Raw genomic sequence first — 57500 nt, 5'->3', positions numbered from 1 at the left:
AGATGCCGGTGTAATCTCCGTTAGAGACATGGGACTCCCACTCCTGTTTATCTATTATCAAGTGTGCTGTTAGCCTAGCTCCCTGGCGGTGGTGCTAATGTTGCTAATCCAGTAAACGTCACCCAGACGGACGTATCTCCCTCCCCCCAACGTCACATACATGCCCTTTTTAGGTCAGAGGAAATGAGGAGGAGTCAAAGTCTGACAATATGGCGACTCCAAGAGGTGAATGTGATTGGATCAAGTTGAGAGAACGGGCCTCAGCGGAGACGCTACGTCTATTTTATAAAGTCTGTGTTTGTGCAACATTTATGCCGTTTTAGAAGAATAAAAAAAATGGGATGAAATGTCAGAATAACTCAAACATTTAGATTAATTATATGAATATGTAGGTATGAATCACACGGCAGAGATTGGTATAAAACGCTTTATATCTGTGTCTTTAAAGCGTTCATGCTACTTTATAGTTTTTCTATAAAATGTCTCTTTATTGTTTCTAATATCTCTGATAAAACCAGCTCAGTGTGAACAGATGTTTGTTATCGGAGCCGACGTCAACAGAAAGAAAAGTGTAAAAATGTGATTAAAGTGAAATGTGTCAGAAATGTGTCATCGTTTAAGTGAAAGTGTGATCTAATGATGATCAGGAACGACCACATATCTAAAGATGATTTAGTTTCGAACAAATGTTTTATTTTTATTTTCATGGAAGTTCAACTTCACTGGTTTTCTTCATCATCTTAACGCTGAAATAGCTCAGGGAGAGCGTTAGACTGAAGCTCTAAAGGTCCCTGGTTCGATCCCTGGTTTCGGCAGTTATCACATGTCATATATTCATATTTAGCGCGGCAGTAGCTCAGTCCATAGGTGAGTCCCTGTGTGGACCATGAATGGAGCGTGGACTGGTGGCTGGAGAGGTGGCAGTTCATCTCCTGGGCACTTTTGAGGTGCTGTTGAGCAAGGCACTGAACCTCCAACTGCTCAGGGTGCTGGTCACTGGCAGCCCCCTCGCTCTAACATCTCTCCTTAACTGCATGTATATAGGTCCTGTCTGTGCATGTGTGTGTGTTACATGGTTAATAATAAGAGTGAAAATTGAATTTCCCCATTCGCGGGATTAATAAAGGAATTCTTCTTATTGTCAGTTAAAGACGTTAATATTCAGTTTATCCGTCATTTTACTCTTAATAAATATATTTAAGTCACTGTTTATTTCCAGAAGTTAAGTATAAAGGTGATTTAAGTCACTGTTTATTTCCAGAAGTTAAGTATAAAGGTGTTTCTGGTTTTGTCCTGAAGAGGTTATTTGGTTTTGCTCTCACTTATTCTGTTATCAAATATTTCAAAGTTTCTATTTTTCCACTGAAATAATAAGAAAAATGTATATTTTTATATGTTTTAATTCATCTTGTTGATATTTATTCTATAATAAAGTTGTTGTGGAGCCAGTTTGTTTCTGTGCCACTTCTTAATAACCGTTTTAAACTGGGTGTGTTTTCAGTATTTTGTACACGGCTTCACAAACGAGGTGGTCACTTGATGCTGACGGGTCGTGATGTCACACAGTTAAGCGATAAATGGACACGGTTGTGTTGTTTCAACTCAAGGCAGAGAATGAATGCAATGTGATTTTTGTATTTAAGGGGGAGGATTTTATAAAAGCCCTGGGCTTCTTTTCCTCTCCTGCACAAATATTTGCCTGGTATTATAAATAAGGATTTTTGGGCGACTGTGGCTCAGTGTCGTCCTCCATTCGAGAGATCCGCTGTTCGATCTCCTTCTCCCCCCCGGTCCACATGTCGAAGTGTCCTTGAGCAAGACACTGAACCCCGAACTGCTCCCTGTGCTGCACATGGGTGTGTGAATGTGGTGTGAACGATTAGATTAGATCATGGGTGTCAAAGTCAAGGCCCGCAGGCCAGATCTGGCCCGCAAATGAATGATCTCGGCCCCTGGGATGAAATTTGATTAGTATTAGAACCGGCCCGCACGCCACAGCCGCCTGCTGGTGTTTTTCATGCACCAAAACTACATTACCCACAATGCAACGGCAGCCCGTGTCTCACTGCAGTGCCTCAAGTGGGCAGATGTCAACTTTCAGCACCCCCCCCCCCCCCCCCCAATAACGGCTAAAGGGAAGGTGGACGATGACAACAGGGTGTTTCAAGCACATGTTCACAAAGCTGTGCGTCTTTATCTTGATATTAAGGAACACATTTTATTTTATTTTTTGCTGTTTGCCTGTTGAAATGTTTTCCTTGAAATAACTAAAGTCATAAGAAAATCTTGCTTTATTCATTTAATGTACAGGACAAGTGTTTTCTCTTTGGAGGAAGTTTGTTTTTGGCTGTGAGTCTGTTTCAATAAGTTAAATGCATCATTTTAATATGTTTTAATAAACATTGAACCCCTCGGCTTGTAGCAAATTAGTTTTTTTGGCCCTCTGATGTTTTTGACTTTGACCTCCCTGGATTAGATGGTATGTAGACGTCCACTGCCATCAGTGTGAATGTCTGTGTGAATGGTTGAATGTGACAAACACTGTGAAAGCACCTTGAGTAGTCAGATGACTAGAAAGGCGCTTTATAAGTACAAGTCCATTTACCATTTGTTTTTTATCTTTGTGCATACATATATATATATATAAAATAAATAAAATATATAAAATAAATAAAAAAAGAAGCTCTTCTGGTTCGTTTTGGTTAAACATCAGCAGACTGGACTCGAGCAGGTGGAGTTAGTGCTTTTATTTATCACTGAAAAGCCTTTTTTATTTTTAAAACACTGAAACAATTATCACTGAAACATATTTACAGTTCATCGATCCCCTCGTGTTTTCCTGCGTCAGTAAAGTGCCGCTCCACTTCAACACAAGTTCTTCAACTGCTTAATGCAAGAAAACATCCTCCCAAAAATAAAAACAATCATCAGTAACTTGATTTATAAACGTCTGCTCCATGTTCACCCCCCCCCCCCCCACCCCCGGCTGACTGCAACACCCCGAACATGTATAATGTCATAACTCTGGATAAAAGGCAGATTAACGCATTTAAACAATGTGGAAAATGGAAAAAGGTCCCAAAGGAAACATTTTTTGCAAAAGCAGATAAATATCGTGACGTCAGGAGAAACGCACCGACTCAGCAGATTATTTGGCAGAAAGTTTGTGTTAAAATGTGACGTTTCTTTAAAGTTTTAAGAATTAATACAGTTATCAAAGACGACCAAAGTGGAGCCCAAACGTTTCTTTCACTATTCAAAACGTAAAACAAATAAAAGTGAGAAGATCTCTTGGTCAGATTTGTGCTTTTGCTGAAGGATAAATCTCGAGGGACGGAGAAAGCGAAGCATCGTTGAACAGTTTGAGCGCGACTTTCATGCAACAGTTCATCTGAGAAGAGGCAGAAGTTCAAATAATCAAATTTGGGATAAAAATCTTCATATGAAAAAGTGTTTAAAGGGAAGTTTGGGTCTTTTTTAAAGGTTGTGTTGTGTGAAGTAAGTAGCTGCTGTGATCTGTGAAGTCAAATGTTTTCATGAATGAATCTAAACTTAAACACGACTGTCTGACAGTAAAGTACAGCAGTGAGAATATTCTGAATGTAACGTCCACTTAGGGCGCACTCACACTGTCCTTCCGCACCGCGCCCCGGGCTTTAGGGTATTTGTCCCCCCTCCCTCTCCCCCCGCGCCCCAGCCCTGTTTGTACTCACACTGCCTGGGCCTCGGCCAATGCTTCTTGCTGTCCATACGCCATCACGGCGTAACACGTCACACGCATTGATCGCGTGTGTGTGGCTTTGTTTACAAATCTTTCCATAGACCTCAGAGTTTTTGTGCGTCTTGTCGACTGTTTTTGAATCATTTCATCGACCAAATCTGCAGTAAACACTCCACCTCCGCATCACACCAACGTGAGCCTCGTGCTCGTGCTCGTACACGTGCGCACGCTCGTGCTCATACATGTGCAAACGGGCTCTACAAAAGCCCACCTCTCTCAGCTGTCCGCAGTTATGCACGGAGCGGGTGCACTCACACTGCTCAAACGCACTAGGCTTTAGCAGAAAAACCGGTTTTGGCCCGGGACGGAAGGACAGTGTGAGTGCGCCCTTAAAGCTGCAGTCTGGCAGATCTAGTTGACTCAATCAAATTTCGGATGATTACAACTCTCACGCCCCTCCCATGGAGTGCTCATCAGTGCGCGTGCACCGCATTCCTGTAAACCAACCTGTGTCTTCTCTTACCGATAAACAGCATAAAGTACACGCTACACTGCTAACGTGATTTAGCATATGCCTAGTTTGAGGCGTGTTCATTCATTCATCTTCAACTGCTTGTCCCTGTCCGGGTCGCGGGGGGGCTGGAGCCGATCCCAGCTGACAACGGCGTGAGGCGGGGTCCACCCTGGACAGGACGCCAGTCTATCACAGGACACATAGAGACGAACAGAGACAGACAACCATTCACACCTACGGGTGATTTAGAGTCATCAATGAACCGAACACCTGCACGTCTTTGGACTGTGGGAGGAAACCGGAGAACCCGGAGAAAACCCACGCAGACACGGGGAGAACATGCAAACTCCACACAGAAGGGCCCCAGTCGGGATTCGAACTTGTAACCTTCTTGCTGTGATGCGACAGTGCTAACCACTACACCAGTTTAAGGCGTGTGCATGTGATATTTTGACATGCGGGAGGTGGGAGGTGGGATCTGTGGCGTAGTGGCGGCTGCTGCTTTTCCAAGGAGGGGAAGCTCATGTTTCCGGCCTACATCATAAATGTGTCTATTTATATGTAAATTCTGGCCTTCGTTCCTTTTCAAGAAAATGATCCGTGACCTTGTCGTACCAACTAGGCGTCTTTTCCAGGGACTTGACCAGTGTCCTCTCAATGGCAGCAGAGCTAGGCTGCTTAAACGGCCTTGGCCCAGCTGGAGCTGCAAAAGTTCCCACTTTTTATTCCGCAAGCGTCTTTGGGGGGAAATCTGCGTGCATACGGTGACGCAAAACTGTGTGTAATTCAATGTAGTATGCAGGTCAGGTGGCTAGGTGGTGCTGTGAAGCACTGCCACACAACAGCACCCAGAGCTGGTGCATGCGTAGAAACGTCCTTCTACTTCTCCCCCTAACTGCGGAGAAGCAGGACGCCGTAGAGAGTGACAAGGATCTGCAGCACGGTCTGCAGCCTCCCACCGCCTCGGCTCCACCCAGGACACTTGAATGTCCCACTGATGGAAACAGTCCCACATGTTTGTTGTTGTTTACCTTAAGTCTGCACACGGATGTTACGTAACATGTATGCAACGTGAGCCAGCCTGAGCAGATCAGAGCTCACTTATTACACGTTATTAAGATTTCCACTCTGGAGGGTGGTGTCACTTTTATGCGTTTTTAAACCCCAGAAACGCTGTTGCCTTCTAAACGAAAGACACACGTGATTAAATATATTGTTGTTTTCACTGGGGAGCGTTGTTGTGTAAAAAGGGCCTTAAACTGATATGTTTAACTGTCCCGTCCGAAGCAGGACACTGGTGCGTGCCGACCGCCATCTTGTGTAAGTAACGCACTGACTGGATAAAAGTATTGCACACAACCAGAAAAAATCCCAACTATCCCTTTAATATGAGATTCTCTTTCTGTAGCTTCACACCTTCTGGTTCTCCATGCTACTGCACGCTGCATGCAAACGGCGTGATATGCTGGACAAAGCAGGACTCATGATATTTTTCCACAATCACCTCAACTAATACAGAAAAAGGTGAATTCTGAACATAAAGATTTTGTCACTGGAGGTTGTTGATGATGAGGTGACGTTTTGAATGTCTCAAGAGAAAAACGATACTTCAAACATCCGTAAATACGTGTTCATGGTAGCATTATCTAGTGTGAGGGGAGCGGTTAGCTGTAAAACTCCATACGGTTAATATAACTGTTGCTAATCTGAGTTATCATTAAAACCCTGTTTGATTACTGCACTTTGAAAAACTCAGTAAATGAGTAAAAGTGTAAAATGTGGTCGTATTTTGTTTTTTAAATGTAGATGATCATCTCGACTGCAGAACATATTATTTTAATTTGTGGTTTTCAATTTAAAACGCGGTTTCTCTGTACTTTTTGAACATTTTCAGCACATTTTAATCTCTTAGGGGTTGAACTGTAAACCCAAAATACATAAATGAAGCTTCATTTGAAAGGTAAAAGCTTCTATTTTCTGAAAATGTGCTTTTTCTTTTTAGCAGATGGTGAAAACACAACCTGAACTACCCCTGATATAGGTGGTTACAACAGGTTAACAATATCATTATATTACTGATAACCGGGATCATTTTGTTACTATAATGATTCATCTCATCTTCAGCCTCTTATCCGGGGTCGGGTCGCAGGGGCAGCAGCTTTAGCAGGGGACCCCAAACTTCCCTTTCCCGGGCCACATTAACCAGCTCTAACTGGGGGATCCTGAGGCGTTCCCAGGCCAGTGTGGAGATCTAATCTCTCCACCTGGTCCTGGGTCTTCCCCGAGGCCTCCTCCCAGCTGGAAGTGCCTGGAACACCTCCCTAGGGAGGCGCCCAGGGTTCATCCGTACCAGATGATCCTGAACCACCTCAACTGGCTCCTTTCAACACAAAGGAGCAGCGGCTCTACTCCGAGTTCCTCACGGATGCTGAACTTCTCCCCCTCTCTCTAAGGGAGACTCCAGCCCCCCTCCTGAGAAAACACATTTCGGCCGCTTGTACCCGCGACCTTGTTCTCTCGGTCATATTGTTTCCTCTCATTTGCTACGTCTTTTACATGTTCTTCAGTATGAGTCGTCTGGATGTGTGTGCTTTTCTTAACTTTCTTTGCATGATAAAGTAGAGCTGACCTTTGACCCCAGAGGAGCAGAATTTGACCGACTGTACTTTGATAAAAGGGGAAAAAAGTGCCGCTATGATGCTGTGAATTTCAGAGGTCAACATTTTAAAATAGCAGATCACTTTGTTTTACGTTATGCAAACAATTGCAGCGATTCCTGCCACAGTATGTGTGTGTGTGTGTGTGTGTCCAAGGCACAACATAAACAACAATTTCATGATTTCAAGGTCAATAATTTGAATGTTTGGTACAAACTGGACTGGAAACTACAGTTAAAGTGTCACCACCTGTGAAATATTCTCTTGTCTGATGCTTTAAAGTGTAATTCCGGTGTAAAATCATCCCATGGTCTTTTTCAGCACTTACATTAATCAAATCTAGGCTAACCCTGATTAGCTTGGAGCAGTACAGTGAAGGCATTCAAACGTCTTTTTTAACCACTAATGCTGCTGAAAATAACAGCAAACCTCTGCAGCAGCATGAGAAGAGTCCCTACACAGAAACAAAGCACCAATGGGCTCCTTCCTTTGGGATTGCCCCGAGCTAATCACTGTTAGCCACGTCCGCTGTTAGCAACTCTCCCAGATTTCTCCGTTAATAGTTGTTACATACATCAAATCAGCCATCGAGACTCTTTTTTCGTGTAAGTGCCGAAAAAGACCAACATGGGAAGCGGGAAGAGGTCGCAGTGGACGGATGGGTCAAACAAAACAAGGTTGATATGTTGATATGAGGCGACAACAGCCGAGACATTTTGACTTTTAGTTTGAAAAACATAAAGTTGTCAAATGTCAAAAAGCTTCAGTGCTTTTCAGACATCGTTTCAAAATGATATGAACGTTTGAAAGCATGGAAAGTATTTAAGGCCTGAGGCTGCGCTGATGAAACAACGGGTAAATATCTACTGTGTTGGTTCGTGTGCAGGTTGTTAATTTTAAAAATGGTCCTAATGTTGTGCGTCGTGGATTTTTTGCCCCTCTTGTTGCCGTGGTAATAAAGGAGTGTGGCAGTGGGGTGTGGTTAAGGTGTCGACTGCTGGAGGAGAGGGAGGAGTGGCTCGGCCGGTGATCAGACAGCTGGACAGAATCAGGTAATCAGGCAGCTATATAAGCATGTTTGTAACCTGGTTCTGCCTCTTGCAGTAGGCTGGGTCCTGTGAGAGGACCAGAGCGGCGACGACCCAGAGAGAGGCAGCAGACGCCTGACCACAGCCGTCAGAGGGACGGCTGCTCGTTCGTGTAGTTTTGTTTTTTTACGTTGAGTCACGTTTGGGGGGAGCCTGGAATAAACGGTTAACCGCCGACAACGCTGTCTCTCCCTCATTTCCCGTCTGTCCTGTGAGCAGTGAGGCTCACAAGGAGGTATCGAGTATTATGTGTTTTTATGCTAGTATTTGTACAAAGGTTAAAATTTTTGTATCGTTGGCAACAAAATATCAACAAAAAACGTTTCTATTCGACCAAATTCAGCCCGATTTAAACCAAAGAAAAGCTTTTGATCTGCAAATCACTGGATGATGATGTTGTTGACTTCTGAATATGTTTCTCTTCTAGGAAGGAAAAAAAATCCCACTGCTTTAGAAAAAGAATAACAGTAAGAACTCTAAAAAATTAAGACTTCACGCTCCCCCTGCTTTGTCTTCTCCTTTTGTTTCTCTCACATTTCACCAACAAACAAACCTTCACCTCGCGCCAAAGAGTCGACACCGACACTGTCCAAAAGTTGCTTTAACTCCTCCGTCATTGCTGTTAGCTCTCTCTATAAAATAAACGTTTAAAAAACAGAAACTTGCAGGTTAAATCTATATTTGCGCCCTTTTCTGGAGAGAGGAGCCGGTATAAAAAGCAGCGTTTTTTAAACACAGAATAAAACACACAAGTCTGTGACGAGGCCGCTCAAACTCTCCTCCTCCTCTTTTATCCAGAGGGTGCGTTTTAGTTTTGTCCTCAGTTGTCAGAGTCGACGGGCTCCACCACAAACTTCAAACAGTCCAGCAAAGAGAGGGAGCACATGTTTTTCAGGCCCAGGCAGCCCGGGCGGGCTGGCGGGTGGTGTTCCCCTCCTCTGATTCCTGAGCTGCTGCTTTGACGGTACCAGCTGGGACTCGCCTGGGTGGTAAAACATGCGTCCTTCGTTAGCTTCGTTAGGCTTCAGACTCACCCTTCTTCTTCCCCTCCTCCCCGGCATCGCTGTCCTCTGATTGGCTGTTGCTAAGAACTAGGAATTGTCCGTCAGCGGCAGGTGGGTCAGCGGCAGAAGGGTCAGCGGCAGGCGGGTTAACGGGGCGACTGGAGGCGGCGATCAACCGGCTCTGCTCCTCCAGATCCTGGTGGTGTGTGTAGAAGACAAGTGTTAGCTATTAGGTAGTTTCACAACCACAACTTCAAAACATTGTTTCCTCACAAAAACGTAATTAAATCCTTGTTCGTATTCGTTCGTAATGATCAGAGAACATGTGCTCCTCTGGCACAGAGGCGGCCGGTATCAGCAGCTGCTGCTTTGACACAACGCTCAGTTGTTTTTGTCCCGGTGTCTGTTGGACTTCCACCGCTCCAGTGGGTTTTTCTGAGGACGAATGCATGACTCACTGAAACAAGCTTCTAGCTCGTTGATGTCCATATTTTCTAACTATCCCTCCTGAAGAGGGCGTCCAGTGCCTCGACACTTTCGACTCTCCTTGGCTTTCCCCCTAAATGTCGTCTGGGCCTTGCACAATAACCCCGTCATGTAGGTCACACACCTTCTCTCGGATGGTAAGGGGCGAAGAGCTTGTTCCAAAAATCAAAGGTGTTTGTGTCTCGGGTCAAGCGCAGAAGCAAGCGGTGCTGCACACCCACATGCATGCACACACACACACGCACACAGAAAAAGACCCTGAAGTGCCGTTGTATACAAATCGGGTTGATTTGAAATAAGATTTCTCGAGGAATCGATCACTCAAGCCCATTCCTAGATATTACACTTGGATATTCTGACATGTGGGATACGCTGATGGTAAATAATATTTCACAGCGCATTCTCCCTGCAGATATATGAGGGTCAGAGGTCTGCGTGCATACTGAACACAACAGTACGTATTTTATGAGATCAGCTGCAGTACGTGCTAGAACTAAAATGAAAACGTATGCGATTAAGAAAGCAGCGCAGCTTCCTTTGGTGTTTAAAGTGTAGGGTCAAAGGTTAAAGGTCACCTTCTCTATCTGTCTCTGTTTGCTGAGTTCTTCCTGCTGTTTCTCTTTGGCCTTGTCGTGCTCCTTCCTCTTCTCCACGGCCTTACGGTCCTAGAAAAAAGAGAAGACAACAGAAATAATTCACCTCCTTAACAACACCTGGAGACTTATGAGTTATGCTGCATTCAGGTGCAACATGGACGCTACAAAGAGTGTTGTATTTTATTGCTCAGAGCACGTTGATATTGGTTTCCAGTGTGAATCAGAGACTTGTTCGTGCACCACTAAAATATTTGTTTTCCTGAGTTGTTGTGAGGTTAATGATGATAAATAACTTTTCTAACTCTTCTGAGTCACTCTTCTTGACAACAGCTAACGGTTACAACCTCAACCATGTTATTTATTAAATTATTTATTATAAATGTGAGAAAAAAAATTGATGCACACTACATGAATTAATAAAAAAAATTCCCTTTTATCCGCCATGTTTCTGCATAATTTGACGCCAACTTGGCAATTAGAAAGAAGTTTCTGTATTGTTGTTGTTCCAAGTTGCGGAGGCTTTCACGTGAATTTTCCTAGTTGGAAACTCATTTTTCTGATTATCACAACACCACATGAATGCAGCATTAGCTTCAGTGTGATGAAGTCATAATGAGTCTCACCATCTCAGAGTGGAAGGCGATCTGCTTGGCCAGACCGACGCTGTCACAGATCTGAAACACATGAAGAAGACACACGGGTCAGACAGACGGACCAATCAGAGCGCTGGGCGGTGAGCTAACCGATGAACAGACGGACAACCTTCTCTCCGTCGTTGTTGGACTCAAAGATGTAGCAGACGGCTCGGCTGTCACCCCGCCCGCCCGCCGGCTGCAGGACGAATCCAAACAGCCTCTTGTTGTCCTGATGGGACGAACACTGAAACACGCTGGAGAGAGGGAACTGCAGGAGGAGAGAGAGAGAGATGATGAATCATCAGAGACGAGTCTGAGACGAAAACTATCTGAGCAGAGGAGCAGAGATCAACTCACCCTGAGTCGAGTGACTTGTGTCTGAGGATCAATGAGCCTGAAACGAAAAGAAAAACGTTTTACTGCACAGAAAAGTGTTTCCAAAGTGAACTTTAAAGTGTTTTTCTGTTTTAATTCACGACTAAAAGTGTTTTTTTTTAATGCCAAGTTGAAAACATCTCGCGTTTTAATTGAATTATTTTATTTTCAACAGTAAACAAAAAGGCTGTTGTGGTTCAAATCAGAGCCACTGATGCATGGATAGAAATAATACATGTAATACTGTATTTCTTGGGTCTTTCTTGTTCCCTCTGTTTGAGAATTTGTCATATCTGAGTCTAAAGTCTCCGTTTGATCTGCTCCTGTTTAGTGCTAACTGCTGTTAAAGTTACTTCCTGTGTCTGTTTTAAACTAAAAACATATCAGAATAACAGGGTGTTGACAATATCATGATTACATTGTTGAGTTGGAAATATACATTATGCTTGCATACTAGGAATGCACATGATGATATTATATTCCCCGGTCTTCACTTGAGGAAACAGGGTTTATATAATGGAAAGGATTTGTACGGTATTATCCAGACCCTCTTTTTTTAGAATCATTTTTGGAAAAAGACATTTTGAAAGAACAAATATAACAAAAAACCCAATGTCTGGTTTCAAACCCACCGTTCCAATGACCAAAACAAAATTAGTCTTTCTTCTCTAACAGAAACAGTCCTCTTCAGGAACCCATTAATACCTCCTGTGTCTAATAGACCAGCAACGTAAAGACAAGGACAAGGAGCCTCCATGTTTCTTGGCTGCTTGCTCAACTATGGAGAGATGTTAGAGCGAGGGGGCTGCCAGAGCAGTTGGGAATTCCGTGCCTTGCTCAACATCACCTCGGCAGTGCCCAGGAGATGAACTGGCACCTCTCCAGTCACCAGTCCACACTCCATTCATGGTCCAAACAGGGACTTGAACCAGTGACCCTACAGTTCCCAGCCAAGTCACCTATGGACTGAGCTACTGCCGCCCCACAAATAGAAACAGTCCTCTTCAGGAACCCATTAAACAAACAAAATGACTTTTGACAACAAAACAAAGCCAAGTGATGCCTCCTGCGTCTAATAGACCAGCAACATAAATCTCCAACAACAGGCCTCCATGTTTCTTGGCTGTTTGACTCCGCTGCGTTAATCACCATTATACTAAAACGACATCATAGCGCTTCCTCTGACTTTTGAGCCCCTTCTTTAGGGCCGATCATTGTGTTTCTCCATGTTTCAGGCCCCTGACCCGTCAGATAGTTGTCCCTGTGGACGGTGTCGCTGTAAACTGTGTTGTGATTGACGGCTCGTCATGAAAGGAACTCTTTTAGAAGTTTTTGCCGTTGTCTTCTGTTGTGATTGTATATTGCCATGTAACTCTCACACTCCGACACTCATTTTACCCCAATGGAAACACACCATTGGGGTAAAATGTGGCCACTCAGAAAGTTTCAGGGCACGTCCTCGCAAATGGGCGTTCACTCGCCGTGTTTCCGTTACAAAACAAAAGACCCCAGAGGGATTTACGAGACTCTGGAGGTGACGTATCACTCGATCGACGGTGATCAGCTGATCAGTGATACAGCGCTGCTCCGCTCTTTCTCAAGGTGAGAAATACAGAACAGTTGTGGTTTGATTTAAGGTGGCCCGTATGATTTACGCCAACTTATGTCCAAGACACAAGAAAATGGCTGCAGGTCAGAATCCAACCCTGCCGTCACTCATTTAACAACCCTGTGCAAAGATGAGCGTGCATGTGTGTGTTCTTTTACACCAATGGATAAAAGTGTCTGCTCTACTTCGCCGTGTTATTGTGGCGTCTGTACTACTACACATCACATCCCGCTGAGAGCTACTTCCAATCAGAAACTGGGTTTCTCTCCGGGGAGAAAAATGGGCCTGCTCTGCGACAGGGCCAACAAACGCCGCAAGATAGACCCGCCTCTATAGAAGCACTTACTTGGCCTTTAAAATCTAGACCCTGAAAATAAGCCCCCCGCCTTTTCAGGTGGATTTCCACGGAAAAGAAACACGTCTTATATTCGTGAGAGTACAGTATTTTGTCAGTGTCTGTAGTTCATACTTGAGGCAGTCGCAAGTGACTAGAAGGTGTGACTCGGTCATCCTGAAGATGTTGTGGATGGCTCTGGCTGCCAGGATCTGCCTCATGGTCTCAGAGATGACGTCCGCCGACTCCACGGTCCTCACCTCCATGGAGCCCAGGAAGCGAACGATGAAGAGCTGGTGGAGGATCGAGTCTGGACGACAGACACGGGGCGTAAACACGAAACATTTATTAACGACCTGCACAGTGCTGCTTAAAGAAAAGGGAACAGTTTACTTTTCTCTAAAGGTGAATGAAAGTACAGTTTAACAAACAGTGCATTAGCAATAGCATTAGCATTAGCATTGCTAACAGGAGGAGAGGAGATGGTACCTTCACTGTCTTCAGATGTGGTGTCTCCTGACTCTCCAAATGGATTACTCCGTCTGTGCACACAATTAGTTTGATGGATCAGGTGGTGAGGAGGATCAGCCAATATCATATATATATATAAACGGTATTTATATTATTATATACTATAAAACTGGCCTCAGTGTGTTCAACATAAACGGCTCAATCTGAGAGACAGATAGATAAAATCTGCTGGATAGAAACCAACTGGACACACACACACACACACACACACACACACACGCATACGCTCACGCACACGCACACACGCACACAAGCGCACACACTGACCTGCCGGACTGTGCTGCCGTCTTGCTCTGTCCTGAGTTCTCCTCGCTGACGGGGGAAATAATGTCAAACTGGATGGGTGTTTCCGGGGCGACCAGGGCATCCAATGAGAGCACAGAGAGGGCGGGCGACGGCTCAGAGCCCACTGAGCTGATGCTGCTCGCCCGGCCCACGCGCCCTTTACTGGAATGGAGAGAGAGAGAGACGGGTGGTTTTACTGGTGGAGGTCCAGTGTTCCCACAGAAATCTGACTGGCCTCCAGGAGTCAATCTTCATAACATCTGGCAGCTCGCTCATCATGTGTAATAAAAACACAGGTGTTTTTTTAACATCACACACTCACACATACACATTTTCTGTTTTGTCCTGCAGATGCAAATTCACTGTTTTCTACCTCCAGTTTGAATTAAATCTCTAGACTGATATCTTTGTTTTAACAATAAAGGGAGAGAGGAGTGTGATTCATGTGTTTCTACTAAAACTAAAACAGTTCCTGGTTATTTCAAGGTACCTTAACGAAAATAAACAGCTTTCACAGAAGCTTGAGAACCAGAACTTGAAGGGCATCCTCATAAAAAGCCCTCAAAGTACTTTTTCCCATTACTACAAGCATTGTACGATTCTTAAGACAACCTTATGAGCGAACAGTGTTGAGGGTTATAAATGTATCTTGGTTAAATGCACACACACACACACACACCTGCTTGGCCTCATGCTCTCGTGTCTCTGCTGGAAGGACGGCGACGGCGTTACAGCTTCAAGAGCTGATTGGTTCACTCTGGCTGCCAGCTCCTGCCAATAGGATGACAGTTCTGTCAGCAGCCAATAGGGAAAGTGTGCAAGAAATCACTGATATCAGATTAGGATACACTACTAGGTCAAAAGTATGTGGACACAAACTCTGCAGTCGTACTTCTTTAGCATAAACTAAAGAAATGGATTTCTCTTTGGGTGGTCGACTGTTTGTGTTTTTTAATCACTGGCCACATCTTTAAACCTAAAGCCTCCAAAATCTCCACCACGATCTGTCGCCAGGTTCGGGCTGCAACTAACAATGATTTTCATTTTTTTTTAAAACAACTGTTGGTTTGGTAGGTAGTGAAAAATGTCCATCAGTATTTCCCAAAGTCCTCAAATGCCTTGTTCTGAGCACAACTAAAAAAGATTTTCACTTCTGTCAAAGAAGCCAGAGAAATTTGACTTTTACTTCTTTAAAAAAAAAATGCTCGCTAATCAAAATTAAAGAAGCCCTGAAAGGAAAGGTGAAAACATAAATGGAAGAGGGAACTGTTGGCCAAAACCTAAAACCCAAGTTTATCTCCTACGTAGGAAGTTTTTATTTTGAGGGCAAAAAGCCGTGCTGAATGAAGGGAAGGGAAAGTTCAGCAAAATGCAACAAAAACAACATGTTTTACCTTATTAGTAAACTACAAATATCTGTAAAACATAATGGGACTGTGTAAAGGTGACGACTTGGGTTAAACAGTGTAGCTAAAAGGTCTGATTGAATCATATTGTGAAGAGACTGCATGTTTCACATTGTTACTTAAAATTCACGTCGATGGGTGACCGTGATCATGATGTCTGCAGGTGAGATAAACACGAGATCTACAGCACCAGTCAAAAGTTTGGGAACGCTTTTCTTATTCACCTTTGACTGGTAGCCCACTGTATGTCCGCGTGCGTAAAATTACACACAGAGCTTGGATCTGGATGCGGGGGCCGACTTCATTACTAATATCTCACCTTGCCTTTCAGGGCTTCCGTATAAAATAGCTGCCGATTAAGTTAATAGTTGACAACTAATTTATTTTAATGTGTTACCGTATTTTCCGCACTATAAGTTGCACCTAAAAACCTTCAAATGTCTCAAAAGCCGACAGTGCGCCTTATAATCCGGTGCTCCTTATATATGGACCAATATTGAGCCACAACTACGGTGAGCAGCCGCTGACTCTATTTTCCCCCGTAGAAGAAGTAACGCGCGGTGCATGTTGAGATATACGACTGCACGCAGCGTGCCGTTTCATTTCCATGTGTGTGTTTGTGTAAAGAGCCCAAAATGGCTCCTGTTAAGAGACACGCTTACGACGCAGAGTTTAAACTCAAGGCCATTAGTCACGCAGCAGAACACGGGAATAGAGCAGCAGCGAGAGAGTTTAACATGAACCAATCAATGGTGCCGAAGTGGAGGAAGCAACAAGGCGACCTGCGCCAAGTAAAGAAGACTAAACAGAGTTTAGAGGGAACAGAGCGAGACGGCTGCAGCTGGAGGACAAACTCCAACAGTGGGTTGTTGAACAGAGAGCAGCAAGTAGAAGCGTCCGTACAATCACTGTTCCACTGAAGGCAACAGCGCTAGCACGCCAACTTAACATCAATGAATTTAGAAGCGGTCCTTAACGTAACCCCAGCCTCGACTGTAGCGTCTATTCTATACGCCTTATAATGTGGTGACCCTTATATATGAAAAAAGTTTCAAAATAAGACATTCATTGAACCTGTGCCTTATAATGCGGTGCGCCTTATAATGCGGAAAATACGGTAATCCGAATTCGAAATACTTTAATAATCTCAGGGGGAAATTATCTAAATGATAGTTGCAGCTTAAGGTAAATACAGTTGACAGACCTCTGCGTTCTCACTCAGGTAGATCCTTTTGGAGATGTTGTTGATGGTGGAGATCCACTGAAGGACAAAGCAGCAGAGAAAACAGCGTAAGGAAACAAATGATGTGTTGAAAGTCAATACAGATGAGGTCACATGACAGAAAAACATTTTACCTCCTCGCAGTCCTTCCTGCTCTCGGACTGCAGCGTCACCACTCTGACAGAACACAGAACGAGAGGAAACGGTTTATACTCCGTAAACTTAGAGAACACCTAAAGACAAATGTTAAAAAGCCGGGGTCCTCTCACTTCTTGCCATCGAAGGAAGTGACCTGGAAGCAGAAGCGACGGTCGTCACAGTCGACCGCCATGACGGAGCAGTTGTCCAGGTCTGTGACCAACCCGCCCGCAACCTCGCCCCGGCCCTGCTGCATCAGATTACCGCCCTGCGTGAAGAAATACTGACGCTCCCAGGACGTCGACACCAACCCCGTCTTACTGATAGACACACAGAGTCAAACAACAACAACGGGAGCTTTAATTTGGACGTTTAATAAAAGTATTTTAAATGTGTGTGTGTGTGTGTGTGTGTGTGTGTGTGTGTGTGTGTGTGTGTGTGTGTGTGTGTGTGTGTGTATGTGTGTGTGTGTGTGTCATACTTGCGGATGTACAGGTAGCCCTGTTTCCTGGTCAGATTGCGACAGACGGGCGAGTAGGTAGGGTCGGGGTCACATGGTGCGTACAGCGGGTCACATGATCTCTCCATTTCCTGGATGGTCTGCTGCATCTGCCCGACCTCCTCCTCCATCTCCCGACGCACGCTACAAACACACACACACACACACTGTATTCACGTGTGCCTCCTCACAGGTGTCAAGTTTCCATCCATCCCGATCACCTGATCATCATCTGGTCAGGCCGGTGTATAGACGGGACTTTGATACTGACCGGGACTCTAGTTGCAAAATTAAAACATTGCGGCGCTCATATCTGGAATATTTGTGCTTCACTTTTGTAGAGTGGGAGGAAGTGGAGCTGCGTCGTCCATCTTTAAATACAGTCTGTGGTAGAAACAAACAAAAGACACACTGGGGGGTGCGGGGCTCTTACTTCTGGACACTGGTTCCTATCGTTCCCAGGAAGTCCTCCCACTGCTGGGTGAGATTTTCTGAACCCAGTTTAAAGAAACTGATCTGCGGAGAACAAACACAGACGAAGATAAACAGCAGTCTCAACCAGAAAAGTGACACTTATTTATCGTTATATACTGTAAATTATGATGAACAGCTGAAATGAATTGGGTAACTAGGTAACTCAAGGACAGACATCATCATGATCCTGATGAATGATGCCGTCTCTCACCACACAGTTGACTGACATTGTAATAACACTGTGGTCAAAAATCTGCATCAGAGTGTGAGATATCAGTTTCTGATTGTGTAACAAATGTCCGGTGAGTAGAAGCGCTACAATGTTAACAGAAAATAAAGAGAAAACAAAACATGAAATCAGCTGACATCATCCGCCTCGCTCTTGTGAAAATGCAGGAATAAAAACAGTTTTGGGTGTAGTGTTTCAAAGTGGCTCAATGACAGAGTGGGTCGTCCTCCATTCAAGATCGGCAGTTCAATCCCCACCTCCCCCAGTCCACATGTCAAAGTGTCCTTGGGAAAGACACTGAACCCTAAATTGGTCCTTGTGCTGTGCATGGGTGTGTGAATGTGTTGTGAATGTGGTGTGAATGGTTAGATTAGACGTATGTAGATGTCCACTGCCATCAGTGTGAACGTCTGTGTGAACGGCTGAATGTGACAAACACTGTGAAAGAGCCTTGAGTAGTCAGAAGACTAGAAAGGCGCTAAATAAGAACAAGTCCATTTACCAGTCCATGTCGTGTTGTGTTGTGATTAGTTTGCCTTTGCGCATAATAACAGCTGACGCACTGTGACACTCTCTTTAGGCTCCACCTATGATGTTGGTGGATACTGTTAACTACGATATAACTTCCATGTCCAGAGACTTGAGCCATTTCTTGGTCTGCCTTCATGTCTTTACTTGTGCTCCTGTGAAACGTCATCAGTCACAGCCCAAGTACTGTTTCAATTCAATAGACCGTATCTTGCCAAGTACGCTCCAAATGCCTACCCTTAGGGGTTAGACCAAGTTCAATCGTAGAAGGCTGCTGTCATTTTCTTCTGTACAAGAGGCGGGGATAGTTCAAATGGCTGCATGCAATCTATCAACTAATCAGATCAACGATCCTGTTGACATACTCCAACTGGTAGATTAAACTTTTACCAAAACCAGTCGGCAGTGAAGCAAATACATCCTTTGTATTGAACCGCTCCAGGGAAAGTTTCTGTTCAGCTTTCAAAGTGAACTTGCCACTGAAATCATTTAAAACTGAACATCATCAAACATCAACGTAGCGGTTGCTGCACTTCGGTGCCCGTCATCCATCATCAATCCATTATCTTATCCATCCATCTCATCTCAGGTGATTTAGAGTCATCAATGAACCTAACACCTGCACGTCTTTGGACTGTGGGAGGAAGAACCCGGAGGAAACCCACGCAGACACGGGGAGAACATGCAAACTCCACACAGAAGGGCCCCCAATATGGATTCGAACCAATAACCCTCTTGCTGTGAGACAGTGCTAACCATCACACCACCATGCCGCCTTTGCTGGCAGTCATGTTGAATGTAAATTGTAAAGCCAAAGCTGCTTGCAACGATTCTCTGTTGTCATCGGGTTTAACCAACCGATAGCATGCCAAAAAAGCAATTGGATCCACAAAAATGGGACAGGAAATGGGAAGAATAGACCTGTCTTTGGACTGTGGGAGGAAACCGGAGAACCCGGAGCAAACCCACGCAGACACGGGGAGAACATGCAACTCCACAAAGAAGGGCCCCCAATCCGGATTCGAACCAGGAACCCTCTTGCTTTGAGGCGACAGTGATAACCACCACATCACTATGCCGCCCTTGGTGGCAGTCATGTCTTGCCGATTGGATTAAAAAAAATGGGATAGGAATCGGGAAGAACAGACCCAGGTGCAGGATGAATTCAAATCGCTGGCAGATGGGGCTGGGGATACCTGGTCTACCAAATGCCCGGATGTGACTTGCTTCGCCCATTTTATCGAGGGTGCATCAGAGGTGACTTGTGTGGACTTCAGACAGCAAGGTATCCCAGAATGCATTTCACATTAACGGCTGTACTGCATCCTCCCGTCATCCAGAGTGTGGAGTCGAACTTGCCAAGTCTGAACTACTAAGCTCACAAGTCCGAACTTGGAATATTTGGTATTGAGAAACTGCTTTGTACTGGTATGTGTACAGTTGTAGTGGTCACTTTTTTTGGGCTGTATGCGGAAGGGATGACAGAATTATGCAGACCGAAACAAACTCTCATGGAAAATATAATTTGAGCTTTATGGCCACCACCGACACTGACTGAGAGATGTAGCATGTGATGTTTTCTTTGCTGAGTGTGTGTGTGTGTGTGTGTGTGTGTGTGTGTGTGTGTGTGTGTGTGTGTGTGTGTGCGTGTGTGTACCTGGGCCTGCATGTAGCCCAGCAGCGGCTCCAGCAGAGCCGTCTTCTTCTTGTACTGAAGTGTGTTCAGCGTGCAGAAGTAGTGCATCATGGTCTGGTGCTGTTTCTTGCGGGAGGTGTAGACGTCCTCCACGGCCTCCGCGCGCAACTGCAACACACAAGACTTTCCTGTTATTTCAGTATCAAGGTAATTGTAATCTGAATTATCTTTATTATACTCAGGTTCAATTAAATTAAGCATGGTTTCTCTTGATGTAGGTCAAAATATAATAAGTAAATAGCAAAACCAGACGACAGCAGCAGAAGCAGAATATAAACATAATCATAATAAGGTAAGAGAAAGCTTTATTAGTTAGTCCCACAGTGGGGACAGTCTCAGAGATGAGTGTTTATATAACAAAAGCATCAGTAAAAGATGCATGAAATAATAAATATGTAAACAGTAAAAAGCTAACAGTGAAATATAAGATACCTTTTGGTTAAGATACTATTATTGTAAAAGTTTAATTTTCCTCTCAGGCCGCAGCTGCTTTGAAATAATTTATACGAAAATCAACCTGCAGAAACTTCAACTTACTGCAGATATAAAGGAGAGTTAGATACATTATAAAAGAATAAAAATCAACTGCTGCCTGGAAGAAAATCAAGCAATAAAACAGAAGTGTGCAATAAAGAGGTCAACAATAAAGAACAGAATATAACATTAGAAGGTAATGGGTTAAACATTCATACCAGCCCGCATGACCCAGAAGTTTATTTCACATATTTTTCTACTTTTTCTGCAGAAGTTGAGTAAAGTTTTAGTACATTAATAGCTAGTGTAACCTAAAGAGCCTTTTGTCAGTGCAGAAGTTGTCTCAGTACATTAATAGCTAGTGGAGCACTGCTTCGGGTTGACTGCCTCCGTTATTCTTTTCCATACAGCGTTTTGATGGGCCCCTTTTATTCCACTCTTAAGACAAAAAGCACATCTTTATTTTGCTCCATCTCGGATGTCAGGATGCTGATCTCTGTGTCGGAAAAGTTTCTTTTCTAATCTGCGTTCTTCCTCTCCGTGTTTGACCTCAGTGGGCGAGGCCTCCGAACCAGGAATATTTAAGGGCGCAACATGACGATTAATGACGATCGAATTCAGCCAGCGCATTTATCAAGGTCCGCTCATTCTTACGCTGAGATCGGTCCGATATGAATGTTTCATAGATTCACACGTGGGTCCTTTCCTACGACCAATTCTGCGCTCAGATCTGCGCCTGTTTTCACGCAAGACTGATAAATGAGGGCCACTGTGTCTAAAGGCAACTGAATGGTTTATTTTGTTTAAATTTGGTTGAATCTTGAATCATTCTTTCTGGCTAACGACGCAGACTCAAATCAAAGTTTCAGACATTTATCTGGGTTTTCCCTCTTTTGTTCTTTTGAGGAAACGTCCCAGGATGACTCGTAAAACAAAGAATCATCGAGAAGCTTAGCGTTACATTTTAGTCTTGAAGTGTTGAATGGTTAATGTGAGTGTTTCTTACCTTGTCGTTGTCCCTCTTCTTGGACAGGCGGCTGTATCGGTTAATGGCTACGTCGTGATCTACAGGAAGAAACAGGTGAACTTTTTAGTGACAAAACATTTTCTTTAGCTTTTCTTTAACTCAAATTAAGACAGAACTACTAATAACTATTAAAACCAAGGTGAAAACTTCCTTTAAGTTGTGATGGGAATTACAATGAACACGTGTCTGCGTGGGTTTCCTCCGGGTTCTCCGGTTTCCTCCCACAGTCCAAAGACGTGCAGGTGTTCGGTTCATTGATGACTCTAAATCACCCGTAGGTGTGAATGGTTGTCTGTCTCTGTTTGTCTCTATGTGTCCTGTGATAGACTGGCGTCCTGTCCAGGGTGGACCCCGCCTCACGCCCGATGTCAGCTGGGATCGGCTCCAGCCCCCTGCGACCCCGACCCCGGGATAAGCGGTTGAAGATGAATGAATGAATGTTTTGGGTTTTAAAACACAGGACAAAACAACATTCTCTATCTCCTCATGATGCAGACGTTTCCTTTGTCTCTGCATGAAATATGCAGCCCTGTGTATCGTGTGAGGAGACTTCCCTTTATCCTGTGAAACAAGTGGGGCTGGAATTTATAATTATGACTCTGTGACAGTCAAAGCACAGGACACGTCGGCCTCGTTCTCTGTAAACATCGTGCCAGCTGAGCTGTTTTACACTGTATCTGTATTTAAACTCTACAGACCCCGACCTTCGTCCTCGAGACAGGAGCCGTCCGTGCAGACGTTTAGAAAAAGGGCTTTTCTTGCAAGGAAATGATTTGGAATAAACTCACATGGAGAAAGCTGATCTTATTGGTTCTTCTTCTGTCTTGATTGACCCTTATTGACTCATTTTCCCACAACAAAGTGTAGTTGAATCATGCAGTCTGTAGCCAGAAGAGACACGCTGACACAAAGATCAGCACATTTTGTTCTTTTAGATTTAGTTTCTTTACATCGTGATGCGTCAAGATGACAGTGATGAGGTAAAATTAGGATTAAGTTAACTCTTTTCAGTTGATTATTAAATTAAAATGGCAAATATTTATGTGTTTCCTATGTCCATTAGGGTAAAATGTGGCCGCTCTGAGAGTTTCAGGGCAAGCCTGTTCACACGCAGTGTTTCCATTACAAAAATGGCCGGTGGAACAGTGGTTAGAGCAGTCGCCCCATGTAAAGAGGCTAAAGGTCCTCGAGGCAGCGGCCCCGGGTTTGACTCCGACCTGCCGCCCTTTGCTGCATGTCTCCCCCTCTCTCTCTCACCCCATTTCCTGTCTTCTGACCTGCAGCAGATGGCTGAATCGGCCACTGCAGCACTCGTGCAAAGATGTGCACGAGTGCTGTGATCTACTACACTACTGGATAAAAGTGTCTGCTCTACTTGTGCCTGTGCTGTTGTGGCGTCTGCACTGCCACACGTCACATCCCGCTGAGAGCTACATCCAATCACCTACCAAGCTTCTCTCAGTCTCTCAATTCTCTCAATCAAACGGCCGGGCCTCATAACGGGTATTCAACCCTGATGGAAACGCACCTAATTGAAAGATGACTCCTTGGTGCTCAGGAAACTTGTGATGAACATTTATACTTCCAATAAAAAGCAAAAAAACATTTATACCGAGTTAATAACAGCCCAAAGAAGCAGCAATAACTTACCATCACTGGATATTTGGAAGACTTCTTTCAGGGTGAGGATCTCTGGAGAGAGACACAAAGAACTGCATGAATATTTTGCTGCTAATTGCGTCTTGGCTCTGAGAGTAAATGGGGCGTGTTGATGATGTTTCTCTGCGGCCAACGGAAGAAAGCAAACCTCCAGCAGTGAAGAAGAAGAATGGTGATTTACACAAAGACAGCTACAGAAATGTCTAAGGTCGCACTCACACTGCCCTTCCGCACCGCGCCAAAACAGGTTTTACGGGTAAAGCATAGCTCGTTCGACCAGTGTGAGTGCACCCGCTCCGCGCCTAGCTGCGGCCAGCTGGCCGTCCACAGCCCATTTGAGAGGGTGGGCTTTTTGTAAAGCGTGTTTGCACATGTACGAGCACGAGGCCTACGGCGGTTCTGACGTCATCTTATGTGCGCCTGTTTGGCCAAAGAAGAAAGAAGGAGGGACCATGCGCGGACATTTAACAACAATGGCGGTGAAAGGTTCACGTTGGTGTGATGCGGAGGTGGAGTGTTTACTGCAGATTTGGTCGATGAAAAGATTCAAAAACAGTCGACAAGACGCACAAAAACTCTGAGGTCTACGGAAAGATTTGTAAACAAAGCGACGCATCGCGATGACGGCATTAATGTGTGTGACGTGTTACGGCGTGATGACAGCAAGAAGCATTTGCGCGAGGCCCAGGTAGTGTGAGTACAAACCAACTGGCCAGCGGGGGGAGAGGGAGGGGGGACAAGTACCCTAAAGCCCGGGGCGTGGTGCGGAAGGACAGTGTGAGTGCGCCCTAACTGTAGAGACAACAAGATTCAGGAGTTTTTGGCGGTAAAGACAGACGATAAAATCATCAGATACATTTAAAGGACACAAGACTCGGTTGTAATCAGCGCCATATCCCCCCTCGCCCTACAGTAAGGTCGCACTTACACTGTCCATCCGTACCGTGCCCCAGGACATTTCACGGCTAAAGTCTAGTTCGTTTGACCAGTGTGAGTCCACGGCCTGTCTTGGCGAGGTGGGCTTTTGTAAAGCACGTTTGCACATGTACGAGCACGAGGCCTACGGCGGCTCTGACATCATTTTGTGTGCGTCTGTTCAGACATAGAAAAAAAAAAAAGACAGACCATGCGCGGACATTTAAAACAATGGCGGTGAAAGGTTCACGTTGGTGTGATGCGGAGGTGGAGTGTTTACTGCAGATTTGGTCGATGAAAATATTCAAAAACAGTCGACAAGACGCACAAAAACTCTGAGGGCTATGGAAAGATTTGGAAACAAAGAGACGCATCGTGATGATGTCATCAATGCGTGTGACGTGTTACGGCGTGATGACGTATAGGTAGCAAGAAGCATTCGCTGAGGCCCAGGTAGTGTGAGTACAAACGGGCCTGGAGGGGGGGACAAGTACCCTAAAGCACGGGGCACAGTACGGATGGACAGTATGAGTGCGCCCTAAGTGAGAACGCATTCGACCCGGAGAATCTCTCCTTGTGTGCCGCATGTGTAAAAGAGAAACCCCGGAGCTCACTCTCCTGACATTGTCTGAGGTTCTTATGTTAAAACGGCTTTAAATTTTATACAACCAATTGTGTGTGAACAGTCAGTGTGAGGAAGACTTTCTCTCTTTCATCATGACAACACTCCTGTGGACAAATCCACGTCCATAAAGAAATGCTTCTCACGGCTCTGACCTCAACGCCATCCAACTCCTTTGGGATGAACTGGAGCACCGACTGACAGCCAGATCTTATCTCCCAACACTAGTGATCTACTTATGGCCATGTATGTGCTTTGTCAACAACACAACCCTTGTCTTGTTTGAGTCAGAGGTGTGGCAGGGTCGGATTACTTGTGTACTGCTGCGTGTGTGTGTTTCCTACCCTTCAGGTCTCGCTCTTTAAACTGAGTGATGGGAAACATCATGGCATCTGCAAGCTGAGTGGACAAGACAGCGTGACAGGAACTCAACTACAAAGAGAGGGAAAGAGAAAACAGGAAGTTGTCATGTTGTTGTCAGGTAAAATCCTTCTTGTGTGGCACCATCCAGAAGGATCAACTGCAGCACATCAGAGCTCTGTTGGTGTGTTTGTATTCTCGCTCACCTCATCGATGACTTTCGCAAACTGCTGCAGGGTGGAGCTCATCACCTCATCGTCGCCCCCTAGAGGAAAACGCTGCAGACGACAGCAACAAACATGGAGGAGTGGATTAGATTAATTTGTGTGAAGAGAAATGTGTATTATAATGCTATTATTATAATTTTTTATGGTTTCTTTCCTCTACTCTTTGAAAGTAATATGAATATGTTTGAAAACAAGACATTTGAGGACGTCATCCTGGGCTTTAGGGCACACTGATCAACGTTTTACACCATTGACATTTGACATTTTATAGACAAAACAACTCATCCATTAATCAAGAAAATAATCGGCAGCTCTATTGCATAGAAGTTCAAGTTCCCCCATTAACTTCTCGAGTTCCTGCATGACTGCAAGTATTCAAGAGAGTTACAAGGCTAAAGACTTGCATTATAGAACTTTGGTTAAAGTGTAAGTCTGGCGTATACATCAAATAAGCCATCGAGACAAGTTTTTTGGGTGATCACCTATTAACAGAAAATGGGCACTGAGTAGCTCTATTGAAGTTCAATAAAACTGAACTTGGTAATTAACTGGTTTGGGCTGGCTCTCAATATGGACCAGCCGACTGCTAAAGCTCGTAGCATTGTAAATGGTAATGGTAAATTGACTTGTACTTATAAAGTATATATAGTCTTCTGACTACTCAAGGTGCTTTCACAGTGTTTGTCACATTCACCCGTTCACACAGACATTCACACTGACGGCAGTGGACATCTACAGACCATCTAATCTAACCATTCACACCACATTTACACACCCATGCGCAGCACAGGGAGCAGTTCGGGGTTCAGTGTCTTGCCCAAGGACACTTCCACATGTGGACCGGGGGAGGTGGGGATTGAACCGCCAATCTCTGTTACTTAGCCACAGTCGTCCACACATTGTAAAACAGTCCTTTTTAATAAACTCCGGGTTCTCTAACTAAGTTGTTGGTGCTTCGTTTTATGTGTAGGGACTCTTATCAGGGCGGCAGTACTTCAGTCCATAGGTGACTCGCCTGGGAACCATTGGGACGGTTCTAGTCCCTGTGTGGAACATGAATGGAGTGTGGACTGGTGGCTGGAGAGGTGCCAGTTCATCTCCTGGGCACTGCAGAGGTGCTGTTGGGGTGCAGGGCTATTGGCAGCCCCCTCGCTCTAACATCTCTCCATTAGTTGCATGTATATTTAGTCGCAGTTTGTGCATGTGTGTGTATTTCGGGCCTGTGAGTGTAACCTGAATAATAACAGAGTGAAAAAATGTTTCCCCTTGCGGGATTAATAAAGGAATTCTACCTCTCATGCTACTGCAGAGGTTTGGTGCTATTTTGAGCAGTATAAGTGGGTAAAAAAAGACGCTGTGGATAGTTTTTGTCCGCCCTGAGCTAATCAGTGTTAGCCACGTCTGGTTGTTAGCTACTGTCCGGGATTTCCGGGATGTTAATAGGTGATCACCCAAAAAACTTGTGTCGATGTTTTATTTGATGTATATTCATGCTAAAAAAGAGAGTGGGGTCCAATTGTAATGTTATATGTGCAGTGGCTAACACCATAAGAGTGATGGCTAGTTTTAAAATCAGTGGCTTCTGCCTGGTGTTAGTTTCATGAGGTTGGTATAGTCTACCTGTTTGTCGTACTCTTTCAGCAGTCTGGAGGTCAGGTGTGTCGCAGCACTGAGCTCATTCTGAAAGAGAAAACAGGACAGACACAGCTGGAGACACACTTTCAAATCAGCTGTCACGTCGCATCAAATGTTCTGTGTGTATCTGCACAGCCAGTGGCACTACACTCATGAATCGTGTGTGTGTGTGTGTGTGTGTGTGTGTGTGTGTGTGTGTGTGTACCTGTGCATCATAAATCCTCTGCATGGCCTGATAGAGCTGTGTGCAGTAGTTGGACATCGCTGCAGTGTCCTCCTCAAACACTCCCAGCAGAGAGCGTGTCTACATACAAAACACAACATAAAAGTGTTGAAGATGAAGTAAATGTTAATCATTTGGCAAATCCATAAAACTTCAGCATGCAATGACCTTTAAATGATCCTTTAGGTGACTGCCAAAAACCAAACACACACCTATCTATGTAAATCCACACCTCTTACCTGTCCACACAGTACAACAGTGTTTTCAAGGTGTGTCTCAACTGCACTATTTGCCTTTAGCTCGCCAGCAAGCTCATCAATCATTATGAGAGAAGATGATCACACAGAGACATCAGTGTAGTTACATCACATTCTTGTTGAGGGATTATATTAAATATATTTCACCAATGACAACATTTCCCTTAGTCCTAATGTTCAAAGTCAAATTACTCCGCAATGGTTACAGAGTCTGACAAAGTAAGTTCACCGCTGTTTACGAAAAAACCCTGAATGAACTGAGCCGATACCAGTTAATCACAGTGATGGAAGAAATGCTCTTACTGAAGTAAAAGTAACAAATACAACTATAAAATAATTCTGTTACAAGTAAAATTCCTGCATTCAAAACCTCACTTAAGTAAAAGTACAAAAGTGTTAACATCAAAACATATCTAAGGACTTTACAACGCTGCACAACAACGCTGCACAACAACGCTGAGCAACGTTCAGGAATAAACTCACACTACTCAAAGTGACCTATCACTGACATGCACCTTATCTCATTTGCACATTAAAATCCACATAGCACATTGTAATATAGTGTTTATCTGCGATACTGTACTTTTATTTTATTGTTGTTCATATTTTGTATTTTATCTTATTTTTAGTACTTCTGATTGTTTTGTACCGCTGCTACGATGACCTCATTTCCCCTCAGGGATAAATTATGTTATCTATCTATCTATCTATCTATCCATCTATCTATCTATCTATCTATCTATCTATCCATGCATCTATCCATCTATCTATCTATCTATCTATCTATCCATCCATCTATCTATCCATCCATCTATCTATCTATCCATCTATCTATCTATCTATCCATGCATCTATCCATCTATCTATCTATCTATCTATCTATCTATCTATCTATCCATCTATCCATCTATCTATCTATCCATCTATCTATCTATCTATCTATCTATCTATCTATCCATGCATCTATCCATCTATCTATCTATCTATCTATCCATCTATCTATCTATCTATCTATCCATCTATCTATCTATCCATCTATCTATCCATCTATCTATTTATCCATATATCTATTTATCTATCCATCTATCTATCCATCTATCTATCCATCTATCTATTTATCCATATATCTATTTATCTATCCATCCATCCATCCATCTATCTATCCATCTATCTATCTATCTATCCATCTATCTATTTATCTATCCATCTATCTATTTATCTATCCATCTATCTATTTATCTATCCATCTATCTATCTATCTATTCATCTATCTATCCATCTATCCATCTATCTATCTGTCTATCCATCTGTCTATCTATCTATCTATCCATCTATCTATCTATGTGCCAAAAGTAAAAGTACTCATAATGCAGAATGCTCCAGGTCTATGGGGGCTATCAATGGGCCAGATGTTTCAATAGTCTTCATAAACGTAGAAGAAAAAGCAGGAAATAATAAACACAGTTATTGAAACGGTACAATTATGAGAAACTTGTACTTGAGTGTTTCCATTTTCTGCTTTAAAAAACAAACAAACCTCTACTCCACCACATTTTAGAGGTAAATACTGTGCTTTTCCCTCCTCTACATTTATTTGATCACTTTAGTTACTTTGCAGATTCAGATTATAACAAAACTGTTATCAATAAATACATTGTGATGTATTATTGTGGATAAAGATAAGACTTTATTGATTCTTTGGTGAAATTCACCAGATATTTAACATCTTTCCAGCCTGTAACCCTCTTGGAGCAGACCCTGTGCACCAGAGCGATAGAGGCCCAGAATCCAACACATTATTCAATTCAATTCAATTTTATTTATAGTGCCAAATCATAACATAAGTTATCTCAGGACACTTTACAAACTACGTAAAGACCACACTCTATGACTTAACCGCAGGGTGAAAGATGCTGGCAGGGAAAGCATACATACGGCATAACCAAATGGCTGGCATAGTGTACAGAAACATCTGTGCAGAGTTTGGACTGGAAACCCCAAGATCCAAATGGGAAACTCCTCCAAAGGTGGTGGAGAAAGAGCGAGCGAAGATCCTGTGGGACTTCCAGATACAGACTGACAGGGTGGTAATGGCAAACCAACCAGGTATGGTGGTGGTGGATAAAGGACAGAGGAAAGCCGTAGTGGTGGATGTGGCGATACCAAGCGATGGGAACATCCGCAAAAAGGAAAACGAGAAACCTGATAAGTACCAAGAGCTCAGAGAGGAGCTGGAGAGAACCTGGAGGGTAAAGGTGACAGTAGTACCCGTGGTGATCGGAGCACTAGGGGCAGTGACCCCCAAGCTGGAGGAGGTTACAGCAGATTCAAGAACAACCTCAGATATCTTTTTATATATATATATTATTGATGCATTAATGTGTCTATCACTGTACTGCAAGAGGGTTACAGGCTCCAATCCCGTCTGTGGACCTTCTGTGTGGAGTTTGCATGTTCTCCCCGTGTCTGCGTGGGTTTCTCTCTCCGGGTTCTCCGGTTTCCTCCCACAGTCCAAAGACGTGCAGGTGTTCGGTTCATTGATGACTCTAAATCGCCCGTAGGTGTGAATGGTTGTTTGTCTCTGTTTGTCTCTATGTGCCCTGTGATAGACTGGCGTCCTGTCCAGGATGGACCCCGCCTTATGTCCGATGTCACCTACCCTGTTATGGACAAGCAGTTGCAGATGATGGATGGATGTTAAATATCTGGTGAATTTCACCAAAGGATCAATAAAGTCTTATCTTTATCCACAATAATACATCATAATGTATTTATTGATAACATTTTTTTGATCTGAATCTGCAAAGTAACTAAAGTGATCGAATAAATGTAAAGGAGTGAGCAGAAAATGGAAATACTCAACTACAAGTACCTCATAATTGTACTGTTTGTGTGTAGATACATCCTAGGATGCGCTGGGACACATAATCAGTGATGTTATAACCTTAGATCGACGGGCGTTTCGGGTCTCTCAACATCAGACACCCTCCCTCAGGCGACCCCAGCCGGGGTGATCAATCCCCGGCTTGTGCCCCGGCTTGTGCCCCGGCAGCGTTAGCCCACTTTTCGGACCTTTTAATCCAGATCCACCTGGAGGCTCTCTCTGCAGCCTCTGTGGCGGACTTGACGGCTCTCCTCCGAGCAGCACCCGAGATGCCAAGAAGGCTGTAGGCCCTGCACAGGGAGCGTGCAGCGAAGCCCCGACATCCCACCTCTATTGGCTCGCAGCGGGCTTTCCAGCCTCTCCTCCGGCAGTCTTCGATGAGCTCCTGGTATTTGAGCCGCTTATGCTCATTGGCCTCTTCCAATTCGGTCCTCCCAGGGGACTGTCAGTTCCAATAAGAGGACTTGCTTTGAAGAGACAGATGTCAGAACCAGGTCTGGTCTCAATGAAGTTGCTGTTACACATTCTGGGAAATTGCAGCTCCCAGTCTGATGCTGAGGAGAGAAGGCCGGACGATGGTGTTGGCTTTGAGCGTGGCTTTTCTCCAGCTTTCACAAATGGAATTGACTTCCGGCTGCTGGCCTGTTTGTTGTTATCCACTGCACTGGAGATGGTCTCGGCCACTGCCTTCAGCACCTGGTCGTGTCTCCAGCGGTAACGACCTTCTCCATGAGCTACAGGGCAGCTGCTCATGATGTGTTTCAATAACTGTGTTTATTATTTCTTGCTTTTTCTTTTACGTTTAGGCAGTCCATTGAAACATCTGGCCTTTAAATGAATAAATAAGGGTTATTCAGAACCTCCAACACTAGGATCACTGAAGCCAGGTGACCCAACAGACGGACTAAAAGCTGATAACAGATGCACTTAACCAGAGATCTTCAACAGAGGGTCCTAAGAGTTGCTGCAGGGCGTCCGCCACACTGTTTGATAATCTTTCCAATGTTTTTTCCCCAAAAAAATATGACTGAAAATATTATTAAACGTTGAATATGGAGAATGAGCAGAACACAACGGGCCAAGACAGATGTGCGTCCTCCACAGAGCTGGGTCTGTCTGACGTTCCTGTCTGTTATAGGGAAGGTTGTCGTCTCCACCGTACTCTACGGGGGAATTGTTGGGTCTGTGTAAATCATAAATAAGTCATAGAGTGTGGTCTTTACCTACTCTGTAAAGTGTCCTGAGATAACTTTGGTTATGATTTGGCACTGTAAATAAAATTGAATTGAGTTGAAATTGAACACTGCTGCATCTAATGTCTTAAGATCGTAGTCACAACAACAAAGACTTATTCCAGCAGTCGGGTTGCCAGGTTGCAGAGTGTGTCAAGCGATTAGCCTGCGCCATGTCAAGTGATGACAGGGTAACCACTCATTTCAACTAATCAATTAATTTTAAAACAGTTTTTAACGTTAGCAAGACTGGAAGTCTTTCTTTGAGTGGTCTGTCATTGATTAGCTAGCTTTCAACTAAAAATGATAGAGTGTGGTCTTTACCTACTCTGTAAAGTGTCCTGAGATAACTTTTGTAATGATTTGGCACTATAAATAAAATTGAATATAATTGAATTTATTCCTTATTTATTTAAGGAATTTATTTATTTATTCCACTATTCGCAGGTACAACGTAAACAGAACGTGACAGAAAGTCATTGTCAAACCCGCCAACAAAATTAAAATATTAATTCAGACTAAATATATTTTTATTGAAAAGCATTACTTGAATTCTGTAACCCTCAAAACATCCCCATGGCTGTATTATTATTATTATTATTTGTGAATATAGCTTTTAATAAACATTCTGCATATTCAACCTTTAACATGAATGCATTATATACTTTTAGCACAGATATATTTGTCAAAATACAAAATGCAGAGGCAAATAAACTAAAAGATACAGAGGCAGTTTTGTTTCCTCAGCTGTCATAATATTAAATAACACTTAGGCGTTTAGACTACACACTAATTTATCTAACTTATTGACTGCACAGCCTTCTTAATGTATTTATATATGTATTACTTATTCTGGCTTAGCTGCGAGAATCTCTTAGGATGACTTCTATTCTGTATTTTATCCCCTGAAATATATATATATATATATATATATATACATATACATATCATCTCATCATCTCATCTCATCTTCATCCTCTTATCCGGGGTCGGGTCGCGGGGGCAGCAGCTTTAGCAGGGAACCCCAAACTTCCCTTTCCCGGGCCACATTAACCAGCTCTAACTGGGGGATCCTGAGGCGTTCCCAGGCCAGTGTGGAGATATAATCTCTCCACCTGGTCCTGGGTCTTCCCCGAGGCCTCCTCCCAGCTGGACGTGCCTGGAACACCTCCCTAGGGAGGCGCCCAGGGTTCATCCTTACTAGATGATCCTGAACCACCTCAACTGGCTCCTTTCAACGCAAAGGACCAGCAGCTCTACCCCAAGTTCCTCACGGATGGCTGAACTTCTCATATATACATATATATATGTATATTTCAGAGATTTAACAATGTCTCTATGTCTGGAGCACTGTTGCCACTGTTATGTCAATGTCTTCTTGTTTTTGTCAATGTCATTAATGTCGTCTATGTGTTTGTAAGCAGTCTACTCTTTTTACCTGCAACCAAATCTACCCTTGGGTACAATCAAAGTTACCTTACCTTACCTTTGTGAAAAAATAATTAAATACATTTACACAACCTTGATGATATACCTACAGGCAAAGTAGACATGTTATATCAACATATGATGCATAAATATATGAAAATGTTATTAATGACCATTGCATGTCTCTATCTCTAAAATATGTGTGTATGGACCTCAGAGTACCCTAGCTACCCAATTTAATATGCAACTCAATTAAATACAATATTTGTTTGTTGTGTTTTAGCTAAGGGGTCCTTGGCCTTAAAACGTTGAAGACCCCTGAAGTAAACAAAAACATCCACACAATCATCTACCTCGGTATCTACAGACTGAACCTTGCAGGTGCAGCCTCACACCCTGGCCCCACCCCAACCAGTGATGTCACAGCAGGTGTTTTGCCCTGTATGTGCTGCGGGACACAACAGCACTGATTTGGGGGTGGTTCAACTAATAACAATACTGAAAAACATAAAGCAGCAGGATGACACTGCTGCTGCCTGTAAGAAAGATCAGCAGTCACCACTGGAAGGAGGGCAGGCAGCTAGCCAAGAGGGCTAAGAAAGTAGTCGGCTAACTATTCATTTAACGACTTTATTTCTCTGTAAAGTAACACTGAATGTCGTGCCACCACTTGACATTTTGAGGATCTTGACGGACCCACTCCCATCAGCTGATCGTTGTCTGATTTACTGTTTAACTGCTTTGATTAGCTGGGCCGTTAGCCGTTAGCATGCTGCTTCAACGTGTCATCTCTTCGGTGATTTGTTGACAAACACTGAGCCTAAAGAAGATTTTCATTGAGTAAAAACAAAAAACAAAACACTGAGCCTACAAAGACAGTTAGCATAGCTCTGCAAAATAGCGTTAGCATGGTAGCTGAAGGCTCCAGAGAAGAGAGCGGTTACCTGCGGACTGTCCTCCAGCGTCTCCTCGATCGGCAGCTTCTCTATCCCGGGCATGGCGACGGTTGGCGGCGGTTGATAATCCGTGTGAATCGACGGACAATGAAAGCAAAATAAATCGTTTACTACAGGAACTCACTCCAAGGTTTATTCTTGGCTGAACGAATTCACAACACTCCCCAAAAACAGCTCCTCCTGGTTACGCAGGTCCCGCCCTCCACATGGATTTTGATTGGATAGGAAAAAAATCCACGAATTTGATTGGTTTCTTGTTTAAAGGGGGGGACCGACGCCATTTTGGCTCTAACCAGGCTCGCCCTTGTAATGTACTACAATACAACATAGAGCCACAATGGCTACAGTTATTTTTTTAAAACACATAAAAACCCCGCTTATTTCTTCTTTTAAAGGCATTTTGTGAGATATAGGTTATATTATATATGTTCAATGTGTTGTATGGTTTGTAAAGACCTCTGTGATGGTTGTTGGATATTCATTTTATTATGTTTTTGGACATTTTTAAGTGTAACTCCACTTCCATCTATTTCTATTAAAAAAATGTAGCTAAATGCATTGAGAGTGGTTACCTAGCTATATGTAATCAACAAATATACAGATTATGTACATTAAAGGTTGAATATGCAAGATAGTTATTAAAAGCTATATTTTCTGTCACGTTCTGTTTAAATTGTAGCAGCCAATAGCGGCTGGCGTTGCTGGTTGCCAGGGTTGTCTGTTGTTGCAAAGGAAACAAGGAATCATGTTGAGTTGAGAGCTAGCTAGCTAATCGATTACACACCACTCAAAGAAAGACTTCCAGTTAAAGACCGGCTAACGTTAAATACTGTTGGAAAATTCTTTGATTAGTTGAAATTAGTCGTTACCCTGTATGATCATTCACTCATTCTCCATATTCAACCTTTAATTATGCAAATGTCATAGACATAGAGGACTTGTTATTAGTTATATTTATGTAGTAACAGATAACCATAGTGCATCCATAATATAAATAGACCTATAGGTAAAAGTATGGATTTTGATTTGATAGAAAAAAGATCCATAAAATTTGATTGGTTTGTTTAAAGGGGGAAACGGCACAATTTTGGGTCCGACCAGGCTCGCCATTGTAATGTATCGGAATACAACACAGAGCCATAAAAGCAGGGGTGTCAAACTCAGGCCCGTGGGACAAATCTGGCCCGCGGTATAATTATATTTGGCCCCTAAGATCATATCAAGGTCCTGTGAGCGCTGGTCCGTGAGTATAAAGCACATACACGTCTACTTTTCTGTTAGCAAACATGAGCATCCATGCTACCAGTCTCTGCAGAGAAACTTAATCCACCCCTCCCCAAAAACGACCCAAAGAAAGATGGAGAACAGGAGCTTTCAGCAGCGGTGGGAGGCAGATGATCGGTCTTTTTTTTTCTTTTTTAGTAAAGAAAGATGAAAGCACCACAAAAACGTGAAGAAACGACTATAAAGAGACGCAAAACACCACAAAAACATGATAAAACGACTAAAAACAGATGAAAACTCCCCACAAACGACCCAAAGAAAGATGGAGGGCAGGAGCTTTCAGCAGCGGTGGGAGGCAGATGATCTGTGTCTGAAGGTAAAGAGCTGTTTGTCTCGTCTGCAGAGCCACCGTGGCTGTAACCATAGAATCAAACAGAAGAAACACCACAAAAATGTGACAAAACGACTAAAAACAGATGAAAACTCCCCAAAAACGACCCAAAGAAAGATGGAGGACAGGAGCTTTCAGCAGATGATCTGTGTGTGAAGGTAAAGAGCTGTTTGTCACCGTGGCTGTAACCAAAGAATCAAACAGAAGAAACACCACGACAAGAACAAGGAGCTGCACTGGAAAGGTTCAGCGTTACACATCTGGAGAGAAGGAAAACACATGCACATGTGCAGCCTTTTTTTTTTTTTAGTAGATATTGAGTTTGGCCGCAACTTTGTCCCAGTTTTTAAATTTTGCCCACTGTGAATTGGAGTTTGACACCGCTGCATAATAGCTACAGTTATTAAAAAGGGTATTTTGTGGGATATAGGTTCTCAAATACAAATAATGAGTGATACATTGATTTATTTGTGTATAGAAACCTATGTGAGGACTGTTATTTTGACTTCTAGAAGGGGATAATGACCTAAAGTATTTTTACTTTATTATGTATGTGCTATGTTCTTTACTGTATTTGTACTTACGTATGTATCTTAATTTATATTGTCAGCTATGCCGCCTTGAATATGTTGAAGTGTTTTTGCCTACTCAATATTTCTACAAGAAGTTGTAATGTACTGACTTCTTCTAAATTGAAGCTTTCGGACAAATTGTGGGACATGGATAGGCTTTATACTATATGTTCAATATGCTGTAAAGACAGTTTGTAAAGACCTCTGTGATTATTGTTTGATATTTATTATATTTTTGGATATATTCAACATCCTTTAACACCACTCCCATCTATTACTATAAAAAAAATCTAAATGTAGCTATGTATTGACAGTGGGTACTTAGTAATTAACAAATATACAGATTATGTACATTAATTAATTGTCAATATATGGGCCTATGTGCAAAAATAATGAAGCTAGTACTTAAATATTAGTCACATTTATATAGAAACAGGTAACAGTTGTGCGTCCATGATATAAATAGACCTATACATAAAAGTATGAATAATAAATCAAATATACAAAACATGAAAAATAGCACTTCTGGTAAATTGCACACTCTTTTATTTTAAGAGGACATCTCTGAGGCAGGTGAGAGGGATCCTTCTGCATCCTCCTCCTTGTCGGGGTACACCAGAGGACCACGAGGAAACAGGCTCTCCGCCAGGCCGGGGATCCCACTGAGCACACAGCAGCTCAGGCCGCTGCGGGGCTTCTCAGCGGCAGTCGCACTTGACCACATACCAGCCTCCTCATCGTAGTGCTCGACGCATGGCATAGTGGCGTCGCTGTCGTATCCTCCGACCACAAAGAGCTTGTCGTTCACCACCTCAACTCCGAAGTAACTGCGTGGAGCATGCATGGATGGTGCTGTGGTCCACCTGTTGGTCCGAGGGTTGTAGGCCTCAACAATGCGCATGTGGGTATTCCCGCCAATGGTGCCACCCATCTAAAAGAGAGATTCAGAAGACTAAGGAAACACATACTATTCTGGTTCAAAGTTAAAGAGTATGTACACCCAGGCTACAACTCTAAATGTCAAGTCACAAGAAAGCTAGTATTACTAAGCAGCTCTAGATGCTTTATAAATACTGTGGAAGTACCTAAACGCTCAATCCCCAGAGAAATGAACACAGCCCATATTCAGAAACGGTGTCTTAAAACGAGCCGTGGGACTTCCTGTACCATTGTGGTGTCACAACTACACTATATATAGATAGAAAGTGCAGCCACAGGGCCGTTACAGTCATTCCCTGGCTGCAGTGACGGTGCAGAGACGCGGTGATCGCACATCACTGAGCAATCAAAGCAGATTGGGCTTTATCAGTAGCAGGGGTCATAAAGAAACAGATGAGCTTTTTAGACGGAGGTGTGTTTTATGTGCGTGTTTTTATTCATATTAAAGCTTAAACATGTTCCAGTGGAAACCCCCAATACAAGCATTAACCAGAAAGTGAGCATGATACGTCCCCTTTAATACATTTTCCTAACTACACCTTTACACCTGTAGTTTGCTCTCTTGTGACCACTGATTGGTACAACCCAAGGACACATATTAATGCTGCGTACTTACTGCATAGATGCGGTCTCTGTAGGCAGCGACCCCCAGGCCACTGCGGCAGCTCCTCATGGGAGCGATCTGGGTCCACTGGTTGACGTCAGGGTCATAGCATTCAGCAGAGCTGAGGCTGCGATACCCGTTGAAACCCCCACAAATGTACACCTACAGACAGGTTTGGGACAGTTACGTTTAGTATGGACTCAACTACAGACACAGGTGATATAAATGCTTGAAAATATAATCTGTAACTCTGCTAAACAAAGGTAATATGATAACATATCTTCAAGAAGAAACCTGCATTTTTTTAATGCTTTATTGGATAAATAAGTTGTTTCTTCCCCAGTTTTTAATGCCACTATTTGTATAATTTTAATTTCTGTTAGTTAATTTACCTTATGAACTCCAACTTTGTTTCCCACTTTTTGTATTATTTTAAAGAGCCATATCCATTTTAATTTAGTTTACATTAGTCGCCTCAAACTACTAGACCAAGTAAGGTTTTAGTGGAAAACAGCTCTTGAGTGTAATGAGCTGTGCAAATGGAGCATTTTGCAACCGCTACAACCATCACTTGCTACTGACCAGTTAGGGTAAAAACAAAAAAACAACCCTCCACAACATGAAAAAATTAGCTAACATGGACACAAAGTGAAAACGTGTCAGGATAAACTAACAACGTTCCTCTCTTGGTCACTGCTTCCTTCTCTGTTTCACCCACCTTGCCATTTAGAGTTGTGGCACTGGCCCCGCACCTCTTGGCACGCATGGGTGCCAGCATGGTCCACCGGCCGGTCTCAGGTATGTAGCACTCTACAGTGTTAGAGTAAGATACTCCACCAAGGCCTCCGATGGCGTAAATCCACCCATTCAGCACAACAACGCTGACATAGCATCGGCAGAAGTTCATGCGTGCCACTTCTTGCCACGTGCGGGTGACGAGGTCAAACTTTTGCACAGTATTCAAGTGAATATCTCGGTAGCAGCCACCGATTAGGTACACAAAGCTGTTGAGGACAGCCGCACCGTGGTGAGAGCGATGGATCTCCCCAGCGCTCAAAGTGACCCAGTAATCAGCCTGGGTATCGTACGCCTCAAAGTCGGTCGCGGTAATGTTGTCCTCTTGGCCTCCAGTGATCAATAAGATTGAAGACGGCAGGCGTGGCCGGCTCAGCAGGTTACTGTACACAGATTTTGGGGATCTACCTCTAGACTCCACAAATGTTATCACTGCGTCACTGATGATGGGTATACAATCGATGTTGTCCTTTATCAGAGCATTGTCCATCACGCTGTGTTGGAAGTAATAGAGGGTCATCAAGCCTAGCCGCACCTGGACACATAGGTGAAGACAAATGTTAGAAACAATCCAATTTATATCAATCTTATGCCTGTGTTATTACAACAGAGGTGGAGTCAGGATGGTCGATGGTACTTGGACTTTTACTTCTAGGTGTTTTACACTATTTGTCATATTCACCTATTCACACAGACGTTCATACTGATGGCAGCGGACACCTACCCGCCATCCAATCTAACCATTCCCACACCCACGTGCGGCACTTGGAGCAATTTGTCTTGACATTGGTAAATCAAACCACCAATCTCTCGAATGGAGGATGACCCGCTCTACCTCTGGGGGCATAAAGGGCCCCACCTCTGAGCCGCCCTGGTTGAGGTTAGCTTAGCTTATCATAGAGATTGGGAGTTTGGCTAAATTGTCTGCCGAAAGCTCAATACATCCAAAGATTTATTTGTAGCAATGTAATAACATCAAACCATATTTTCAATTATTTTAAGTACATTTTGTATTTGTGCACCTGCGAAATTCATAGGTCGCTGTAACTGTAACTGTTTGAACAAACCACCAATGTTTTTTTCTTGCATACTCTTCAGCAGACTGATTGGTCTGTAAAAATGCAACCCATCGCATGCTATGTCAGTCTGACTACATCTACAGTTGACTTATCGTTTAGTTACCTTGGGCAACAGCTCAGTGATGAGACCTCGTCTTTGGTCTGGCATGTGGTTAATCCAACGGACGACGGCCTCAAACACTTTGTTCTCTCGTTTCACATCAAGGTGATCGCTTTCGATGATAGCTGACAGCTGCTGAACTGAGAGCTCCACAAACTCCCGTGAGATGCAAGCTATGTTCTCAAAGTGCTGCAGGATGTAGCGGAAGACCTTGTGCCTCAGATCAGGGAAGTGGTAGAAGTCGATCAGCCGCCAGATACCGATGCAGTTCCTTGTGCAAAGCTGATCCTCCAGGAAGAAGCAGCAGGCCTGGACAATCCCAGAGACCAAGAACTGGTCTGCAGCTGCCAAAACCTCCACCACATTATCCTCTGTCACAGGAACAGAGTGGGTGTAGGCATAATTGATGATGAGCTGCATCATCTCGGGCGACACGCCAGGGATAGAGTACGTCAGCTTCTTCGAGGTCGCCCAGGCACCGGTGAAGAGAGCACTGTGGGGTCAGGATTTAGAGTTTTAGGAAAGGGAATCATACAAACATTACACTGTCATAACATCTGGACCTTTTGGACCAATTCATGTGTGGGTGATGATGGATCGTTTGGATATCTCACAGCTTGTTCATGACAATTGAATCCAGTAAACTAACAGCAACATGTTGATGATCATACAATTACATATGCTGTGACAGAAGATTTTATCCACATGGAAGCTGAATCAGGATCATTTTGTTCTCAGGCCTCTATCAGGCCAACGTTTCTACTTGTATGTAAAAGGATAAGGGTTAGGGTTAGGGTTTAAATTTGCTGAGACCATTTATTCAAGGACCTCACGTACTATCCAGCGCCACCATCAAACTTGACATTTTTTTAGCTTGTCTCTGGTGAGACTGAGCCAAGTGAAAAAGTGACACGGAGACGAGAGTATGGGATTGATTTTGTTGCTATGGATGACATCCAGTTCATCCCTTCTGTGCCCACAGTGATTTGCTGAGAGGGAACGAGTCCCTAAGAGTGAATTTATGATAAAAACACTTCAATGTGGAGGTGAATGAACTGCAGCACTATGTCGGGTGTGGGTAGGACGTTTATCGCCTGGAGCAAAATCCTCCTGACCGACAGCACAGCTGCGTTTGTCCAGAGAGTTGTACCAACTTTAATCTGTGGTGATATTTGGTGGTTTTTATTGGTTAGGGATGTGATGTCATCCCTGACCAACTCTACCACGTTCATAATGCCATCTCCATTAAGGCTATACTCTGAATGACTTAGTTTTATAGATTTAGTTACTTTTAGAGCTAAAATGCTTTGTGAATTACACTTGTCTTAAAAAGTTAGGAGTCCTAAAATTAGGAGTTACACCTTAATCAGCAAGTTAGGACCTACTCTTAGCCTTGTGAATATGGCTCCAGAATATGGCCCCAGAAGTGCAGTCCTGTAGTAATATATAGAATAAATATAGAAAATAGCTAGAGACGGTCATGTGACAGGATCAAACCAGCCACCAAACCAGAACAGGGGTGTAAGGTGTTGGGACAACGGCCCCGTCTCTGCTTCCTACCCTCCCTACATCTGTCGCCCCTTGTTCGGACCACAACACACTTGTAAAGTTGCTACAGTGTCTTAAGGACGACATTTTTCCATGATGACACACACATACACAGACTCACATGGTGAAAACAATACACGTTTTGCTGTTGTAGCTGTTAAATATAGAATAAAGGCATCAGGGGTTGATGTGAGTACGCTATGACACAGTTTGAACAGGAACAGTATTAATTACAATTGTGTTAATTTTAAAAAGCAGTTCACACACTGTGATCATTAAGTAGATTTGTATCTGAGAGTTTGATATTCAAGTGTTTGCTCAGCTGAGATAACCTACTCACCAAAAGTATGAGCTGCAGCTACAGAGGACGATCTTGTGGGCGTTGAACTCGATTTCACCCACCTTGATCACAACATCACACAATTTTCCCTCCAGACGGAGTTCAGTTAAGACCGCGGATGCCATATCATGCATCCTTTTCTCCGCCTCGCTTCTGTATTCACTCATATTTGCTTTTCAGTCTAAGGTCAGTAGTTTTTGACTCAACAGGTGAGTTTCTCAGACAGAAATAAGGCGTCAGAACTGCTCACGACTCCTTTTGGGAATGTTTCGTTATGACATCACAGATCTAGAACTGAAGGAACTCTGAGCTAATTTGCATAATTAAATAACTCTAATACAACTAAATAACTCTAATACAACTACAGGAGATACAAAATACTGGATTCATTGTATAATATGTGAAAAAGAAAGGCCGGTCTAACCAGCAGCAAATCAACCACACGATGAGGATGCACCAAGTTTGCACAGTCCAAACTTAAATATACATAGTAACAAAAGTTGATTCTATTTTCAGTTGAAATTGTGATTCAGTGGTCACTATTCCTCTACATATTTGCAATTAAATCAATGTTTTTTTTTTATATGTTGGCTTTATGTCCTTCACTTTTGTATCCAGGAACTTGCCAGTTGTGTTTACATTGTCCCCTCAGTAGCTGGTCTGATTTTGCATGTGGTTCTTTTCTGCTAAAGTACAACTGCGTCAGCCGTGTTCTTACATTATACTGCATTCAATTCAGTTTTATTTACAGTGCCAAATCATAACAAAAGTTGTCTCAGGACACTTTACAGAGTAGGTAAAGACCACACTCTATGACTTATTTATGATTTACACAGACCCAACAATTCCCCCGTAGAGTACGGTGGTGTTGAAAACCTTCACTATAACAGACAGGAACGTCAGACAGACCCAGCTCTGTGGAGGACGCACATCTGTCTGCACCAGAGAGAGGAAGAGAAGGAGAGAGAGAGAGAGAAAAGACGGACAGATGGACAGAGAGAGACAAAGACAGACACAAAGACAGAGACAGACACACTTCCAGTAACTATAATAATATCTATAGTAATGTGAATATGACTTGTTAATACAGCAGAATAGTAGAAACAAGCACAGCTAAGGTGATAGATTATAACAGCAGCAGGAAGCGTCATGCAGGACCACGGCAGCAGGCACCACCACGATCATCAGAGACCAGCACACAGGACCACGGCAGCAGGCACCACCACCATCAGCAGAGACCAGCACACAGGACCACGGCAGCAGGCACCACCACCATCAGCAGAGACCTGCGAGACGACAAAGCACAAACAACTCCAGGGAAGAGGTTGAATTAGTGACATGCAGTGATGAGACATGAATGATACAGACAGAGAGGAGAGAAGCTCAGAGGATCAGGAAAAGTATTAACCCCCGGCAGACTAGGCCTATAGCAGCATCATTAAGCAGAACAACATCAGCTTAAAAATAACAACATCATTCATCACTTTGTTGTGTTTTTGACGCATTTTCAGTGGAGAACAAAAGTATTAATACTTTATCTACTCTGAAATACTGTTAAATTTTAATAATATCCACTGTGGCTATGTCACTGCTGTACTAGCACGTTTTTTTTAAAGCTGCAGTAGCTAAGCTGGCTAACTTACTTATAGATAGCAACTGATAACCTCATTTAGCGTATGCCTAGCTTGAGGCATGTGCCTGTGAAATTGTAACATGCGCAAGATGGGAGGTAGGATCTGTGGCGTGTGCACGAACTGTGAACTGCCCTGAGTGGACAGGATGATACGGGCGCGGTGGATTTTTGCAAAACAAATAACAAGCTCTCTACGTGCATGGAGAGGTACTTTTGTTTTTCTTCAAAAAAGAGATGATTGATGTTGTTCTATTGGAGCAGAGTGTCGGTTTGAGTGAATATGATTCAATGAAATGTTCCAGACTGCAACTTAACATAATCAAGGCACTTCAACAAAAACACTTATTTTGTGAAAAGAGCAATGAGCTAAAATTTGAATTGTGTACAGAGACAGATCCTTGTCCCGTTCAGCACGGAGCTGGCGAGCAACTCTAACTGCAGTGTTGAACCCGATTCACCATTGAGAGTCTTCACATAATTCTGTCCTCTCGTGCACTTGTTTTAGAAGAAGAAGAAGAATTACTTTATTTGTCCCGCAACAGGGAAATTAAATGTTTTAACTCTTATTATTAATCATGTTACACACACAGGCCCGAAATACACACATGCACAGACAGGACCTATATACATGCAATAAGGAGAGATGTTAGAGCGAGGGGGCTGTCAGTGACCGGTTCCCCCAGGAGTTGGGGGTTTTGGTGCCTTGCTCAACAGCACCTTGGCAGTGCCCGGGAGATGAACTGGCACCTCTCCAGCCACCAGTTCACGCTCCATACATGGTCCACACAGGGGCTTGAACCAGTGACCCTATGGTTCCCAGCCAAGTCACCTATGGACTGAGCTACTGCTGCCCCAACATGGACAACTGGTCTGTTTTAGGGACTTGAATGAATCTGTGTCCTTGTAAACCTCTCTCTGATGGCTGAGAGGGTCGTCCCAGCGGCTCGCCATCTTGTAAAATAACCAGGAGAGCTGCCAGATAAAAAGGGCGTGTCCACATTAACACCAATAACAGGTATTTGAAAAGTGTTCTCTAATTTTGATCACAGCTTTTTTCACAAAATAAAGGTTTTTGTTCAAATGCCTTGATTATTAAAAGAAACATGACAGTACAGCAGTGGTAAAGCCACAGCAGATATTCTATAAAAAACAGTATTTCATAACAAATCAAGAATTAATACTTTGTTTTGATTTCATGATGGTCTTTACCTCCTGCTCTCATCATGTGATATTTAAAGTTTGTCTGATATTGTGATGTGCATTTCAGGCCTCACATCTACACTTATCCTCTTAAAAACCTTCTTTTGAATGTTTTTAGTGGAATTTAGGTACGTTTGAAGTGTGTAACTGCTTCTGTATCCAAGCACGTATGCATTTTTGTCACTTGAGTGTACATGTAGAGGTACGTCTCCATGACTTTCTTCCATTTTAAGTCTGAGGAAGGGCGAGTGCCTGAAATGTCACTTTACTTGCTTTCAAGGAATTTGTATAGGAGGAGGTTCTGGTGACTTTATTTTCTTTTCACACTCATGTTTTGTGGTGTGGTGGTTAGCACTGTTGCCTCACAACAAGAGGGTTCCAGGTTCGCATCCCGGCCTGCACCTTTCTGCGTGTAGTTTGCATGTTCTCCCCGTGTCTGCGTGGGTTTTCTCCGGGTTCTCCGGTTTCCTCCCACAGTCCAAAGACGTGCAGGTGTTCGGTTCATTGATGACTCTAAATCACCCGTAGGTGTGAATGGTTGTCTGTCTCTGTTTGTCTCTATGTGTCCTGTGATAGACTGGCGTCCTGTCCAGGGTGGACCCCGCCTCACACCCGATGTCAGCTGGGATCTGCTCCAGCCCCCCCGCGACCCCGACAGGGACAAGCAGTCGAAGATGAATGAACTCACGTTTTGTTCCGGCACACAGCTTTATTTACTTATGTGCATGCTTCTCTTAGCTGTTTTTCACACACTGAACCTGTTTTTATGCCCGAGAGTCGTTGCTGTCAGTTTTGTATGGTTGGTAATGAAGCCCTGGTTTTTATAATAATAGCTGAGATTTCTAACAGCACCTTTCAAGGGACACATGATGATCATCTACTCCACAAGTCATATTCACTTGTGTTATATTGAACATTTGGACCGCCATACAACTGTAGCTCTGTACACAGATCAGTGTGTGGCTGCATCTGGGTTGTTGGAGTTGTGTACAGAGCACTTTGAGTGAGGCAAAATGTATGTACATCTACCATAAATACATTTTATTTACAGTAACACCGTTGCGTCATGATGCTTGTGTGTAAATGTGCAGCCGGAGGTGGAAATGTTTCCTTATCATGTCACCATGTCTCTGCATGTGCAGGAAGAAGGGAGCAGAGTTAGAAAAAGAGTTGTGGAAGCGTGGTTGCAAACCTTTGCCACAAGAGGGTGCAACGCTGTCAGGAATATTTAGTAATATGAATAATTGCAAACACACCGTTACGGTCAATGCCTAAAACACACTGAAGTGCAGTCCTGAGATAAAAAGATCAGCAGTAATGATCATGGACAGTATTGTTTCCTTACATCTGTATTTTTGCAGAATAACACAAAAAAAGTGAACGTTTTCAGCTTTAATTCAAATGTGCTTTACTGTACATGTTTCATTGTTTCATAACTGACATGTTATATTTATGTAAATCTTTGTATTATTATTTTGGACAAACTCTAAATCAGTGGAGCAAAGTTTAAGTTAATGTAAAAAGGAACTGCTTAAGCAATTATAATGTACTAATGTTAAATTTGGCCTTCCAGTTAGGGCGGCCTAAAGCCAAACACACAGCTTTTGATGGTGCATACAATACTAAGATATTACAATTATTATTAACATATTCATGTATTTATACATTATATGTTAATGTTAAACATACATTGAATCCTTCAGCTCAACTGTATCTGTGCATGTCTACATTAGTGCCTGTAAGCCAGTAAACCTATCATCACGGTTGTGTAAATGTATTTATTTTATTTTATTTCAACAAATGTATCTTTGCTAATAATACGTTGCATTAATGTTAATGTATATATTCAGATATATTCAAAAAACAACAACAATTTTGGCTCTGGGGAGGGAGGACCCCTGTAGGACCTCTGAGGACCTCTACTTAACACTTTTACTCCACTACATTTAGTTTCACACATTGTATTTTTTACTCCACTACATTTATTTGATTACTAGCTACTTTACATTCATTCATTCATTCATCTTTAACCTCTTGTCCCTGTCGGGGTCGTGGGGAGGCTGGAGTCGATCCCAGCTGACATTGGGCGTGAGGCGGGGTCCACCCTGGACAGGACGCCAGTCTATCACAGGACACATAGAGACAAACAGAGACAGACAAACATTCACACAGATTCAGATTCATTCATTCATTCATCTTCAACCGCTTATCCCGAGGTCAGGGTCGCGGGGGGGCTGGAGCCGATCCCAGCTGACATTGGGCGTGAGGCGGGGTCCACCCTGGACAGGACGCCAGTCTATCACAGGACACATAGAGACGAACAGAGACAGACAACCATTCACACAGATTCAGATTATTAATACAAAATATTATCAGCAAATAAATAGGATGGGGCTATAGTGTAAATTGAAAACATCCGGGGCTGTAGCCCAGAAGTTAGAGTCCTTTTCCGACATGGGTACGGGAGAAATGTTTTAAATCGGGCTGATGAAAATGCATCTGTGACGTAGGCAAGGCAACTTTATTTGTAACACACTTTTCATACACACGGCAGACTCAAAGTGCGTCACATGTCATGACTTAGGGCGCACTCACACTGTCCTTCTGGCCGGGGCCAAAACCGTTTTTTTTCAGCTAAAGCCTAGTACCTTTAAGCAGTGTGAGTGCACCCGCTCCGCGCACAACTGCGGCCAGCGGGCCGTCCACGGCCGCAAATATTCAAAAACAGTCGACAAGACGCACAAAAACTCTGAGGTCTACGGAAAGATTTGTAAACAAAGCCACACACGCGATCAATGCGTGTGACGTGTTACGGCGTGATGACGTATGGACAGCAAGAAGCATTTGCGCGAGGCCCAGGCAGTGTAGGTACAAAAGGGCCTGGGCCGCGGGGGAGAGGGAGGGGGGACAAGTACCCTAAAGCCCGGGTCGCGGTGCTGAAGGACAGTGTGAGTACGCCCTTAAAATGCATTACAGGAAGACAAAGAGAATAAAAACACAGACAATAATAAAAACAGTGCAGACGTTAAAAGTGCAAAGATTTAGCAGAAAGCTAAAGTGAACATAAAAGTGTTCAGTCTAGTTTTAAACGTGGTCAGAGTGGGTGAAAGTCTCACATCTTCAGGAAGTTTATTCCAGTAGTTTGAGAAAGAAAGGAACAACATTGTTGTCTCTGAGGAGTGAGGACCCCCGCAGTAACTCTGAGCACCTCCTCTGGAAGACCTCTGAAATAAAGGAAGTAGGAGTCGGCCTATAAAACAGCAGACAATGCAAATACTCAAGTACCAGTAAGCACCTTAAAGTTCAGCAAAGTATAATAATAATGAGTATAAAAGTAAATTTACTCTACGTAATTGTTCCATTTTAATCTACTTAACACTTTTTACTCCGCTACATTTATTTGGTTACTAGTTACTTTACAGATTCAGATTATTAATACAAAATATTATCAGTTAATAGGTCTATGTGTTATAGATTAAGCTACACAGCAGACCCATCTCATCTCATCTCATCTCATCTTCAGCCTCTTATCCGGGGTCGGGTCGTGGGGGCAGCAGCTTTAGCAGGGGACCCCAAACTTCCCTTTCCCGGGCCACATTAACCAGCTCTAACTGGGGGATCCTGAGGCGTTCCCAGGCCAGTGTGGAGATCTAATCTCTCCACCTGGTCCTGGGTCTTCCCCGAGGCCTCCTCCCGGCTGGACGTGCCTGGAACACCTCCCTAGGGAGGCGCCCAGGGTTCATCCTTACTAGATGATCCTGAACCACCTCAACTGGCTCCTTTCAACGCAAAGGAGCAGCAGCTCTACTCCGAGTTCCTACGGGTGCTGAACTTCTCCCCCTCTCTCTAAGGGAGACTCCAGCCCCCCTCCTGAGAAAACACATGTCGGCCGCTTGTACCCGCAACCTCGTTCTTTGGGTCCTGACCCAGCTTTCATGACCACAGGTGAGGGTGGGAACGAAGATTGACCGGTAGATCCAGAGCTTTGCCTTCCTCAGCTCTCTTTACAACACAGGCTACACAGCAGTATATAAAGTAAATAAAATCAGCCCCACCTTTATCAGCTGCAACAGTAAAAGGATATTTACATTAACTTCAATAAATATAATTTAATAATGTAATGCTCTGAATAATGACTACATTTGGATGCTGATACTTTTCTACTGGTTCTTAAAGTTTCATTCTGGCGCCAAATCATCCCATGGTCTTTTTTGGCACTTACATACAGGCGCGTCGCTACCTAATGTCTCTTAGAAGAAGAAGAAGAAGAATTCCTTTTATTTATCCTGTAAGGTAAATTACACTTTTTCACTCTGTTATTATTATTATACAGGTTACACACACACACACACACACACACACACACACACACACACACACACACACACCCACACACACACGCACAAACAGGATCTATATACATGCAATTAATGGAGAGATGTCAGAGCGAGGGGGCTGCCAGTGACCAGCGCCCCGAGCAGTTGGGGGTTCGGTGCCTTGCTCAACAGCACCTCAGCAGTGCCCAGGAGATGAACTGGCACCTCTCCAGCCACCAGTCCACGCTCCATTCATGGTCCACACAGGGACTCGAACCTGCGACCCTCCGGTTCCCAGCCAAGTCACCTATGGATGGCTGATGAAAATGCTTTAAGTTTGCTTTGAAGTTATCAAGTCAGTCTGCTTTAAGTTTGCTTTGAAGTTATTAAGTCAGTCAGCTTTAAGTTTGATTTAAAGTCTAAAGTCAGTCAGCTTTAAGTTTACTTTTGAAGTTATCAAGTCAGTCTGCTTTAAGTTTGATTTAAAGTCTAAAGTCAGTCAGCTTTAAGTTTGATTTAAAGTCTAAAGTCAGTCAGCTTTAAGTTTACTTTTGAAGTTGTCAAGTCAGTCAGCTTTAAGTTTGATTTAAAGTCTAAAGTCAGTCAGCTTTAAGTTTGATTTAAAGTCTAAAGTCAGTCAGCTTTAAGCTTACTTTTGAAGTTATCAAGTCAGTCAGCTTTAAGTTTACTTCTGAAGTTATCAAGTCAGTCTGCTTTAAGTTTACTTTTGAAGTTATCAAGTCAGTCAGCTTTAAGTTTACTTCTGAAGTTATCAAGTCAGTCAGCTTTAAGTTTACTTTTGAAGTTATTAAGTCAGTCAGCTTTAAGTTTGCTTTTAAAGTTATCAAGTCAGTCAGCTTTAAGTTTACATCTGAAGTTATCAAGTCATTCAGCTTTAAGTTTACTTCTGAAGTTATCAAGTCATTCTGCTTTAAGTTTACTTCTGAAGTTATCAAGTCATTCAGCTTTAAGTTTACTTCTGAAGTTATCAAGTCAGTCAGCTTTAAGTTTGATTTAAAGTTATCAAGTCAGTCAGCTTTAAGTTTGCTTTTGAAGTTATCAAGTCAGTCAGCTTTAAGTTTACTTCTGAAGTTATCAAGTCAGTCAGCTTTAAGTTTACTTTTGAAGTTATCAAGTCAGTCAGCTTTAAGTTTACTTCTGAAGTTATCAAGTCATTCAGCTTTAAGTTTACTTCTGAAGTTATCAAGTCAGTCAGCTTTAAGTTTACTGCTGAAGTTATCAAGTCAGTCAGCTTTAAGTTTACTTTTGAAGTTATTAAGTCAGTCAGCTTTAAGTTTGCTTTTAAAGTTATTAAGTCAGTCAGCTTTAAGTTTACTTTTGAAGCTATCAACTCAGTCAGCTTTAAGTTTACTTTTGAAGTTATCAAGTCAGTCAGCTTTAAGTTTGCTTTTAAAGTTATTAAGTCAGTCAGCTTTAAGTTTACTTTTGAAGTTATCAACTCAGTCAGCTTTAAGTTTACTTTTGAAGTTATTAAGTCAGTCAGCTTTAAGTTTACTTTTGAAGTTATCAAGTCAGTCAGCTTTAAGTTTGCTTTTAAAGTTATTAAGTCAGTCAGCTTTAAGTTTACTTTTGAAGTTATCAAGTCAGTCAGCTTTAAGTTTACTTTTGAAGTTATCAACTCAGTCAGCTTTAAGTTTGCTTTTAAAGTTATTAAGTCAGTCAGCTTTAAGTTTACTTTTGAAGTTATCAACTCAGTCAGCTTTAAGTTTGCTTTTAAAGTTATTAAGTCAGTCAGCTTTAAGTTTACTTCTGAAGATATCAAGTCAGTCAGCTTTAAGTTTGCTTTTAAAGTTATCAAGTCAGTCAGCTTTAAGTTTGATTTTAGGAAAGACCTGTGGTCATGTGTGACTCCCGTCGGGGCAGGTCTACGGAGGAGGTTAATGTTTAGGTCGGCACAGACACCAGCAGCAGAACGAGACACGAGAACCGCCTCGGAAACACTGTCACGCACCGACCCGATGTCAAGTGGACCGGGCTGAATCCACTGCAGGTCCTGAAACTGTGCAAACCAGCAGACATCACTGCTCCGACGGACGTTTTCTCTCCTCACCTGGTGTTTGGGTTTAACCGGTGACCCGTTAACTGGACACTTTCAGCTGAAAGGGTCTGCGGTTGCCATGGTGACGGCAGATGTTAATAACAGGAAGTTAAAGATAACGTCACCTCCCTGATCAGAGTTTATAGTTTTGTTTGAGTAAATGTGTCAGTGGCGTTTTGCTCGTTGCTTGTTGTTACGGTAACAGGAAGAGAGCGAGTTCTTCCTGATAATATCTTTCTCTAATTAATTTTCTAAATTCATCTATTTGTTTTATAAACCTGTAAACACGTTTTAGGAAAATAAGTTAAAGTTAAGAGATTAACTCGGGGCTCCACCGCGCACGTACCTGTCTCCCTGGTGTAAAACGCATCTCAGAGTATCTCTTTAAACAGTTTATGAGTTTCTCTGTTAAAACATAATCCTGTTTTCATCATCCGCGGTAACTACGGCAACCGCAGAGGCAGTTAACAGGGTCACTGTTAAACCAAAACACCGAGTCAGTCAGCTTTAAGTTTACTTTAAAGTTATCAAGTCAGTCAGCTTTAAGTTTACTTTTGAAGTTATCAAGTCAGTCTGCTTTAAGTTTGATTTAAAGTTATCAAGTCAGTCAGCTTTAAGTTTACTTTGAAGTTATCAAGTCAATCAGCTTTAAGTTTACTTTTGAAGTTATCAAGTCAGTCAGCTTTAAGTTTACTTTTGAAGTTATCAAGTCAGTCAGCTTTAAGTTTGATTTAAAGTTATCAAGTCAGTCAGCTTTAAGTGTGATTTAAAGTTATCAAGTCAGTCTGCTTTAAGTGTGATTTAAAGTTATCAAGTCAGTCTGCTTTAAGTGTGATTTGAAGTTATTAAGTTAGTCAGCTTTAAGTTTACTTTTGAAGTTATCAAGTCAGTCTGCTTTAAGTGTGATTTGAAGTTATTAAGTTAGTCAGCTTTAAGTTTACTTTTGAAGTTATCAAGTCAGTCTGCTTTAAGTGTGATTTAAAGTTATCAAGTCAGTCAGCTTTAAGTGTGATTTAAAGTTATCAAGTCAGTCAGCTTTAAGTGTGATTTGAAGTTATTAAGTCAGTCTGCTTTAAGTTTACTTTTGAAGTTATCAAGTCAGTCAGCTTTAAGTTTGATTTAAAGTTATCAAGTCAGTCTGCTTTAAGTTTACTTTTGTTAGTTATCTCTTCTCAGTGTGGACACTTCAGAATTTTGTGGTTTTCTCTGCTAACAGCCGGACGTGGCTAACACTGGTTAGCTCGGGGCAGTACGGTGAAGGCATTAAAACGTCTTTTTTAACCACTAATGCTGCTGAAAATAACAGCAAACCTCTGCAGCAGCATGAGAAGAGTCCCTACACAGAAAACAGAGCACCAATGGGCTCCTTCCTTTGGGATTGACTTTGGTAATCCACTTGAATGGACTTTACTATGAGAGAAGCTGGTACAGGGGCCAGTTGGTAAGTCTTTAAGAGCGTACTCACACTGTCCTCCCGGGCCGCGACCCGGACTTTAGGGTACTGGTCCCCCCTCCCTCTCCCCCCGCGCCCCAGGCCCGTTTGTACTCACACTGCCAGGGCCTCGGCCAATGCTTCTTGCTGTCCATACGCCATCACGCTGTAACATGTCACACGCATTGATCGCGTGTGTGTGGCTTTGCTTACAAATCTTTCCACAGACCTCGGAGTTTTTGTGCGTCTTGTCGACTGTTTTTTAATATTTTCATCCGACCAAATCTGCAGTAAACACTCCACCTCCGCATCACACCAACGTGAACCTTTCACCGCCATTGTTGTTGTTGTTAAATGTCCGCGCATGGTCCGTCCTTCTATTTACATGTCCGAACAGGCGGACATAACGCTACTGCCGTAGGGCTCGTGCTCTTGCTCATACACGTGCGCACGCTCGTGCTCGTACATGTGCAAACGGCTCCGCTAAAGCCCACCTCTTTCAAGCGGGCCGTGGACGGCCGCAGTTATGCGCGGAGCGGGTGCACTCACACTGCTTAAAGGTACTAGGCTTTAGCTGAAAAAACGGTTTTGGCCCCGGCCAGAAGGACAGTGTGAGTAGGCTCTAAAACACGTTTTTAATAAACTCTGGCTTCAGTAACTATGTTGATGGTGCTTTGTTTTCTGTGTAGGACTCTTATCATGCTGCTGCAGAGGTTTGACTAAGACTTCTCTTTATTGATCCTTTGGGATGAACTCCCGCAAGGAAATTAAGTTTCCAGCAGTTTACAAAAACACAAGAGAGGTTTAAAAAATACAGTATAAGAAAACCAATAAACTCTTAGCTAAATAAATACAGAAAGTATAAAACACACAATAAACAGTTCACAATTAATTCTTAGGGCGCACTCACACTGTCCTTCTGGCCGGGGCCGAAACCGTTTTTTCAGCTAAAGCCTAGCACCTTTAAGCAGTGTGAGTGCACCCGCTCCGCGCACAACTGCCGACAGCGGGCCGTGGACGGCCCGCTTGAAAGAGGTGGGCTTTAGCGGAGCCGTTTGCACATGTACGAGCATGAGCGTGCGCACGTGTGCGTGTACGAGCACGAGCCCTACGGCAGTAGCGTTATGTGCGCCTGTTCGGACATGTAAATAGAAGGAGGGACCATGCGCGGACATTTAACAACAACAACAACAATGGCGGTGAAAGGTTCACGTTGGTGTGATGCGGAGGTGGAGTGTTTACTGCAGATTTGGTTGATGAAAATATTCAAAAACAGTCGACAAGACGCACAAAAACTCAGAGGTCTATGGAAAGATTTGTAAACAAAGCCACACACATGCGATCAATGCGTGTGACGTGTTACGGCGTGATGACGTATGGACAGCAAGAAGCATTGGCCGAGGCCCAGGTAGTGTGAGTACAAACGGGGCTGGGGCGCGGGGGGAGAGGGGGGGGGACAAGTACCCTAAAGTCCGGGTCGCGGTACGGAAGCACAGTGTGATCACGCTCTTAGTCAAATATATACGAGGTAGATGTAAGAATACAGGTCAAATAAAATTCACAGACAGTTAAATCAGATATACAATGAAACATATATGACCGTATATGACAGAAATGAGCTGTCGTGATTGGTTCTGGACAGTCTCTCTCTCTCCTTTTATAATCATTGTTTTTATCTCCCTCTGTCTGTGTTTTTCTTTCTGTTTTCTGGTGTTGAGTTTGTTTTCCTGGCAGGTGATCCCTGTTAACATTGATCACCTGCCACTCTGTATATTAACCCGGTACTGAGCCTCACTCGGTGCCGGATCATACCCTCTACTTACCCTGATGTCTCCCTGTGTACCTGTTCCTCTTGTGTCCATTCATCTCCTCAGTTTGTATCTAATTCTTCGTGTTTTTCCACCTTTTTGTTAATTAGTTTTATTAAATTTGTAAATACCGTCTCCTGAGCTCCGTGTATGCATTTGGGTCTCCTCCTCCGTCGTCACACATGACATGAGCCGTACGATTAAGATTGTTGAGTCAATGTAAGGCAGGGATGTCAAAGTCAAACACATCAGAGGGCCATAAAAACAAATATGCTACAAGCCGAGGGCCGGACTGGTTCAATGTTTATTAAAACTTATTAAAATGATGCATATAACCTATTGAACCAAGACCTAACACAGTGCACCGTATTTTATTTCATAATTAAATGAATAATCCAATATTTTTGTTCGGCTCTGTCAGTAATTGGGCTGAAAGTTGACATCTGCCCTGAATGCTGACGAATAATGAAGCCGGGGCGGCCCACTTGCGGCGCTGCAGTGAGTTTGCGGGCTACCGTTGCATTGTGGGTAATGTAGTTTTGGTGCGTGAAAAACACCAGCAGGCGGCTGTGGCGTGCGGGCCGGTTCTAATACTAATCACATATCATCCCGGGGGCCAAGATCTGGCCTTGACTTTGACACCCATGATGTAAATCATAAATAAGTCATAGAGTGTGGTCTTTACCTACTCTGTAAAGTGTCCTGAGATAACTTTTGTTATGATTTGGCACTATAAATAAAATTTAATTGAATTAAATTATATTATTGCACTTAAGTGGTGGATAAAGTTATTGCACAAAAAAGAAGAAGTTAAGTGTCCGGGTCTGTAAGGGTATGGTTTGCTGTTATTTTGAGCAGTATTAGTGGTTAAAAAGGACGTTTTAATGCCTTTACCGTGCTGCTCCGAGCTAATCACTGTTAGCAACTCTACGTTAACCGTTGTTACATTGAAAAAAACTGTCTTGATGTTTTATTTGATGTTTATTTGATGTTTATTTGATGTTTATTGTCACATTCACCCATTCACACTGATGGCAGTGGACATCTACAGACCATCCAATCTAACCATTCACATCACATTTACACACCCATGCGCAGCACGGGGAGCAATTCTGGGTTCAGTGTCTTGCATAAGGACACTTCGACATGTGGATCGAACCGCCGATCTCTCAGATGTAGGACAACCCACTCCTCCACTGAGACACAACCACCCCAAGAATCAAGGCATTTACTTGTTAAAGTGTGTTTCTACAGTGTGGTATTACTACTTTAACTACTTCCTGGGTAAATGTACTTAATTACTTCACCGGGTCATTAAAGAAAACCCTCAAACTGCTTCTTCTGTAGAAGTGAGGACCGGACAAAATGTTCTCACCTACATGGTCTTAAACCAGCGGGTCCTCACAAGGATAGTGAACCAAACACACACACACACACACACAGGCACGCACACACAGACACACGCACGCACACACGCATGCACACACACACACACACACACACACACACACACACACACACACACACACACACACACACACACACAAACACACACACACACACACACCTCTCTCCGCTGCCTCAGTGTTGCTCAGACTTGAGGGAGGAATGGCGGCTCCTCGGAGTTTCTTCATCACTCTCTCCGGGTTGTTTCTGGTTTTTTGTTCCTCCTGTGGATCTACGACCTCGGCCAACCGCAGAGTGAACCAGGAGAGATGCGGATACAAGGTAAAAACTCACAAAATATACTTTTAATGTCGCTTTAATCACATTTAAGTCACTTTACGCCGCCGACGCTGCTGCTGCTGCTGCGTCGTCTTACCTGTGCGTCAAGGTTCGGCCCATTTTACAGTAACTCCCATTTAAAAAAGTGCAAATTTAAAGATGACCCGGTCTGTTTTGAGTGTGTAAACCTTTTAAAAAACATCATTTAAACCTTTTCTGAATAAGTGTGGTGTACTCTTGAATTCGGCACACATGCAGTGCAACATAGAGGACTTCAATCCACTGTAATCCCTGTTTTAACCAGTGGTGGAAGAAGTATTTAGAGGTTTTAACTCAGTAAAATTAGCAGAAATACTCTGTTTCAAGTGTTACAAGTCCTGCAGTCAACATGTTACTTAAGTAAAAGTGCAAAGGTTTAAGCATTAAAATGCACGTACAGTGGAAAAAGTCATTCTGCAAACTCCATTTCAGAATATTACATTATAAATTTATAATTATTGCTAGATTAATGTTGTATCCGTGCATCTCTGAGTTAATCTTATTTACTGTATATACTGATGAGTAGTTTAATCTATAATCAGGTTTATTGCCAAGTAATTTGCCTTGATTTGAGGCTGCTAACATGGAAACAGACATAAATATAAGAATAAATTTAAACCTAAACATAACTACTGTGTTATTTCATTTGCTGATGACGTTTTGTGTTCGTAAACTGAATCTGTGAAGTAATTAAAGCTACCAAATTAATGCAGTGGAGTAAAAAGTACATTATTTCCTCTGAAACGTACTGGAGTAGAAGTTTAAAGTAGCATAACATGGATTTACTCAAGTTAAATACAAGCATTTAAGCACAATACTTGAGTAAATGTGTAAATGTCACTTTAAACCACTGGTTAAAACTGTTCCAAACTGCTTTACACCACTTTGTTAAACCTTTAAAACATATTTGATAATGTGTGCTGGACATATGCTGAATAGAGTGACTCCCAAAGCTCATGTTTATGCGATTTATTGGAGGTATAAACTTGTTTAAAGTGCAATGATATGAGATGAAAGCTGCTTTAAACCAAACTCCTTTAAAGAAAGTTATAATTGGATGCTTCCTCCCTTTGAAGCCACTCCTACTCCTGTGTCTTCAAAGGGATTTTGTGACATTCTGCATATAAGTAATCAACTTTAGAGCACGTAAATGTGATAAAAGCCAAGGTGAAGGGTTGTTTTTAATGGATAAATCGATAAATAAAGAAGAAATGGATGTGGAGTAGCTTCTAAGTGCTGAATTAAAGATAAGTCAGAAAGATCTAACACGCTGCTTCCACTTCTTTCCATTTGAGCTTTGTGGTTTTGGGGGAATTTCAGGTAATAAATCTGATTTCCTGCCTTTTTTGTGTCTTCTGTTAAAAACATTTGATGTGGAAAACGAGAATATGTGAACTGACTGGTGCACCGCCTCCTCACTGCTGGTCTGCTCCTGCACTTCACAGCAGCTTTGTTCCCAGGAATGAGCCACTATTTCGCCCGCACCGTCGTTTCAGGTCGACGTGTGTGCACCGGGGAAAAGTTTAGCCTGGAGGAGAAAGGAAAAAGCCACCAGCCGTCAAACTTTAGCCTCAAAAAGAAAACGTTTCCTTTGGTAAAAGGTTAAGACAAGATATTCTTTATGCTTTTACTCTCATGCAAACTATTTAAATTAATATATAGATAGATTCATTCATTCATTCATCTTCAACCGATTATCTCGGGGTTGGGGTCGCGGGGGGGCTGGAGCCGATCCCAGCTGACATCGGGCGTGAGGCAGGGTCCACCCTG

General features: G+C 43.0%; 3 protein-coding genes across 4 annotated transcripts in view; 1 reads left to right on the top strand and 2 right to left on the bottom strand.

Moving 5' to 3' along the window:
* Nucleotides 1–3714: 3714 nt before the first annotated feature.
* On the bottom strand, nt 3715–34063 carry appl1 (adaptor protein, phosphotyrosine interaction, PH domain and leucine zipper containing 1). Its single transcript, XM_083939179.1, has 22 exons — nt 33915–34063; nt 27152–27250; nt 26932–26991; nt 25291–25362; nt 25069–25156; nt 23179–23220; nt 21508–21566; nt 19989–20135; nt 17534–17616; nt 17083–17244; nt 16733–16921; nt 16598–16640; nt 16446–16502; nt 14515–14606; nt 13818–13997; nt 13509–13561; nt 13155–13329; nt 11059–11095; nt 10829–10969; nt 10690–10740; nt 10046–10135; nt 3715–9180 (listed from the first exon to the last, which is right to left on the bottom strand). The coding sequence occupies exons 1-22, from the start codon at nt 33966–33968 to the stop codon at nt 8998–9000; spliced, it is 2157 nt and encodes a 718-aa protein (XP_083795305.1). The 5' UTR covers nt 33969–34063; the 3' UTR covers nt 3715–8997.
* Nucleotides 34064–36663: 2600 nt separating this feature from the next.
* On the bottom strand, nt 36664–41685 carry LOC310965890 (kelch-like protein 10; the record flags this gene model as incomplete). Its single annotated transcript, XM_083939639.1, has 5 exons — nt 36664–37044; nt 37669–37818; nt 38375–38986; nt 39634–40123; nt 41519–41685. 5 exons carry the CDS (start codon nt 41683–41685, stop codon nt 36664–36666), a joined length of 1800 nt encoding a protein of 599 aa, XP_083795765.1.
* Nucleotides 41686–55565: 13880 nt separating this feature from the next.
* The window catches only part of il17rd (interleukin 17 receptor D), a 49137-nt gene continuing 47202 nt past the window's right edge, over nt 55566–57500 (top strand). Inside the window, exon 1 of one of the 2 annotated variants that reach the window (XM_083938661.1) lies at nt 55566–55694. In XM_083938661.1, coding sequence (XP_083794787.1) covers nt 55575–55694 — 120 coding nt within the window. In that variant the 5' untranslated portion in view covers nt 55566–55574. The remainder of the gene's footprint in view (nt 55695–57500) is intronic. The other variant, XM_083938660.1, reaches the window with a different exon arrangement.

The sequence above is a fragment of the Echiichthys vipera genome (assembly GCF_963691815.1).
Source record: "Echiichthys vipera genome assembly, chromosome: X".
Classification (NCBI taxonomy): Eukaryota; Metazoa; Chordata; class Actinopteri; order Perciformes; family Trachinidae; genus Echiichthys; species Echiichthys vipera.
Note: the sequence above shows the minus strand (reverse complement) of the source record. Positions and strands in the feature narration are given on the sequence as shown.

Excerpts from the sequence above, each read along its gene's own strand:
- appl1 (XM_083939179.1), bottom strand. The coding sequence starts at position 33,968 with ATGCCCGGGATAGAGAAGCTGCCGATCGAGGAGACGCTGGAGGACAGT. Across the intron at positions 14,607-16,445 it reads ACCTGAGTGAGAACGCAGAG|GAGCTGGCAGCCAGAGTGAA; the intron begins GTCTGTCAACTG and ends TCCTATTGGCAG. Across the intron at positions 13,330-13,508 it reads CACATCTGAAGACAGTGAAG|ACTCGATCCTCCACCAGCTC; the intron begins GTACCATCTCCT and ends TCTGTCGTCCAG.